The sequence below is a fragment of the Augochlora pura genome, chromosome 2 (genome assembly GCF_028453695.1).
Source record: "Augochlora pura isolate Apur16 chromosome 2, APUR_v2.2.1, whole genome shotgun sequence".
NCBI lineage: Eukaryota > Metazoa > Arthropoda > Insecta > Hymenoptera > Halictidae > Augochlora > Augochlora pura.
The window spans coordinates 22152933-22225021 of NC_135773.1; the positions used below are offsets into that span (position 1 = coordinate 22152933).

Genomic DNA, 72089 nt, shown 5'->3' on the forward strand with positions numbered 1-72089 from the left:
AGAGAAGGGGTCGAAAGAAGCGAGGGGGTCGCAAGAGGAGAGAGAGGAGAGAGGGGAGAGAGAGAGGCAAACAAAAGAAAGGATCGCGGAATGGCACGGATTATGGGATAACGCGTGAACGAAATCCATTAAAGCGGAACGAGAAATCGATAAGGAAGAATGACGGAACGCGTGTCATACGATAGACGCGTCCCTTGAAAGTGCGCCAAACACCGGAGACAAGCGTGAAGAATGCGACGATGGTTAAAAATTATCGCAAAATTCCATGAAGCAGCGCGAAGCTGCCGGACCAAGCTGCGAGAGCCCGCGAATCGATCTCTTTCCTCTCCTCCTCCTCCTCCTCCTCCTCTGCCACCGCCGCCGCCGACGACCTCGTCCTCGCGTCCATTCCCCTCGTCCACCCACCCCGCGGCAGTTGTTGGCTCAATTTTTATTCCGCGGGTTACCAGCCGGTAACCTGATTAAACGCTCCATATAATTTAACGGTGGTCGCCGCTCCGCGGGACAACTACCGTCCCCAATTGGGCGTTAAAATGCAGGAATGCCGGTTGACAAGCATCCGTTTCCCCCGGGACGACTTCATAAAGTCACAAAGACGTTCTACAGATTTCAAAAATCCGACTTACCCCTAACAAATTCTTTACTCGGCGCAACAATGTTCTGTCGATAAGTTAGAATTCAGCGCGAATTCTTGAGATTCGCTTCATTTCAAATTGCAACACCCATACCTTATTGTTTAAACCATTGTGAACCTAGCCTTGATACCATGAACACGAGTACGCTCGAACAGAGAAGAACTTTAGCAGACATTCTTTTCATTTTTAAAATTATTAACCAAATAATCGATTGTCCATCCATTTTAGAACTAATTAAACTGGAGGTTCCTGCTGGAGCAATACGGTCGAAAGAATTATTTCACGTGGATTACTTTAAAGTTTGGGATCTCAGAATTGTGTAACCAGAGCAAATAAACTTAATACGAAAATCGACTTCAATTCATTGAGACAATTTACAAATGCAGCAACTATAGCCATTAAAACTCACCCCCTGTAATTACTTCGTGACGCACTCTTATATTGTAATTTTTAATTTATATTATTTAAATGTGTTCCGGACTATGTATATGTATATCACCTTTATGTAACACGAAAAGGTCTTAATAGCCCGTTAATAAAGAATAATAATAATAATAATTTATTTTTAGGCAGGGAAGCGGGAAAATCTTCAACAAGATACTCGGGGTGGGCCGTGTATTCCCCAGGTTATAATAACAATAATAATAATAATAAACTCGTCGTGTCCCCCCCTTTATCTCCATCGAACAATACGTGTCACCCCCATAGTGGACAAAAGACAATAAAAATTTCGAAACAACGCTATAATCAACGCAGCGATGACAATGAAAAGCGGCTGACTCGACTTCTTTTCCTCGCGACTCGATCTTATGGTTCTTGACGTCGATGCGGTTCGTGTTACGCAAGATTCGCGAATTTTATGGGTTTACAGCGCAGGCCACCATGATATAAACTGCATTGGGGGACGCGGCTCAAAACCTTATAAATTGCCGGGACAGGATTTCCATTCGTGAAATAAGACGCATCGTTTATCACTAGACCGTGGAGTTGAATGGGATACTCAGTTTATAGAGCAGTTTACGGCGACGTTGAGATATGCTTTCTTTTCCCGAACGTTTCCCATACGTGGAAGTCTGATCATGGAAAATAGCATCGAAAGCTTCTAAATAAAACTCGAACTATTTATCCGTCGAAACGTAGTCTGTTCGTTATTGTTTATTTTTTATCTCTGCTCCCTCGAAACATTTTTTAAATGTTGAAGGAGGTATCAGTAAAATACTAAGAAGGTGGGGGTGATTAATGTGATACCTGTTATTATTTTAAATCGTAAGTTTTGATTGAAAAGAATTTTTTTAAAAGTAGATATACGTTTTATAATCAGAATATGTATTCTTATGCCATCTATTGGAAAAATAGGACAAAAATTCCATTTGCTCGTAATAAAGAAAGATGTAAAATGCGAACTCACAGATTTTAAGAATTCCTAATATTTGAGGGTTTCTAATTTTAAGACATGTTTGTTGTTAAACACTTTAGCATTAGCATTAAGCAGTATTTATTTTATCTATTTTATTAATCGCGAAAAGTATCTAACATTTGAAAAGTTATATCGTAATACCTTAATAATAGATAGCAAATTATCGGTTGCCATGACAACCGAATCACAGGGTACAGGTCGCGATAAAAGTCCGATTTATAGGCTATCGGTCGGCAAAGTGTTAAAATAAAATATTCCAGATACTGTTCTCGCATAATGCAAGCTACAAAGAGAGCCATATAAAATTGTCGCAAGATTTCCATTCTTAAAATGAAACACATCGTTTATCACCGCAGAGATTTACGGGGAAACCGATTATTTCGCGAAAATAAAAGACACGCGAGACATCATTGAATTTATGCATTTTTATAGTTGGGTCAGGGTTAACAAGCCTCGCAATTCGATCGCGTTTAAATCACCGAGGTCGCCGACAAGAACGAAATGCTCGGTGTAATCCCCGTTCCGATAGAATAATGCAGAATAATCTACATACATCCATATATACGCCTAACGATGGCAGAGTTATCGTTATCAATCATTAACCGGATCGAACAATTTGGGGGGGGCAGATTCGCGGCAGGCGCGAAGAACCCGCGAAAAGCGTGACAAGCGTGGTGGCAAATCCGAATACGACGGCGCGGCAGACAAACATTAATTCAAATGTAAATTTCTGCGGGCCCGCGTGTAATGGCGGACGGATCATAAATTTGAATAATATCGATATATCCCGGCCCGGCCACTATATCACGTTCCCTGTCGGGTTTAGGCGAGACGATTGACTGACGACGACCGTCCTCCGCCGGCTCCCTAATGGCGTTTCTTTCGCGGCCGTTTCGCGTTTTATGCGACACGCCCGCCCGCGAAAAACTTGCATTTTTATTAGGACGGAATGGCCCCGAGCCTGTTTCCGCCACGCCGAAATGGATGACGGGGGAAGGAAGCGTGGCTCGCGAGATTCTCGCATGCTCGACCGTCCAGACCCCGCCGTCGTAATCTCGACGACGTGGATCGTCGACGAAGAAGAAATAAATATTCATTCGGTTGGAGAGCTCGCGACGGAAACGACACTGTCCCGTGCGAATTGAATCGCAATGCGTCAGAACGTAACACTTTAATCAGGGATACGCCGATCAGACGACATCGAATTGGGCTACGGAAGTGGCGACGCGTCAGCAGATTCTGTCCGGTTCGCATTTTCATGAGAACCTCGCGGAGATCGAATAATCAGAAACGAAACAACGTCGACGGAATAAATACCCTAAATCGCAATGGAACACTGCTCGATACCCTAGCCTTGGTATCCCCTATCTTTAGCCTATGAGATGACTGGAAGAGTGCAGACAGACACTGTAGTAATTGCGATTGATTCAAGATCAAAATAACACTGATTTATAATGTAAAATAATATTCAAAGAATCTGTAGCAACGACTCTGGAACCCAGAAAGGAAAACTGAGCTATTTTTCTGATATCGAGCATTGTTCTTATTCTAGGACGGTAACATCACCCTAGCTATAAATTTATTATTCAGTAACTACCTGTCTGCAATAAGAGAAAGTGTTTCGAACGTGATTTCTCTGGCTGCAACTTTAAAAAATTTAAATTAATACTTTGTTAATGCTTTACTTGCAATGCTGCAATTAATGCTTCACCATTCATTCGCAGTGCACTTTACGTGATAATTAAAGATTGTCGACGTTTTATATTTACCGGTTATTATTTACTTCACTGATTTCACTGACTTTTGTGTTGCATTAAATTCGAATGTCAATCTTAACTTTCCAGTATTTAACCCTTTACTCCGCGCCATCATGGATGTCACATACCAGCGCTTATGAACATTTACATTATTATATAGCATACGTTATATATGTATATATCTATATATTATATACATATTATAATAATTAATTAAAATATTATAATAATATTATTAAAATATTATAATAATATTATTAAAATATTATAATAATATTCGATTTATACGAATTTGTAGACATTGATGACTAGTTGCAAATCGCTAATAAACGTTTAATGTTTAGATCTACTAGAATTACGATGTCCCTTCAGAGGAGACAATGTAGAGCAAAGGGTTAAAACATGATCAGACGAAAGTCGTGCGCAAAGATAAAAATAAAAAGTACCGAATAAAATTTAAATATTTGGATCTTTGTTTCCGAGAAAATCGATATGAACAGTTTATAACACATTCGTGGGATTAGGTAAAAATTGGTGAATACCAATGCGTCTGTGCGTAGTCTGCCAATTTCTGCGTCGTCTGTATGCAGAAGCACGCGCGCGCCCTACGAATTTTGAAACTCGATTTTCTTGAAAACGAAACATCGTATGAAAAAATAACATTCTATTCTACTGTTTTGCCTTACTGTGTTCCAAGTAAAATTGCGCACCTTTTACGCGCACTGCGAACAACGGAACACTCTGTACCACTGATTTCACCATTGTGTTGGTTTTCCACCACGGAAACATAGGAAAAAAGGTTCGAACAACTTAATCATTCGAAATTGATTGCGCGACGTTCTATTCAATTCCACGCTGCGCTTGCACGGGAAGTTACGTGAACGAAATGTAACACTAACAATAAATTAAACTCTTTTTGTTGTTTTTTTCCAGTTTTGTGAATTGAATACCCTTCGAGTGTACTGTGTAATGCACACTCAACCCTTTACCGTGCCAATTTTGTCGAAATTGCGAGGATTAAAAGTTTTTCGATTTTTATAATCGCTTAGAAGGAAAAGATACTATTTTATATATATTATATTATATTTCTCTGACTTATTTATGGCAAAAATGGACGAGGTTTAAACAGAACAGTGACGTTATTGGAAAAATTGAAGAATGTTGCTAGGTTATTTTTAACTTGTTTTACATGAAGATCCACTTGTCACCAAAAATCACGATCACGAGACAGACTTTTATGGTAAACGGTTAAATAATGTTAATTCACAATTTCACTGGTTCAATTCACTTTCGAAAGAAACTGTACACGTGTGATCTCTAAGATCAGTTTCCCATTTAAACGTTTGACACTTTGACTGTCACGTTACTCATACGTGGTTGACAAAATTATTTAGTCAAATTAAAGATTAAATTTTACCCTAATTTATATATTATTTAGAATTTATACATTATATTAGAATCCACAAGAGGCAACTATGGTGGTCAAATAACCGATGTCACACGCTTTAACTTTCAATTTGAAGTCTCCGATATTTTTAAAGTTACGACGCGACAGTTAAAGCGTCAATGTATCAATGTATATATACATTGTTAAAAGAAAAAAAAATAGAGAGATCAAAGATTCCCGAGCGACGAAAACGAAGCCGACGAATTCCCACGAAATTTCAACATTTCCGTTCCGTCCGCGGATTCGAAACAATAAGGTATCGATTAAGAATATCACGGAAGAACCGGGACAACGCAGCTAGAGGAAAGTAATACGAGAAAAAGATAGATGGAAGACGGGAACGGAGGGAGGAAGGAAGAGCGCGAGAGAGCGAGAGAGGGAGAGAGAGATCAGGGGACTACGCCCAGAACTACGGCACCCCTTGAAAGCACTCCGACGTTTTCGCGCGATTCTATAGGAGCTTTTGGATGGACTTTCCCGATAAAAGTTCGGAGGAAAGAAGCAATATATTCGTCACTTCGAGCATACACACATCCGCGCCAAGAAAAACCCATTTCTCGTCCTGTGTTCCCGTGCGCGCGTCGATCCAAACGCTCGTTAATTTTTCGAGCTTGAACATTTCATTTCCACTGAACGGAATTCGAACGCGTTTATAAAACTATTTTCGTGGAAAACATTCGCGGCCGGTCGTACAGAGAAAATCGAGAATGAAAATAACTGTTGAATGATCGATGATCGTTCGGCGGAATGGATTTTCCAAATGCGAGCGGTAAATATTAGGCGGGCAATTCGAACGTCGATTATTAATTACAGAACGAGGGGGAGAGGTCGAGGATGTGCGAGGCAAATAGCGGCCGCAGGTCCTTTTACTCCCTCTCCCTCTCTCCCTCTCGCTCTCCCTTTATTTTTTTGTAAGTCGAAGCGAGGCTGGGGAAACTTACTTTGGTCCGAGGCACAAAGTTCCGAAAGCTTTTAAGATTCGCGTTACAAAAGCGATCGCGCGCGCAACCATCGGTAGCAAGAAAACTCTGAAAGCGAGACCCTCGAAAAGAGAACGAAGAATGCGATTATTTGTCTGTCAAACGGGAAAAGTTGTGTTTCAAAAGTTCCTCCTCGTCGAAAGCCGAGGAGTGTGATGCAGAGAGAGAGAGAGGGGGGAGGGGGTGGGGTGGGCCACCGGGCGGGGTAAACGAAGGGTGGATGAGGGAGACAGAAAGAGGGAAGAAAGAAAGAGAGAGAGAGAGAGAGAGAAAGGGGGAGAGAAGAATTTAATTACGCGTTTTTGTTTTTCCCCGGGCAGGGGACGCGTATCGACGACAACGCCCTTAAAATTATTCACTACGACGAACTAATGAAATTAATTTAGTCACGCGTTCCCGACAATATCCCACGCGGAGTCATCGCGAACGTTTAACACTGACACAGCGGGCGCGCGTTGTTTGTGTTAGAGCGAGAACCGAAGCACCCGCGGGCACTCATTGATAAACAATAATTAACGTGCAACGATAATTAGAGAATACGACGACAAATGCCGATCCGCAAGGTATAATGCAATTTGAAATCCGGGGTAGCAAAGATGACACGTAGCGTGACACACAAGAGCGACGTGCACAAGAGAAACCAATACCGCGTTTGCGACAACGCTATCGTTTCCTTGTAATAATAGTACGCTGTCTGAACCTAGCGGCTGGATGCGCACGTACCGCATGCCTCGCGCGTAGATGCGTGAGCCAGATGTTGTTGCAAACTTGGTCTTTGGGCATAAGAAACGCCATGATTCGCTTGACCATTCCCGGGGAGATATCCTTGGGTATCGAACGGGATAGAGAACGCCGGGAAGCAACGATAAACGCCGTGTTTCACTTGGCCATTATCCGGCCGCGCTTCCAGGCTTCTCCGGAATCTATTAAGGCCCGGTGTGAGTCGAAGGGAGGAGCCTTGCTAGCGAGGCGGGTCGGCTCCGACCTACACCCGCGCGCACCGCTAACAAGTTCGTAGATGGAAGACAGAGAAAAAGAATAGATTCGCAAGAAAGCAAGGTAAATGGTGGAGGGTAAGAAATGGACTCACGTTGCTTTGCCGGCGGGTGGGCACATTGCCCGCGGGCGTCGATGAGAAGTAACGCTGAAGGACGAGCTACCGTATCCCAGGCGTCCTGTGAAGCGAGCACGAGGACTCGGTGCGCCGTGCCGATTTACCCGCAGCAGTCCCCAGTCCTCGTCGCGTGGACGTGGCGCGGCCGCACATATCCCCCACGTATTCGACGTCGTCGTGGTCGTAGCGGCTGCCACCGTGACCGTCGTCGCGTCTGAGATAGTCGTGGTGGTGGTGGTCTCGTGAAAGGTCGCGGGTCAAAACCGGACACGCGACCGTCGCGGTCGTCGCCGTGGTCGTTGGCCAGCAGTCACCCCGGGGCCGATACAGCGGGAGAGAGACCACCCGTGATGGCGAGAGATGAGCGAGACGCGGTGGCGCGAGACGCGAAACGAGGGACGCGAGATTCGAGAGACGATACGCGGAGACGCGCGGCGCGGATAGGGTGCACCCGGCCCTTGGAGTTAGCCGACAGTCGACCGCACTGCGGGTACGCGGTTATCGAAACGAGCGACCGACCAACCAACCAACCGGCCGGCCGGCAGTAGTAGCAGACATAACCCGTGACACGCGTTGATTATATATATATATATATATGTGTAGATATATATATACGTAGAGAGAGATCGGTAGACGGCGCACCAACACACCAACACCTAACCCACCTGACGCACCACTATCGACGACAAATACCAACGATAATAGCCCCCGAGAAGAGATCCGGACGGCACAACAACAACAGCACTGCTTCTAACGACGGGAGTAGTAACAAACGACAGAGATGAGCACTGGGGGTGAGGCGAGAGCGACCGCTTGCCACCGCCTTGCTACCAGGCGTTCGATGGCCCGAGACCGTACGAGCGAGAGACTCTGGCGTCGTCGATTGCAACAACAACTACCGGCAACAGTTTCACCGTATCCAACATCGTCGACAACAACTCGAACCCGGTATTCTTTCCGTTCCTCGGCAGGCTTGCGATCATCGTCGTTCTCGTTTCCGGCCTCGTTTTCCTCGAGTATGCTCCTGCGATCGCGTTCGTCCTCGTGCTGTCGCTGTTGCTTTTGCTTTTGCTTTTCCCGTTGCTTTTGCTCTTGCTCGTTGTCGCGGTCAGCGCTGTCGAGGTCGACGTCCTGATCATGCTCGAGCTCGTACGCAACCCGGTCGTTGTTCCGTTCGACGACACGTTCGTCATGGCTTTCCGGAATATATCCAGCACCGTAATCCAGCTTGCCATAACCGGCGGGATGATTCTCCAGCGGCTCCTGGCAGCCGCCAGCTCGACGACTGCGGACTTCTGCCGCCTCCTTCTCTTCCTCCTTCGCCTCCTCCTCCTTCTCCTCGTGTCCCTTCGACGCGGCGAACTTCCACCTCAGGATGCGACGCGAGAGCCGCGTACCCGGCAGGATCCACCGGACCCACGGCAACGAGCGTCGCGTCGAGAACGTCGGCTACGGTCACCCTGATCAATCCCTTTCTCCTTCTGATCTCGGCGTTGCCGCTATTGTTGTTGTTGTTGTTGTTGTTATTGATGTTGATGATGTTGTTGTTGTTGTTGCCGTTGACGCCGTCGCTGCTCGCTTCGATTGTTGGACACCACCGCCGCCGCCGCGTTTCCCTTCGCTCCGAGGTACCTAGCCAGTTAGCCGGACTCGAATTACTCGGTGACGATGATGCGGCTGCACGCGCGGCAGCCCGCATAAGCGGCAGCCGCCTCTTCCACGAGGCTGTCAACGATCATTCACCGCTCGGAGCACCCACCACTACACTACTACAACCACCACCACTACCATCACTGTCGGCCACCGCCACCCTGAAGCCACGCTGACCTCCTACTAACTTTCGTCTCCTCGACACACCTTTCTCTTCTACCTCCCTCTCCCTCGCCCTCTGCCTCTGCCGCTGCCTTTTCCTCTTCCACTTCCTCTTCCTCTTCCTCTTCTTCCTCTCCCCCTCCCTCGCCCTCTCTCGTCCAGCTTTTCTGTCCGTTTCTCTACAATATGTACATACATACGTGCACTGCTCACCGGTCTAGCCGACCAAACGAAACGCCGCCGCCGTTTCAGTCGCGCAGCGGACCGTTTCGATCAGCCTCGGACACCGCTTCGCCTCTCTCATGACTGCGGCAGAGTCGCTGCTACTGCGTGAGCCGTTTCGGAAGCTTCCACGGGAAAATTTCTGCTCCCGGTCCGCGGAGAGGCGAATATCCCCGACAGGCAGGCAGGCAGGCACGCACACGCACGCACACACACGCACCACCGTTCTGCCGCAGCTTTCCGCGCGACCACCACGCACAGGTCGTCACGCACACTATGTTACAATCTGGGAAGGCGCAGAGGGAGTCGAACTGCTCTCTCTCCGCTGAATACGTTTCTTCCGTTCCCGTTTCTGGTTCCCGTTTCTGGTTCCCGTTTCTGGTTCCCGTGGCCCGTTTCTTGTTCCCCGATTCCGTTCCCGTAACGCGGCCCGTGCGTCCGTTCCCGTTCGGAACAACGGACACGTCTCGTCGCGCGACAGCTACCACCCGACCGACCCGTGTTCCCGTTCACGGTTCTCGTTCCCGATCTCCCCGTTTTTTTTCCCGAACGAACGTAGCCACCGCCGCCGGGGCTCGCGTGCGTGTCCGGTCACGGGGGCGAGGAGCGTGTCGCAACGATGTTAAGCGCGTGTGTCGATCAGTCCAGTCACTCGGTCACTCGCTCACTCGTCGACGATGCGCGCGTTCTCCCGATCCTTGCACCGCTGCGGGATCTGCACCAGGGAGTCGTGTCGGTGCAGGCAGGCACTCCCAGGACGTGTCTCTCTCTCTCTGGCAATGTTCCGACCGAGCAACCCACCTTAGCACTGACGCTCTGCCCCGTTCCAAGGGGGTCGGAGGAGGGAAAGGGGTGTTGTGGCGAGCCGTGTCTCTCCCTCTCTCCCTCTCTCGCTCGCTCGCTCGCTCTTTCGCTCTTTCGCTCTTTCGCTCGCGCTCGTTCACCCTCCGCGTTTCTTCCCTGTCTGGCCACGACCGTGCTCGATCCCTTTTCTCTGTCGCACCGCCGCCGCCTCCCTCGCTATACTCTCTACGCTCGGAGACTCTCTCCGGTTAGAGCCCCACCGCACAAGCCACCCTGCGCCCCGGGAGCCAATACCAACCCATGTGGAAGCCCCGACGCGAGACGCTGGCGATGACTTGCGAAGTCGACCGAACGTAGCCGAGCCACCGCGCCACCGCCACCGCCACCCCTGCGCGTAACCACCACGCTGCTCACCCTCTCTCTCTCTCTCTCTCTCCCTCTCTCTCTTTCTAGTTCTCTCTTTCTCTCTCTTGCACCCCGGCAGCTCGCCTTCACCCTCGCCCTCGCCCTCGCCCTCGCAGTCTACCCTCGCCCTCGTCCTCACCCTCATGCTCCCGATCGCGTATACACCGAAGGTACCCCCACTATTCAGGTGCCGCCCCTGAAAGCTCGCGAAGCCCGCAAAACACGGCGCACGGCCATGTGGCAGCACCGACAGGACCGGCGACGAGGATCACCGACGACCCTCGAGCTTGCACGAATCGCCACCAAGAGAACGCGAGACCATGTGGAAACCTCGAGGCGGCGACGCGCCGACAGGATCGTATCGTCATCGCCTTTCCATCGCACAGCGAATCATTCTCCTGATCTCATCCACGATCGATGGATCGCCAGTCGATCGTCCCATTCCCGAGGTTCGACGAAACTCGTTTTACCAGAATCCACCCTTAACAGATTCGCGATCGCGTTTCATTGAAACAAACCAGCAGAACATCCTAATCATTAACATTTGCCATCGACTTCGAGGTCCTTTAGCAAAGTACGAAGAGCGGCTTCTGCGTCGGATTTCCTGCAGGCTGCATTGGCGCACCTGAAACACGGCACTGTACACGACGCTCGCCGAGAATCGACGAACCGCCCTATCTGCTTCTCCCTCTTCCGCTTGCCCGTGTTCTCTCTCTCTCTCTCTCTCTCTCTCTCTCTCTCTCTCTCTCTCTCTCTGTCTCTCTTCTGGTCCCTTCCTCGCCCTGATCCACGCCGTGCTTTCTATTCCGCTTGCAGATATATACGTGTGCGTGTGCTCGCGCGTGTGTGTGTGTGCTCAGCATCTCGCCTACCCTCTATCCTTCCTCGTTGCTGTTTCTCTCCACGAGGTATCCCAGTCGATACTGACACAGACGGTACGGGATCGACTCGTCAGAGGGTGCTGAACGGGGTGCAGAGAGCCAGCCAAAGGGACGAAGAAGGTAAAGTAAAAGGTGGTCGGGCATCGCTTCGTAAAAAGAGGACCGCTGTCCTTGCGTTGCGCTCTCATCCCGGTTTCTATTCCCGTTGAAATTGTACAATAGAAACGACGCCTTATCCGATGCGGGCGTATCGAACACCTACCCTCCGCGTCGCAGCATCCCTTTTTCTCTCCCCGCTGTGCTTTTCCCGTCGCTCTTTCGTTTTCTCGCTTCCACGCTCGTGCTCTGCCCCACGGTTTCCGCCTCTCGCCGCCTCGAAATTCTTGGGTTCCGCGAAAGGGATAAAGGGGTCTTCGAGGGTGTCGAGGCGTTTAACGAGTCCGATTTGCCATGAATTGGGTACCGCAGTCGATGATTGTAACGCGTAATCATCAACGGGAAAAGTCGCGGCTGGAAGGAGTAGAATTTCGTCGATCTTCGAAGACGAAGACGTAAATAGGCTAATCCAAGAGAGGCATAGCCTCCCCTCCCGCCAGCAACGAGAGTCGGGAACCAGTTACAGTGCAACTCCATCAGCCAGTACAACTCATTCATTTAAATCTTCTTTGCGGCGACCGAACAAAAATAACGCGTCTCTCGTAACAGCGCAACCTTCGCGCAGCACGGATTTGCGAGGCTTTGCCAAGCACGGGAGAGCAAAATAATGAAACACTGGCCCCGCAAGTTCCGCGGATTAACGGCTGTCAAGCGCAGAAAGTTCCATACTCTGCCGCAAAAAAAAGAAAAAAGAAAAAGAATACACGCGAACTGCATCGCTTTGAATTATGAAATCGTGCATAAAGAGAGCGGCGTTACGTTCGCTGGTGCACGGAACGGAAAAAGAAGATACTTATCGGCGTGAGGGGTTGCCCCGTAACTTGTTGAGCAAACGTCCAGCACGCGTCCCGGGCTCTGACCGCGCGAGCACTCGCCGTGATTTGTGTAAACTCGAGAGATCGAAGGCTCGCGGGTTTTTCTCCGTCGAAATGGGTAAGAACCGTATCGTCTCGCGGTTTGCTTTCTGGTTTGGGGGACTCGACGAAGGGTCCAGTGCGGACCGACGACGACAAGGCAAACGCCCCGAGACGGTGTCCCGCTGCGAAATAGGAACGGTAAACACCGAAACGAAACGGCGAGAGAAATATTTGGCGAGGCTCGCGGAACGGACAGGAAGCGGATTCGCGGCGCGCGGACGAGTCGGCGAGGGTACGTCGGCCCGGCCGCGTGGCCGATCGGTTCCCGATACACGCCTCAAAGTTCCCGGGGGGGAAAATATTCGCGTAGCCGTCGACCGCAACGGATGGCCGGGGTTAATCGGAGCGAAACGGGTCAAATCGAGGAAAATATGTGACAAGCGCGTGCACGTAAATGCTGGCAGGTACGCGGGCGCGCAACCTCAGATATGCGATAGTCCGTTACTACCCCGGCCTGATGGGGTATGTGTAAGGTATTTCCGGGTGCGCCGCCGCTTGCTCCGATCTACCGGGATTCTCCAAAATAAACGGGTATGCGTGAAGTTCTTGTTTCGGGGGCGCAGACGCCGGCATTCCTCGTGCCTCGAGGGTTGCCGCGCTCTCTGCATTGCCTTTGGACAACGCGAACACGCCCTGCTTGAACCTCTCCGGCCCCTGGCTCTCTCTCTCTCTCTATCTCTCTATCTCTCTATCTCTCTCTCTCTCCCTTGTATCTCTGTGTGTGTGTGTACACCGTACGAAAGTACAACGGAATTCGAAACTGTTCGCGTATTCGACAGGCATCCCCCGCGCGGCTTCTGTCCGCTCGCTCGCTAGCTTGTTAGCCCGCGCGAGCGAGCGCGCGCGCGCGCTGCTCACGTTAAGCTCGACAATGAATATTACCGATGCACATATCGTGATATCAATAATTCATAGCCCGGTGAGACGATCGCTGACCGAATGCCATTTGCGTTCGCAACCCATAAATTGATTCGTTGTATTTGAAGGTGTCGGTCCGTAATCCGTACGATCCTCCTCTCTAATTACGCCGTTAATTTCGACGGCCTGATCTAGACACGAAGAATCTGTCCACGGCAGAGGGAGTCCGCGCCGTGTACGCTGGACCGGGATTTGAATTTTGAGCGACCGAGCCCCCCCCCCCCCCCCCCCCGCGGTCCTCGATTAATTAACGCGTCGAACGTCGCGCGAATTCCAAACGTTTCATCGTAAAAGTACCGATTCGTTTCGGCTCGCAACGGACGTGTCATTTCGTTCGTAGTTGGCGATTCATAACAATTATGAATTATTCCGCTGGTCGATTCTCGCTTTACCCCGTTATCTTCTCCCCGTTACAGCGTTGAAAAATTCATTCACCGGGAGAGAGAGAGAGAGAGAGAGAGAGAGAGAGAGAGAGAGAATCGTCGCCGATCGGCATTTAATGTGGTAATTAATATTGACGAGGTATTTCAATGTTTCAGCGGAAACCGGATGCGATCGAATCTTGTGACTTAGAAACTCGACGGTACACCGGGCAGCTGTTGTTTCAGTCTTTTTCATTGCGATATTTTTATTTAAATCAAATACGTTTAGACTCCGATGAAATGAACTTCGAAGCGCCCTTAGATTAATGTTGCTACGAGGTATATACCGGGGTAAGCCACTTCATCGCTTGGATTACGGCTTAGTTTGGGGTTAGAGGTTCTCGCAGCAACTTAGCCGAAGACAGTAGTAGAACGTATGAATGATCATACGCGCCGGACGGAGGTGAGCGTTAACGTGATCGCGTACCGCATTGTTGTCGCTGGAATTGGATCAAGACCTGGTCTGGCTTACGTCTAGGCTCGGTGATTCGATTGATACCGAAGTACCATTAGAATAATAGGTACATCGAGGAGAGCACCGTGAACCAGCTTCGCGCAACGCCTCGGACGAGGGTAAGTAGTGCAAAGTATAATACGACCGACGATACACAACGGAAGACGTTAACTTGCTCGTGTATCGCGATGTTGACGATACAATTGGATCAGGTCCTGTCTACCCAGGTATTTCCCAACGGTGTTTTCGTGCCGAAGAAAGGGTGAAACCGCGTTCGAATATCGATGCTTTCGGATTTCTTGCACCGGCGAGGCGCGGACCGTGCACCGACCGCGTACGAGCGAGTTTTGAAACAAATAGATATTACGGCAGCCACTCCGAATGCAAAACCGATTTAGCGAACGCGTACGTACAGTCCAGCGTTCGCGTGGAATATCTAGTACATTACAGGCTGATGGGAGCAGATGTTGCTGGCAATAATAGTGTCGAATTAGGCCGGAGCTTCCACGCATTAAATAAAAACACCGCTATGACGTTAACGAACAATATTATGCAGTTTCGCTTGCCGGCCCATTTACACAAATAAATTCATTTTGAATATTGATTCCTCATTGTGGTCGTTGCGGTAACGCGGCGCAGCACGACTGGATAATAGAAACCGCCGGTTGTTTCGAATTCGTCTCTCAGCGCGGAGCAGATGTATTTGTAACCGCTAACGAGCGCGTCGAATATGTTCCGTCCGACTATCGTTTTATCCTCGTAATATATAAGTTTGCAATACACCGTCTATCGTTCGACGAACGCCGATTAATTCCCGATACCACGTGGATCGATTCTACCCCCCCTCTCGTCAAAATCGAGAGGATTCGTCTACGGTAAAACGCGCGTTTCTCGTGCGTTTTTATAAAGAAACTTTGCTACTCTTTCCATCTACGTTTTTCATATATATATATATGTCATATTTATACATCTTTCCTGCAAAATATAATAAAAATCGATGGTGGTAAAGAGCATCGTATTCAATCGCGAATCGAATAGCTGCGCTAATAATTGCCATGATTCCGGTTGTCTTACTTGTTGGAAGCAAAAAATCGAGGAAGATTCAGCTTGCGTTTTCAATATTGAAACATCGGTTATAAAAATCGAGAAAATGATTATTTCGACTTCGTTATGGCGCGGGCTGTAGCAGCACGCGCTGCGAGGGCACGCGTGGCAACCAATTCGGAAAACACAGTTTCCAGGAAAACGCTTTCAAAGTTTAATATTTTCCAATATCGTGGAACACGGTGCTCGACAACGCCTCCGCGCGTTTTTTTGATTTAATATTTTCAATTCGATGTTTGTCTAAAAATAAAAGTCCTCTTTAGTCCAGCGGAGAACACCATTAGTTAGGGAACGTGGACGGTACACTCTCACGGCATAAACAATTCACGTAATAACAGCTACTGACGCATTCAACGAAATTTGTCCACGAAAATGGAGATTTCCATCACCGGCGTCTTTCCCCGAGTATTCAAATACTTATGAACGGTAATTGCGTTTCCCAGCGCACCGAGTTGCGAGTTGCGAGACGACGACGACGACGACGAGGGTGTCCGCCGCGCGCGCGCGTCCCTCTGTCTCGTATTCACAAGTTGCTTAACACTATTTCCGATGGCGGTGACGGGACTTCTCTCCCGGTCCTTCCGCAATGATGATGTTCCCTCGGAGCTCCGAAATTCTCTCTTTTTACTCCCCCCACCGCGTCCGTCGCTTTGTCTTTTCGCCCATCGTCCCGGCGGCCCCGTGGGACCGACCATCTTGCTTTAACGTTACCGAAAGATCAGAACTCACGCGAATGTTGTCGGCGTGACAGACAGCCCGAGACCAACTCCCACGGGAGCCGGGGTGCAAATAGAGAGGAGAAGATGCCTTCGGCTGTGCGAAGCAGGTTAACTTTCGGTATGCGTAAAGAGAGAGAAAGAGAGAGAGAAAGGGGGGAGGGGGTGGAGAAGAAGGGGAGCGTAGCTCGCTGCGGGAAAGCCCGGTTCACGACCGAGTCATTTTTCTTGTTCGTGGATCGTGTGCATGGATCGATCCACGGGGCGGGGACCATGGAAAATGTGGGAAGGGACAACGCTTTTCAATGAACGAGAGCCTGTCGAAACTATCATCGTCTGCGCTACCCTTATTCCGGGATCCAATTACGCGGAGATCCATCGCGCGGCATCAGCCACGACGATTCCGATAAAAGAAGAGACCGACACGAAGAATGCAACACGTACGACCGGTAAACCTCGAAATGTTTGGTCGCCGTGGCGAAAATCTTTTAGCGAGAGAGCCAACGATGGGTTCGCTTCGACAACGCGACGACCGCCATTTGGACACTGGAATGCGAGGTTTAAAGCAGTTTTAAACTCTTCCCCATATTGCGACAGCAACGACACCGTCACGCTTGGATGGCTGCCGCACCCCGTGCCGCGGAGAGAAAGCTCTGCATTCTATGAGCACAAAATCCTCGATATTTGTCTTTATTAGACAGTTTCCGAGAGAAACAGCAACTTCTGCGAACGTAAATTTTATCAGGGGGGCTCCCGCGCAACAACCGTCCAAATTTAGATGCGCTCTCTCCGCAAGTTCCGTCGGCTTTTCTTCACCGATAGAAGCGAAACAAAGAGGAAGCACGCTCTGCATGCGAGAAGTTAAGACGTTGAGAAACAGGGACGGTTGAAACTTCGCGGGAAGCTGGATAAGTCCGTCGCGAGTTACAATGTCAGTGCTGATTGGAAGTCAGTTGCATCGATTTCGCGTTTACGACGACCGTTAAGCAGTTGTTGCTTTATCAATTTTGGAAAACTTTAAGATTGGTTTTCGTTAAACGTCTGATGCAAATGGGTGGACATACGCGTCAGGCGCGTCTATTATTTAGTATATTATAGTCTGTCAGATAAAACAGTGTACGTAATGAAGGTGACATAACTCTTTGAAGTGGATCGAAAATTGACTTGCATTTTCGCTGCTGTTAAAAGGAGATGATGTTGAAGAAATTGTTTTAAGAATTTCAACAATAATCTTGGCTCTTATTGGCAACCAGAATTTCAACAAAAATCATAGCTCTAATTAGCAATCAAAATTTCAACAAAAATCCAACCTCTTATTGGCAAGCATTTTTCTAGCCTTTTCTATTCGTGAACGTTCAAATTGTCACTGTTCAAACAGTCGATCGCTTATAGGGAAACAAAAGCTTCGTTTTCCGTCAGTATAAATGCGTCTGACGCACGTCGGACATGTATAGGAAATCCCGTTTCAGACATTTGTAAAACAGCACGAGACAGGAGAGATAAACTTTGATGCAAGGGTTGCTACTCATATTCATTTAGATGTTAGTATGATCTAACCAGTGATAGATATGGTATATTGTAATTTTTTAAAGTTGAAACTAGGAATTTATCAAAATTAAAGATCAAGAAAAACACGCAGAAAATAATAAAAATGAAGAAAAGAAAGAAAATTCGAACTAGCATACGCTGGAACTGTTGCTCCATAGTTCTATAATAATCTAAGATCGATGCGCTTCGATATTACCAAAAAATATTAAAAAATTCCGTTCCGACGAAACCACGAATTTCCGCGACGTATCGGGATTTTCGCGAAGGATATTGTTCGCCGGCGGAAGTTCTCTTCTACTCCGTTTCATCGGGAACAGCCCGGGATGGAAATACCAAAAGCGTCGGCTCGTCACCGACGAAGAACCGTCGCGAATTCCGACGATGCCTGGAAGACGGCCTTGTAACGGCAACGCGGGTGGAAATTACAAGGGCAATCGTCGTTTCTTGAGTATCGCGACCAAACGGATCCCGGGCGGCGGAGTCAGCGGCACAACTGGTTCAAACTAAGTTTCGCGTAGGGTGGGGCGCGGTGGGTAGAGAGCCGCGAATTAAAAGTGTTATCGCAACGCTAACGCGGTCTACTGGATGTAGAATGATCAGCCGTGCATGAGGTGTGACGACGGTGCACCTTCCGAGCACAGCGTTTCGCTGCATGTGTACACCGGGTGTCACCGAAAGGGGTCACCATAATTTACAGAGCGCGCGCAAACACTCGTTTGAACTCCGACACACACACACACACATACACCTTGACCGTTATCCCCGGTTTTAGAGGGCGGGGAGATTGAGCGAGAGAGAAAGATAGAGAAAGGACGAGAGGTCAAGAGAGAGAGAGAGAGAGAGAGAGAGACAAGAAGATGCAGCAACGAAAAAGACAGAGAAAGAGAGACGGGTCCAGAGAAGAGACAGCTAGCGAGAGTTAACTGTTCGCAGAACGACAGGCGATCCAGCAACTATAATGGGATTTCGGCTTATCAGGTCGTGAGAGTTCTCCCCGTGCAGCTCTCTCTCTCTCTCTCTCTCTCCCTCTCTCTCTCTCTCTTTCTCTCTCTCTCTCTCTCTCTCCTCTGAGCGAGAGATCGACCGACGAATTTCGAGATCGTTGACTGCTCAATACGCGAGACCGTATTAATTAACGCTAGGAAAACCAACAAGTTCACGACCGACCCGTTTCCAAAGTTGCTCTAGACTCCGGACTATCCCCGAAACGTCTTAATCCCCTCTTTCCTCCGATCGTTCATCGCCTCCCCCTTTATCAGTGTCCGCGCGACGAGAGGGTCACCACGCTGATTCACCTTTGATAAACCGATATCCTATCTCGCTCCTCTTGCAGAAATTTCAAACGGGATTCCGAACTTGCCGGACGAGACTTCCGAAGCAGTTAATCGCATGTGAGAACTCTCGATGCATTAATTGTCCGACGGAGGAGACGTTATTGATCGGATAAGGTCGAAACGGTGTCATAAATTCAAGAGTGCCGCAGCACGTCCGCGCGACGAAGTTTCCAGTCTAGAAGAATGACTTTGCGCCTCGGCTGAATCTTGGCTTTGCACCTACGACGAAAATTTCTATTCGTTTCGCACCTTCGCCAGGCGTGAATATTCTGAAATATGTGAGCGACGCGATTTGTTCGAATACGTAATAATAACGAAAAAGAGAAAGTTCAAATATGGTTTTCTAGTAACCTAATTTTTATCACATGTCCAATTATCGTATGACACAAAATTCTAGGCATTCATAGCTTCGTTTTTATCTTTTTAAAACGTTAAAAATGAAAGATATCTAAAGGAATAAATAATTTATAACTAACCATACATTTATGGAAAATTGATTAAATAAACTAGTTTCTTTTACCATACATTACGATGACATCCACTACAAATTTAAACAAATACGTTTCTTTATCTTTAGCGAGGCATTTTAAAATGGCTGTTTTTCGTGCACCATAAACCTAGCATTAATGAAACACGCGGAGATCTAAATTGTCAGAAATTAGGTAATGAAATAATAATGTCTATGCTCTGGCTCCAAACGCTATAAACATCGTACTCTGGCTTCAAACATTGAACACTCGTAATTACGTGTTTCATAATCTAATGCTAAAAGTTTAATCATTCTTGCAACACGCATTAATGGCTACGCCCTCGTTTGTCATTCAAACCGTATAAAGTTGATTAAATGCGAAACTATGTTTCACTAGCTTTTACCACGAGGGAATCGATGACGTCAATTGTCTTTTAATTAACAGAACTTTAAAAATTGTTTCACAATATTAGAATGGCAAATGTAATTGAAAATACTTGTGCATTGAGAGGAAGACATACAAGTACGTGTTGAAGAAAATAACCATTTCAGACTGCTATATAGTTAATGTAAAAGGTACTCGTACACTGAATTTCAAATTTTTGACAAATCGTCAACACTGGATTTGTTACAATTTTGTAAAGAATAGCCATACTGTAATATTTCTAGACTGTAAAATTTTAATCTCCCAATTTGCCATTCATCGATCGATTTACTCGAAAATGATAGTTTAAATGTCTCCACCATTATTAGAAAATTTATTCAACAAATGAATCGACATAAATTTGAAGATCGAAGCCTGCCCATTTTAATAAACTGCGAATTTTTATGCAAAGATTGTCTTCGTTAATTGCAAGATACAGGAACTATACTATAGTTAATACCAATTCTTTATCTATAATAATTTGCGCCCGGTCTCCACATTTTCGTCATAAACGCATAAAGCCCGCAGTCGAGTTACAAGAAACCGATAGAAATCGAAACCGATGCACCTCGTAACAGTAACGAGACTTTTTCATTTCTCCGATACCGCTGGCAATACTGAAACCGACATCGTAACTATTTCCCCCACCCCTGTTCGCGAGACAGCGAATTAACTCGAAATTTCAATCGAGTCTACGAACATCGACGACGCATAAAAATCGACGACCAGTCCATTAATCGACGCAATTCGCAAAATCGTAAATTCGGCAGCGGTTTGTCGAACCAGACATTAACACTCGGAGAAGGCGACGGCGTAGGTTGGGTAACGGGGGAAAGAAAAGAGCGAGAACGTCGGGGGCGCAAAGAAGAGGACCCGCGACGCATTTCAATGCACCTCTCTCGGTGCAGAGAACATATTCCTCGAGCACACACAGCCAGATGCAGCCTGTACACGGGAGACGGGAGGGGGGGATTCGCGTGTGTGTCGGTCGGAGAGCTTATACGATGGGGATCGCGCGGGCCGCGATCGTACATACACACGCGGACGCACACCCTTTCTGTAGAGGGAAGCTACTATTCCGCGCTGGGAAGTGCCACTGCAACCATCCTCCCGCGGGCGTTCCGAGACGAAGAACCCCGGAAAAACAGTCACGTTTATCATCGCGATCCGCTGGCGCGCCTGGATAAACCTACCGAGAGATATAAGCGCAAGAAAACGACCGGCATGTAAGGATAAAGTGGCCTAATGTACCGGGCTCAGACCTATAACGATCCCTTTCCGTCCCCCGTTATCAAACACGCCTTATATAGGTTGAGGGTGTTCCCATCCACGCGATAATGTCCCACCTGGAAACGACTACCTGTACGGTCAACGGAATTTTTTTGCGAAAAACACAGTCGCCGGTGATTTTCTGTTCTGCGAGGGTGCGAAGGAAATTCTGTTTCTTTATTAAACCCTTCGCACTGCCGCTCCTTTCATTATGTAACGATCAGCGCTTAATAATTTTTCCTGACATAACCTGACAATTTTTGTTTTCTGCCTTTATTTACCTTCGTTTCTATACTTTGATAAAAGAAGAATTTATTTTCACCCCGATCTAGAAGAAATTAATAAAAATGAGCTTGCGTAAAATCTTCACCGCGAGTCTGACTCGTTATTGTAGTGCAAGGGGTTGAAAACGCGCCCTTTTTCTCTTTTAATGTTCAGTGTGCTCGTCCATTTTGATTTTCGGCTTCTTTACGTTCCTTTATAGATATTAATTCCGTTTATGTACGTTTTCTTCTTTCAGCTTAAAAATGAAAAACGATGAGTTACCTACACGATGGAGAAATAAAGAACGCGGACGCTGTTACGGTATGGAAAATAAGATGGTAAAAAGGACGGACAAGAAAAGGAATTAAAAATATTATTAGTGAAGGTAGAAGAACCTCCCATCCATCATTCGAGTCGACGGATGAGTTAAAATTGGCTTTGCAAAATGCGTGGAACGTAATGAGTGTGCGACAATCATTAATAATTGTCGAAGAAGGCTTGGAAAATGTGTTCAAGAGAACCGCGTTTATAATATATAAAGATAAGCGACCTAACCTCTACGCAAAAATCCTAGCCACGTTGAATTTTGTTTCATACCTCGAATTCCATTGGTCTTTTTAATTTGAAAAACATTCAACTAAAACATTGTATTTAAACTAACTATAGAGCGCATTGAAACATATCTCTAAAGTCTAATATCTTTAATTAAATATTCGTCGAATACTGAATGTGGCAATTTATGTTTCGAATTCAGGAAATTAACCTCGATTTCCATAGGAATTCAGAAAACTGTACACTTGTGAATACGTTAAAGTATAGTCAACTAACAAGAGTAAATTTAGAGAAAGTATTCACCGTTTGTTTGTACATTCAACGCTTATAAATCGAAATTAGTTATAAAGCGTGCTATTTAATATTTAATATCGAGCATTATTCATGCATACGTTTCGCGCATATTTGCATCCCCTTCGGGTTATACGTCAATGTCATACGTCGTAGTCTTTGCACATTTATTGCGCGCGAATGTCCGCAGTTTATTAACAATGAACGATCTTAAATAAATGCTTGAATCCGGTAACAAACGTGCTTGGATAGCTTGAAACGGGCACGTAATAGGAATAACAAATGGACTACGCCGGAAATAAAGAATAGAGTGCTTTTAGAAATATACTACAACGCTGCGCTTTTAATGAATCGATGCGTTTCTACTTTCCCGTTGCTCGCAATTCCTAACGCAATTTCGTTGCGCGAGATTCGGGTGAAAATAACAACTGCAACGAGCAAAGCTTTTCACACGATTATAAAATAGAAAATTTAGAATTCGATGATGCCGTTTTATGTCACGATCACTTGGTAGATACCGCGCGGGGGGGCCGGATTTCACTAGATTTCCATTTTCTCTAAATTCGCCTTTGAAAACGACGATTCCGTGTAAACATCCGCCAGTCTATTAACAAGAGGCTACATATAAAACGCATTAGCCGTGCACGCGGCACGTGAACTTCTATGGACAGAGGGAAGGCAGTTACCCCTAGTCTCGCGACGCACGAAAGTTGCTCGCTGCCGGGAGACACGGTAGTGCTTCGCAACAGCGAAACCCAGAAAAATAATCCCGTTTATCAACCGTGCGCCGCCGCTGCGAGAGGAGTAGACCGGCGTAAAATTATTTCGAAGCTCGACTTTCGATGGGCCGGCCTGCGCGTGGCCATCGTCGCATTTCATTTTGATCTCCAAAAGATAAAATTGGCACGGAGCCACGATAGCCACGGCCATTTTGTTGTATTACTTTTGGAAACTTGAGTTCTCTCGCGCAGTTCCGTTGAACGCTGCTACAATTTATAAATTGCATCGATCCGTCGGTCCGGAGAGCAGAATAAATTCCCGTAAAAAGTTCCTCTATCGTCGTTTTAACGTTTCCTGCGTTGTGATATTCATGGCGCGTACGACGTATCCAGAGAACGATGCGATATCGCAGCAATGAGGATTTAGGTCTTGAATCGTAGATTCTAATTTGAGAGATCAAACATTTTCTATGGTATCCGAGAAATTCGACGTATTTAACGATAAACGTACTGTGCTATTTCACGTTTCTTCTCGTAAAATATATCGAATTACAAAGACATTTCTGCAGGAAATAATTTAATAAATATCTTGAGTTCAAGGATGCTATACTTGATCACTTTTAGTGCTTAATAGATTCAAATTTAACTCTTCAATAAAATAGTATCAAGAGTTAATCTCTGGAGGTCGAAACAAGTTTGACGATTGTCTGCGAAGGGAACAACCTTGTCGAATGTCAACATCTAGAATATCACAGTAGAGAATGTATCGAGGGTTCAATCGGTTCGAGTATCGAGCTAATTGATCGGCTGGCAAGATCGATTAGATTGGCGTGTTTCATCGGGATGATTTGCCGGATGACCCGAGATACAGTGGCCGCCGGGTTGGGCACGCTCGTCGGCGAGGGTGGAAATGTTTGAACGAGGTCCGGGTCGAAAGAGAGTGCCCGGTTCGGAAGGGCGTAGGAGCCCGTCGCGACGCGTCGAGGAGGCGGAGAGTCCGTGCAGAAACCGTCTTTTTCTATCGGCGAGTGCAACGAACAGAGCTTGCGCCATGATGGGCCGCCGTCAGTGCGCAGCCCCGCACGGCCAGCTCAGTGCATGCGCAATGGTATATTGATCCCCGGAAAATCTGAGATACACGTAACATCATCCAGTGGTCCATTGGCTGTACACAATGTCATTTCTGTTCTCGGTTTTTCCGGCGTCCCGCGACCGTAACGGGACCGGAGCGCGTCAGTAATGCGCGGCAACGCGTCATCGATTCTTCGTTGCGTTCGCGATCGGTCCGCGGCATCGCGAGGATGAGTATTCAAAGAGGCCGCGTCAGAATATGATACTCTTGAGAGCGGACCGGATCAGATTCGTTGGGAAGCGTGCTTCGGGGAGCCTGGACGGAATCGAGACGCAAGTACGTAGCACGTCGGAGCGTTGTAAAGTAGAACGCTAGACGGAAGACCGTCGATCCCGTCGGAATCGATCGAGCGGATTCGTACGAACAAAAAAAAAAAACCTCTCCCCCTCATCCGCCGAGAAGTAATTAACGATTGCGATTTTGCAGGTAAAGTTGCATGAAACGCTTCGGCGGACTGTTGACAAGATTGACGACACGGATCTACCGTCGAGCATGGAATAGCACGGAGTGTTGCGTTCGAAGCCGGTGCGTTCGCGCGTAAGTGTGAAGAAATCGGTCTTGGGGGTGCTCCGTATACGATCTCGAGGAAACTGTAGGGGAAAGTGTAGAGAACCCGAAGACGCGACGTTTAGTTATTTATTCCGAGCGAATCGCGTTAGACGAGCGCTACACCGCGAACGGGGGAGGGGGAGGGGGGGCTTAATTATACACGCGATAACAGAATGATATTTCGGCGTGGGTAGGGTGGAGGGAAAATTTAACGAGCGCAGCCCGTTTCGATTTAAAATTAATACGTTCAGCAGTGAACGCAACAGGTTCGTAATTCCGCGAGCAGCGACGGCTCGCAGAGCTTGATTAACTCGTCGGTGTCACGCGAAACGCCGGGCACGATACACTTTTCCCCGCACGCCGACCGACGCTCTCGATCCGCCGAACGTGTTACATTCGTGCGTGCCTGCTGTACCTCTCCGTGTGCAGGAACCTAATTGAGCTACCGAAGACCTAGACGGCGCCGGAGATGTTATTGCAAACGATTATCCTGATCCTTTCGGCGAGGCTGTGCCACGGCAATCCCGACGCCAAGAGACTCTACGACGACCTGCTGTCCAATTACAATCGGCTGATTCGACCTGTACCGAACAACACGGACACCGTCGTCGTCAAACTCGGGCTACGTTTGTCGCAGCTCATAGATCTCGTACGTAATTCACACGTTTCATCCTTATGTCATTTATCCAGCGATCCCTCGCCGAAAATCTAACGAAATCCGAGTTCGACGGTTTCAGAATTTGAAGGATCAGATCCTCACGACGAACGTTTGGCTGGAGCACGTAAGTGAACGAGCTTGTTGCTAGATGGCAATGTCGACTAGACGGCGGGCTTAACGACGAATTTGTTGGCAGGAATGGCAAGATCACAAGTTCCAATGGGATCCGGCGGAATACGGTGGTGTCACTGAACTCTACGTGCCCAGCGAGCATATATGGCTTCCCGACATTGTCCTTTACAATAAGTGAGCAATCGAAATTCAACGTCTGGGCTTGCAAAATTATGAAAATAAAATTCAAATATCTTGTTCTGTAATGATCGAAACCACGGAGTAGCTTTCACGCGCGGTTCTTCAATTTATCAAGTTCTTCGTCGATCTATTTGCATCAACTTCGTTGAAATAATAAATTTTCAGCGCCGACGGGGAGTACGGAGTGACGACGATGACAAAAGCGATTCTACATTACACGGGCAAAGTGCTATGGACACCGCCGGCGATCTTCAAATCGTCGTGCGAGATCGACGTCAGGTACTTCCCGTTCGACCAACAAACCTGTTTCATGAAATTCGGATCCTGGACTTACGATGGATTTCAGGTACACGAGCAGCAGACTCCTGCAATCTAAATGTTCCAAAGTTTATTCTAAAGTTTATTCTAAAGTTCTCTAAAAATTCTGTAAAACTCACCAGGAAAATTTTCGTCTCTCTTAGATCGATCTGAAGCATATCAATCAGAACAGGGGAAACAAAGTCGAGGTTGGCATCGATCTCCGGGAGTACTATCCCAGCGTCGAGTGGGACATACTGGGGGTCCCAGCGGAACGACACGAGAAGTACTACCCCTGCTGCCTGGAGCCCTACCCCGACATCTTCTTCAACATCACTTTGCGCCGGAAAACGTTGTTTTATACCGTGAACCTGATCGTGCCCTGCGTGAGCATCTCTTACCTGTCGGTGCTAGCCTTCTACCTGCCGGCTGACTCGGGCGAGAAGATCGCGCTCTGCATCAACATCCTGCTGTCTCAGACCATGTTCTTCCTTCTAATATCGGAGATCATACCGTCTACGTCGCTGGCTCTGCCATTGCTAGGCAAATACTTGCTGTTCACTATGATACTAGTCGGTCTCTCGGTAGTGATCACGATCATCATACTGAACGTCCATTACCGCAAGCCTAGCACCCACAAAATGGCGCCGTGGGTCAGGAAAATTTTCATACGAAGATTACCGAAGTTGCTCTTAATGAGGGTGCCGGACGATCTATTGAACGATTTAGCCGCGCACAAGATACACGGCAGAGGAAGATCGGGTACCAAGGACAAGTTCACCGCCGCTGTCGCGGCTGCCATGCAGTCGTCGTCGATAGTCTCTTCTCCGGACTCGGCGCGTCATCAACGAATCGGCGGTAAGAGCTCTATCGACTTTATTCAGCTAAGGATTTGGATACACGAATGATCTAATTGCTTATCGAATACACAATCTTTTTTATTGGGGATAAGGCAAACGCAGGAAAATTCTTCCCCTGCATCGCGTCGCCAGCTGACTTCGTATACAGTATAGTAGCTTCGCTCTAATTACAGAACTAGTTTCTATCGTCAAATCGTCACGAAATAACTCGAATTGAATCAATAATCTTATTGTCCGCCAATCCTGTTTTTATCCGATCGAAATCTAATTATAGAGCAGATATCGAAGATGACCAAAGTGAAAACTATGTACTATCGTCGATACCCTAAACTAGTTTGCCTTTTGAGTTCATAGAACGTGTCTTCTGAGCACGACATTTCGTGTCTCAACATTTTCTCACTTTTATCATTATCTACATCCACTCTTCGATTTATTTCTAATTTAGGATGCAACGGTCTGCACACGACGAGTGCGCATAACAGATTCCTGGGAGGCTTAGGTGGCTACAACGGACTTCCCACAGTGATGTCCGGGTTAGACGAATCACTGAGCGACGTAACACCGAAGAAGAAGTATCCGTTCGAGCTCGAGAAGGCTCTGCACAACGTGATGTTCATTCAGCACCATATACAACGCCAAGACGAATTCAACGCGGTGAGCGACCTCGCATCGAATTATAAGATCTATTTCATCTATTGACCCTAGAAAAGTTAATGTATCGATTAAAAAATATTCAGGATTTAGAATTACTCAATTCCATTTATTTTTCCAAGATTGATTTTCAAGAACCGTTTCCAAAAATATCAATAATAAAGTGGTTGCTTTTGTTTAATTTTTCTAGGGTCAAGTGTCTTAAAATCTAAGCGGGTACTTTTAATGACGAATTTTTGTTGCTACCACACAGGAAGATCAGGATTGGGGTTTCGTAGCGATGGTTCTCGACCGACTATTCCTCTGGATCTTCACGATAAGCTCCATCGTCGGCACGTTCGCGATCCTCTGCGAAGCTCCGGCGCTCTACGACGACACCAAACCGATCGACATGGAGTACTCTTCCGTCGCTCAACAGCAATTCCTTCCCCGCGGCGATCTCCTGGAAACACTCGCGTAGAACTGACGACGCGTGGCTACTCGAAAAACGCGAAACTTCACGTGTCGACTTCATATCTTTCCCTCGTTACCCTTCATTTTTCTTCATAGATCTCACGCTAGTCTCTGCAGAAAGGATAGCTCCTGCAACTCCCGAGAGCCTTCTTGTCTCTCTCTCTCTCTCTCTTTCTTTCTCTCCGTCTCTTCGTCACTGTCTCTCACTACGCATACAATTCGCGGTAGCGTGTTGTGTATAAAAGATACTCCATTTAAATGAGTACTAATATCACTGTAGCATGCGCGCACGTTGAACAAGTGCTCTTGAACCACCAGTAAAAAAAATCTGTTACCGTACCGCTAATAGAGTCGTTACAGTATGAAATAGGTACTCGTAGGGATTTTGTAACCATCAGTTACATAGAAACTGATTCCGAACGGAATATAACTGTACGAATCAAAGTCTAGCCGCGTGTAGCGCAACTCGTCTTTTGCTCGAGTCTAATAAACTACGATCGCGCAAGTTTACGCGTTTATGGTAATGCCGCGGCGATCACCGAAGTAATCGCCAAACGTACGAGCTGTTTCAATTTAGAACACAGTTCCGTTTTATTTACAAATTTATTGGGATCGTTCGCGAGGATCAAAAATGTTCTCTTTCTTTACGGAAGCGTAAACTCGCATAAACTGGCGCGATCTACCAATAACTTCTCGAGCGACGCTCGAGAACGTGTTTCCGTAGCGTACGTACGAGACTTTTACAACCTAATAAAAATATAAACCATTGTTTCTCATTTACGAAACAAGCATGTATATATACTCGAGTCTGTTCAACATCTTGTACACTTATAAAAATAAAAATAAACAACTGTTACAACGTAAACGTCCAGAGCGTCCGAGTTCGTTCATCCAACCTCTTGCGAATTTCCACGGGGTTTTATCATTCCAATATATTTTTTATTATTCCAGAATATTTTATTATTCCAAACACATACATGAAAAATATTGTACATTAAATGCATATTCTGTGGAATACATTGATATTAGTAAACATTGAAACGCAGCAAAAAAACGACTCGTTCTCGGTTCCATATCATCTTCCGTTCCGTTAATATAAATAGCTTGAATAAGTTGTATAGTTGTCATTCGAGCCGAAAGTACAAACACATCGATCAAGTTCCTATTAGATTCGCATCGATAAAATTCGGACGACGCTCTCCTAAATACAGGTCCGTATTCACAGCAACTGTGCCGTACAAGTATCACTCACGTTTCTTCCCCTGGGTTACTTTCGTGCCGACGGGTCGTTCGACGAAAATCTCGGAAGCATGGGAAACCCTAGATAGTCGCTAATCTCAAAACCTTTGCGCGGTATCAGCTGCATGCTGGAAGTGGGGCATATATATCTTCTGGTATGCCCTCTCTCTCTCTCTATATATATATATAGCACTCTCTTTCGCCTGCCTTTCTACGAGAAAATACATCGACGAAAAGGCAAAGGAACGACGCTTAAACGTTAAACTAAAAACTAGGAAAAAAACGGGATGAGAATTAAACAGTCCCTCCATGATTTACGATCCGAATAAAATCAATTGACTTGAGAAGATCACAGAAATGGCAAATCGATCTCGCACGAATACGAAATGGCAAGCTAATCTAATCGGTAATGTTTCTCTAATTCGGCAAATCACCGTTCTTCGCGCTGTTCTATTCGTAAACGGAGAACATTGTTTATCATATTTTTTTTCTGGTTCACATTTTAAGCGGAACACCGTCCCAGAGATTTGGACGGTAATTCGGGCTTTCGATACACCTAACACGCGCGTACATCTTCCTAGATAAAAATATTTTCCGAAAAGCAGTGGAATGCGACAAAATTGCAATTAGGAGGAACCAGTTCTCGGACCGAACGCTTTGAAAATCATCTAATTCTATCTGTAAGACACACACGTACACGAGGCGTAAACCCGCACACCCGCACTCTCCCACCCATTCGTCAAAAATTCATCAAATTCATATCGAATATAAACACATAATCGTCACCAGCTATCACTCGTATCCGGTTTACATACGTGTCGTCTCGCAAGGAATAAGCGTCATATAATAGTACTTCTGATAAAAACTATGACAATCGTGTCAAAACTGTCCGTTCTCTTTGAACACTTTGTCGGTCGCACGAACACGATTAACACCCCGGCGACGGTTTCGACGGCCCGAGAGCAGAGCACCTCGAGACCAGGGGGAAGCCGCAAATTAGATTTCGCGAATCGATATATATCAATTACACGCTTGACATTTTTATTACCGCTTTCGGCGCACCGATCGTGCGATATTCGTTTCCAGATCCGTCGCCAAGATGTTAAATCTACTAAATGAGATGAACACTGTAGCTGTCTGTTCATAATAAGGAATGGCAAAACAACGATTGAACGTCGATCAAATGTGCGGGGTCGTCGTATCGTCGACGTAACTGCGAGATTAACAAAGAAAATACTCTCCAAGGATACTGTTCGAAACGTTTCGACATCGTGTTTCATTGTGTAAAAAAATCGTAATTGATTATACAAATAATGAACATGGTTCTTGACTCAGATTCAACCCTTCCACGTCCCGATAAAACTTTTACAATTCGGACAAAAATGATGGACACTCATGAAACTGCTCATGCAGTACGGCAGGCACGAGCAAAGGCAACACCTGAAATTCAAAAATCATTGGTCAAAGAAATCGTTTGTTCGACATGATCCGGACACCTTACGAAACTTAATACTATTTAAGATTAATGGCTGCAGTTGCATTCGATAGAGTGATGTCTGAAAGATGGTGTACAACAAACGAGAACGAGGTACAGTATAAGTTCGAACAAAGTTAATAGATATATATTATGTATTGGCGATTATCGATACAGTTGATCTACAAGTGATTTTATTAGTCGTGGATTTAAAGAAGAGAAATGAAGAAATGATGACACAAAGATAACAAAATTCATGCGATGCGATGCGATGCAATTAATAGAAGCGTGTTGTTTCGAAATGTCACGGGGGCAGAAAAACAGGAAAACGAAACTGATTAAAAGATCAAAGCTCAAAGGAACAAAGTAGCTAAATGGTGGAAAATGTTGACTCTACTTTGTTATGATATAGTGATGACTTAACCATGAAGCGAGAGAGAAGTCACACGGCATTCCGCATAATGCATGATTTTATTTGTATTTGTTCTTCTTCTTCTGTGAAGCCTGTGACGTATTAATATGGATAGAGATATGATACATAGGTATGCATAATTATGACACTGGCTGAAAATATAATTTATGCGAAATTTATATAAAGTAAAAGATTTTCAAGTTCGATAAGACACGCGTTCCCGCTGCCCGATCGATCCAAAAATTTCTGCAGATTATTTTTTCAATCATCGTTAGAATTTTGGATCGTCAAGAGGGGGAGTCCGAATAGACTTAATTTCAAGGCTCAACCTAATGCACACAGCATCAGTGTTGCCAGGGATTCCCTCCAATGTCATGACTCCATCCGTGACGTCACAGGTGAGCAATTGAACAGAGTGTGCGACCAATCACAAACGTGAAAGGATCCTGGTAACCCTGCTACCCTACATCCCTACTCTGCTCAACTACTCATCCGTGACGTAATGAATGGAGCCAAGTGACACTTGAGGGAATACCTGACAATCCTGCACAGTGTGTTAGTAATGCGCCGAGAGGTGTTGTAAACTTTGTGTCTTAAAATGCTTGCAAGAAATAAGACTGAAAATCAACGATAAAATATTGATTCCTTGAAATTTGAACAGTGCCACGCATTCCTTTAAAAAAACGACATCGTTACATTCATGTTGCTAGTGATAGATGTACGTAAACGGTAATAGTATTAAGTTACTCACCCAATTAAACAGAGAACGATGCAACAAATGTGCGCAGTCGGCTGGTGATCCGATATCGTGGTGGTTTTGATGCTGGAGTAGCAGTTCGGACAAGATAGTTTCGTGGGGTTCGGGCCCAGCGCGTAGGTCACCACCGGTTGAGGGATAAATCTAACTTCCGTCGATGATGCAACATTTGGATTCGGAGTGAACTGCGTCTGCGATTGACTCGGCGGCTCGCCACCGGGGGGATAATTTGTCGGATATGATGGAGCCGGTTGATTTGTCTGTTGGTTATCTGAAATCGTTTACCATCGGTTAGTTTCATGAACCAACACCAAACCACATACTAGCGGAAGCGAGGTATTGTAGGGCTGGTTTCAATCATCTGACTACGAAATACGCATAAAAGCGAGAATTACCATCCATATGCCTATTAAGCCACCCAATCAATTGTAATTTGAATACTACGAACTGAAAATTACTTCTGGTAATAGAGCTATCACATCATTACTCAAGAATATCAAATACGTTCTATACAATATATCCTTTTAAAAGGCGCAAGCGCTATATTTGAAAGGAATCGATGACTTCTATTTATTACGGGTTTCTAATTTCCAAATCCTACCATGTTATGAAACATAAGACGGCAATAAGAATGTGAACGTCTCGCTTTCTCGATTTGTGCGACGCTACAGAAGAAAGATTGTTTCTAAGAGAAATTAACAACTATAGCAACTATTACCAGAACAATTTCGAGTGTTTAAATACGACAGAGTTATCCTGCCGCTTCTTATTGCTCTGTTTCTGCTACGATAAGATCGCAGCAGACGATCTCGTGTCATTATGAACATCGTGCCGCAAAACGCTGATTGCACCGAATTGGAGCACGGTGTAATCAAATAGTTGATACGAGTTCTACGTACAAAATGGTACTGGCATAACAGGTGCCGGCGATACTGGGTACGGAGGATTGACCATATTTCCAACAGCTTCTTCATAAGAAGGGGGTGCCGTTGGCGGTAGTACTGTTGTCGGCGGTGCTGATGGCTCAATACTCCGAGTCGCAAACCCTATGTTCTTCTCCATCTTGCCTAAAAATATTTTCATACATTTAGACATCGTCAAATATTTCTTGAAGAGTTTTTCTTTTTTTTAATGAAAAAGTTTTAATAATTTCAGTTTTAATATCAATTCTTTGGGTTTTAAATTGGTTGCCCTCGTTTGCTCGCGATCATCGGAACGTACACAACAATATTCTTCGCGAAAGGAACAAAAGAAAATATTAAAGATTTTGGCATCGGTCGGTTGTCTGGTTGGCTCCTAAAAGTTTTATCTCGCGACGAGTTCCGTACCGCGATACTGCTGCCAGATAGCAAGCGCCGATAAACGAGATTATTTTCTACAAACATTGTGACGAGACGACGCAGGTACCCTATATTGCGGGTTACCAAGGGTGGACGTAATTGTTGTTTATTGACGATCGGACCGCTTGGTCCCGTTGCACCCTGTAGTTGGTTCGATCATTATCGCGCATTATTTCAGTCTGGCCTTGATTCGCGGGGTAATTGGGTCGTATAGAAGACCGCGAAAGAACACGTTCGCGTTCGAACAGGCCGTACTGTTCTCGCCGCCTATGAGGAACGGACGAGCGCGAAAGTGCTCGCGACCGAATAGAAAGTTGAGCGGATGTGTTGAGTAACCGAGGTAACGCAACATATAATGCACGTATATGTATACATATGTATGAATCGCGTGAGCCTTCGTGGACTTGCATCCAGGAAGTCTCCGCCTTTAAACTACTAATCTCGTTCACCATTTTTTTCCACGAGCAGATCTTTATTCATCTCGCGATGCCACGATTGCGAATCGCATTACATTTGCAAAGCAAACGTTCAGCTGTTAAAATGTTGCTAAACGCTTCTAATCGGTAAAGAGCTGTTGCATCAGAATATACCTACATTTCATCGCTGAATTATTGATTTGTATATATTACAGAAATTTTACATTGAAACCACTATAATGCTGCGATTGCTATTAATATTATGTAGTTACACATTTTTTTAAGGCGTGACAAATCATTTAATTACCAATAATGGAAAGTTTGGGACTCAACAGTAATTAAGAAATAACCTATTAGGTTCTTGATATTTAAAACTACAGCCGGAAAATTTGAATTCTCGTTTTACGAGTGCAAAAGGTCAAGTACGAAGTGACCGTGCTCCCGAATTTGAAGTTATATTTCAGGTATGCGTGCGTCTCCACTGGAAATGTATACGTACAGTGCTACCTTGATTAACCGGACTTGTGATAGCCAAAAGAGCCCGGATTAGTCAAGACTTACAAAGAAAAAGAACAACTGAAAGTGCAACGTAATGAAATGTAACTTACATACATAAAACGACGACTGAAAATTGCGGTACGCCGTTTGCTCGTACTTATCGTGGAAATAAAATAAACGATGAATATATCTTATCCATGAAAACCCGATAACTACTGTATCTGTTTACAAATAGACTAGTTTTTTGTTTACAATTACGGACCCGGGTGTTTCCGACGGACTGTGAATAACTGAACCAGTTACAGAAAGAGCCTAAGGACTTATACTGCTTACGATTTCACTGTACTTTGATAGTAAACCCAGTTGTGGAATGTTCCCATCGGTTTTGCTAAACACACTTCGTATGCGTCATCATCCCCCTCCCCTCCTTTCAGAAATAAATTTTCCAATCAGACCTAAATTACTAACAAACCGAAACGTTTATCGAACTAATAAAAATACGCTAATACATTGAATAAGTAGTGCGCGAGGCACTCACTAACATTATCGTGCAATCACATGGCTTACCGGAAGAATTCATAATTATCGATCGTCAATGTGTCCTTTATAAGCTGATTGAAGCATTGCAAATAAACATATAAAACAGAACTGCTGAAACAGCGAAGATGGGAGGGGAAAGAACGGCATGACAACGTACAAATAATCGATTTTATAAAACGCTTATTTGTGCATACCCGAATCACGTAATTGCTAAAATGTTTATAATTCCGTGACACGACATCTTTTCTAGCACTAAATTAGACGAGCATTCAATTATATAAGCAATCTAGATAGCAAGGGCAATACGAACATTTCTGCTTTCGATTAAGTAGCGGCTGTTAAACAGAAATATGACGTACAAATTTTACGCGTCAACGTAACTCGTTTCAGGTTTTGCACAATGATGATCGTGCTTGATTTGCCGCAACAGAATATCGTTTATGTTCGTCTAAGAGCATGGTGTCGAAAGTAATAATATCAATGCAGAATACATTGAAACACTTACGTGGATTACGACGTTGGATATCCAAATGTGAGCGTGCTGGGCAAAATAGAGGTTATAGTTTCACACTGCAGGACACTGTTGAGCTATATCTTTCCCATAAGCATTATTTCACACAGTTCATTCTGCCATCAGCAATTATATCACAGTTTCACGTCAGAATTCGATTTGCGTGTATTTAGAATAGATGCGAAGACGAGCACAAGAGACTTTGAAAACGATCGCGTTGTCAGAGGTATGTAAAGCAACTGACAAGACTCTGCTCTGTTGCAATCTTTGCGAACGACCAATCGCAATCCTGTAACTGGAACTATTCCAGAAGGGAGTGTAGCAAAAACGGCGCTAAATTTGAAAACGAATTAGATAATTGCAGTTCTGAAGGAATCTTATCAAAGATGAATGTTATGTACATTCTTCAATTTCAATGAACAGCGTGAAGGTAGAAGCCTTTAAGTTGTAAAATAATCTTCATTTATAAATTCTAAAATATACTAAATGAATAATTAAATTTTATATTTTATATTATTAATTATGTAAAATTATTGTAATCTTATGTAAAATATTGTAAAATCTTCTGTATTGGAACAACCTCAATTATTTATATTATTTAATTAAATCAAAACTGCGGCGATCAAAGCATTAGACACTGTTTACGATATACGGGAAGGTAAGGAAAGGAAGCGTTTCGTCCTAGAACCGCTAGAGGACTCGTCAGTGAGGTTATATTAGCAGACTCTGCCTTAGACACAAGGATAATTGGTAGAATGTTTTTGGCGGTGTATATATGAACAAGTACTTTATCAAGTACCTTTCGAGAAGCAATCGATCTGCTGAAGATCGTCGTAAATAGTCGCCACAAAACTAACACTTTATAAAACTGATATGACAAAGTCAAGTATCTAAATATTGACATAGTGATAATACACTATACTGAGTCATTTCTACTTCATCATATCGTGCCTTTTCATCCACCTCCATTTTAATGCACAACCAAAGATGGATCACAAAAATGTTCAATTAAAAATATTTTTCAAGTTATTCAAAAATGCCAATTGAATTTGTACTTAGTTGGTGATCACAGCACTACCAACTTTCATACGATACATGTGAGTATTTGAAGTGACTGACAGCAGATCGTTTCAATACAAGAAATATTAATATATGAACAACGAAAAAGTAAACAATATTAGAATTTCTGTCTTCTGTAATATACGCAGATTTCGCTGTTACTTGTTAACGTATACCTTTTTGGTTCGAGAGGCATTTATTCAAAAAGTATACGTTTTTCTTTTGTTAATTCATAACGCACTGATTCTTTTGTGTCAGAACATTAAAACAAGATGCAAAGACAACAACTGAAACACGAAAAGAGAATTTTTAAAATATTCACGTACACGTGAAATTTATAAAAACTTACACACGCAAGTATGACGGAGGCTGAATCGAGGATGACCGAAACAGTGCGAATATAGCCGAAGGCACGCATGTGCGAGAAAGAGCATAAGTCCAGGAATCTGTGGAAGAGTGAGAAAAGTAATGAAACGCTAAAGAAGTACACAAATATTCTGGAACGTAACCACAAAGTTTTTAGAATGCGACCGCGACGAGAAATAGAGAATTTTCGCAATAATTATTATGACACAGATACAGAGTCCCCGAATGAAAATCTATTAAAACTGATCAAGGTTGATAAAAATACAAGTTTTAATAAGCTTGTTCAAGTAGAAGAATACAACTCTACAAGCAATTGTTTAACGTGTTCTGCATGTTTGGGAAGTAAAATGTCTGATGATAAAGCAGAGGGTGTCGAAGAAGAAGATGAAGAAACGGACGAAGATGAATTAAGGGATGATGAAGAAGATCAAGAAGACAGAGATGACATTGAAGATGAAGAAGAGGAGGAAGACGACTATGTCACACGCTTAAAAAATTCAGTTTTTCAAGAGAAATTAAATGACTACATGGAACAGTTTAAAATACAAACAGATGATATTATTCAAACAGAAACAGACGACACAAAATTAGGAATACATGACATGTTTGAATCTATAGAAAAGCCTGCTCCAGTTAGACGTAGAAATTCCAGAAGGAACTCGATCCTTCCTGGATCTGAAATGTGTAATGAAATATTAGCTTTTAATGATAACCTTAAATCCAATCAAAACCAAATGTTGACTAACAAAATATTAGAATATCCTACTGCAGACATTGTACATAATTGTATTCCTGAACCAATAGTAGAACAAAGTCTACCAAATGATAAGAATAGTTCGACAGATTTGTTAATCGATGTTCTTGAAACGAAAAAGTTACCTGAACCCATAAAGGAACTAAAAATTTTGATGTCCAATAACGATGCCAAGCAAACTCAGGTGAAAAAAATTCAATTGAGTTTAGACGAGGCTCAGAAACATATGAAAGAACTTAAATCAACTGCTAAAATTAGGCTTTTTATGATGGAGGATTTAGCAAAGAATGAGAGCACGCTTGCTAAAGCCACTGCAAAGTTTCAACATAAACGGTCTGAATTGGAGAAACGATGTTCTCAAACAGAATCAAAGATAACTGAAGTGAAATCTAGTCCTGATTATGACTTCTTTTTCAAAAAGCCCCTCTTAAAAAAGAAAATTGAGTTGTACAGAAATAGGACAATTTATTACAAGAACCGGTTAAGGGATATTGCAGTGATACATCAAACTGCACTGGAATCATTTAAAAACAGTACAAAAATTTGGAAGTCTCTGAATGCCTCTACAGAAGAAATGATTAATTTAAAGAGGCAATTGATTACAGAAGTAGAACGCAAACAACAGTTAGAGGAAGAGCTTGCTGAAGATCAAAAGAAAATTCATGAATTAGAAGAAAAATATAATTTAACTGCTTTTAAGCTTAAAGAAATACAATCAGATAGCGAAGATGGCAAAGATAAGTCTAAAGGTAATTATCCAGATAAAAAGAAAAATTTATTGGATGTCAGTGCAAGAATTACGCATCTTGACATTGTTTTAAAAGAAAAATCTATAGATCTGGAAAGAACAGCGGACATAGATGAAAAGGAAGCCCTACGAAATGAGATTCAAAACTTAAGACGTACCAGAGACTGTTTAGTTGATGAGAAATGCGATCTTGATGAAAAGTTTCAAAAAGAAAAAGCCTTGTCAACTGTAGAGGAACGAAAATTATTAGAATGCGGCGAGACTATTGAGGCTATAGATGCCATGATTGAACACAAAAATGAAATGATCTGTGGAAGAAAAGGTTTTGATGAAAATCAAGCACAGCGTGAGAAAGGAGAGAGAATGCTAATGGAAAGACTGGCAAAACTATCAGATGGTGAAATGAAAACATTATTTTATAAGTATTTCTTAAAAGTAATCGATTTAAAGGAAAGTTCAAAGAATCTTGAAGTCCAAGTAGCCGAATTAGAAAATCATATAGAAACACAAAAATGGGAAATACAAACTATCACTAATGCATTGAAACAAACGAAATTAGAAGCTGAAAGAAGGATTGTTTTAATGCAAAGAAAATACGAACAGAAATTGCTTGCAATGTATAGACACATTGGAGAAGAAACAAGTAGCTCTGGTCCTGAAACATTAGATACAGATACCGAACTTGCTAGACACGTAGAAGAAAATGAAAATTATCCATACCCGGTCAGGATACCACCACCAGCCAATGCAATTCAGAGGCCAACAACCAAAGTCACTAAGGAACGGAATAAACTGATAATACAAAAAACTACTGGCCGAGATAAAAGAAGAAAGTAATCCTATTAGTAATTTTTTTATATTTATTATTTTATATCATTGAATTGCTGCTCCTAATCATGTAGTAACTGAAATTAAAGTTGCGAGTTGCAATTTAATTTTGTTATATTCTATTAACAATTCTGTATACTTTTGCATATTAAAGTAAATAAATAAAAAATTATTTGAATAAATTAATGTGTACAATTTTTCCCCACAAAGCTGTGAAACTCAAAGAAAATGTAACGAGAATTGCGGAATACCGTATACTATTCGCATAATTTTTTCCAATAATAACATAGATTGAACATTAGAGAAAATAATTGTAAAATGCATTATTTTATAAAGTTTATAATATATGTATGGGAGCAGCTGTCCAAACTTGTTTCCGTAGTGTAGTGGTTATCACGTGTGCTTCACACGCACGAGGTCCCCGGTTCGATCCCGGGCGGAAACATTTGTCTTTTGCATAATTTTTTCAAGTTATTATAAACAAATACTGACACGATTGTCTCAAAGTTAATAAAATTGTATTTATCAATTTTATTCTTTCTTTTATCTTTTTTTAGCTATAATATAAAATTGTCTCGAGTAAACTCAACATGATTAATTTTTTATATAATGATATCAATATTCCTGCAGTTAAGTTATGTTTAATTAGAATACCAGTCCGTATTGTATCCTGAAACAATTCACAATATTTTGTATCGAGTTTAACGAATTCAACCGCAATTGTCAGGATGGCCGAGCGGTCTAAGGCGCCAGACTCAAGGTTCGTAACCTTCTCAGTTTCTGATTACTGAGTTTCTGGGCATTCTGGTCCTCTTTGAGGGCGTGGGTTCGAATCCCACTTCTGACAAATATTTTTGCCATTTGCAACCAAAAAACAATTTGATCGAAAATCACATTTTTCGCAAATTAAACCTATCGAAGGTTCGAAAACTTTTCGCGCGCAAGGGAAAGAAGCGTCGCGTGTTCGAGTCTTGAGAAGCACTATATTTTTTTTTAACACATATTCAAGTGAATTTACACTTAAATAGTAAAGTGATAATATTGGTTAATTTTTAAACAAAAAATTGTGAGATATTGTTTTAACAAAAAAATGTCTAACATATGAAACTTCTTAAAACAATGTGAACTTACATGAGCGTAGACTGTTCGTATGGTAAACCTATACATAGCGTTTCTGTGGCACGTCACCGAAACTCTGAAATTATTTTCACCATCGTTGAGCTATTTGTTTGCTACTGTAACCGCAATTTTTCTATAGATGGAAGTTACTCCCGGGCACAATAGTTTCGGTAACTGTTCCCGTGCAACGTATCTATTCTCCGCGCAAGTATGTAATAGAACGTGGTTTCGTTTATCTATCGCCGTGCAATTACTGTCACTTTTATCGACATTTGCGGAAGCGTTTACGGGACTGAATACGTGCAACACCGCGAAGGTCTGTAATTTTGAAAAGCGGCTGTACAATCGTATCCGTTTATCCGCAATTTTCTCGAAAGGCACCGTAGAAGATTGAAAGGAAATAACCCCTGATAACGTGACAAGATTGTACCGAGGCATGTGCGTCCAACACAACTTCTCTACCTATCTACACGACACCGTGATTTCTCGTAGTACGAGCGGCTTATTTGTCTTGCGACTCGTGGAAGAAGAGAGGAAGAAACGTTACCAATGACTGTAAAGTCAGGACAACAGTGGCTGAAGTTGTTTCGGAGTTTACTGTGTGATCAAATCGCTCATTTGACGTAAGAGTTGTGTCCGTGTTGTTGTAAGAATCATTCAGAAGTGAGAATCAAAAACGTGTCTTTGTACGGAAAAATGCTTTTGTAGCTTGGATTAATAAAATTCGTTTCCAAAAAACGTATCTATTTGAAGATTTTTGTTAGTGCAGATACTGTGGACTGTGGTCGATAAAACCGAACAATCAATCGGTTCTACGATGCGGATACTTTCTTTGGAAAATATTCATAATCGCTATGATGTATATCTTCACGTTCACACTTTTCGCGGACGTTTACACGAACATGGACGACATATCGATTGCTACGGACAGTGGTTGCATTTGCGCGGGCATCGTCGTTGTGGTTTTCAAAATTATGAACTATCAATTTAAACGGAAAGAAATAGAACGGCTGATGACGGAGATATCGAAGTCTGCCGATGATCTCCTCGAGTTCTCCGGTAAGTGGATTATGAATATACATACTTCGACGACTGTAACTTCGAAAGAGACTTGGAAAGCGCATTATTTTTAGATACTAGTAATCGCATCGCGGACATTATCAAGGGCCACTATATGTTTAACTATGTAATCTACCAAGGATTCAAGGTGGTCGGCTGTTTTTTAGTAATAGCTCTATTATTGTTTTCGCCGATGCAGAACGGTTTACCGATCAGGGCGAAGTATCCTTTCAACACCACGGTATCCCCGTACCACGAGATCGCCCTAACCGTGGAAACGTTCGCTGTTTCCGGCGGCGTGCTCGCGATATTGTCCATGGACGGTATAGCGATGTCGATATGCAATTTCACTGTGATGCAGGTTGACATTTTGTGCGTGAACTTCGAGAACTGCGGCAAACTGTCGGCGAACGATGTAAGCGAGAACGTGTACCAACAAGGGTTTCAACGCCCGCGAATAATGTCATTATCGCCGTAGACTGGTAGCGTTCACAGAAACCCGACCACCGACGGTTTCATGAATCGTTACAAGGCTTGTCTTCGATTCCATCAGAGGCTGATGTCGACGATCAACGATTACAATAACATCTACAGCTCGAGCGTGTTCGTTCAGATGCTCTCGAGCACTTCGATTATTTGCTTGACTGGTTTCCAGGCTGTCGTGGTAAGGCATGATTGGTCGTCTACGGTGTTTAGATCGTGATCGATTTGCATCGTTTGGAACAGGTCGGAGGGCAGAACTCAGACATCATAAAGTTCGGTATATACCTGAGCGCGGCCACGTCTCAGCTATTTTATATGTGTTGGATGGGTAATGAGCTGACCTATGCGGTAAGAGTTAATAGAAACGGTATAGATTAATTAGGCGGGCGGACTGATGAATCGATCTCCGATCTCTGAAACGTTCTTCCTGAAAATGCCATGTTTTAACGTGATAACCATTTTTCAGTGTTCCATGCTGGACAGAAGTCAGTGGTTGTCGAACTGGAATCGCGAACGTCTCTCCGATGTTATACAAATTTTTATATTGGCCACGATGTCGACGAGACAATCGATGTACCTGAAGGCTGGCCCTTTCTTCGTATTGTCATTGCAAGTATATATTATGGTACGATCGGTAACTATTGCAGTATATCATACAAAATATAAAATAAATTACTCGTTTACGAAAAATAAAGCTAGTATTAGTAAGAGACACAATTATTAAAATAAATGAGTCTCGAATCTCCGATTTATATTAATTATAACAGCTATGGTATCTAATCTCTATATCCAATGCTTGTCTCTCTTAAATGCATCAAAATACGGAATTTGTAGCTACTTAGTAAACGTGTTTCACTCTTTAATTAATCATTGTTCGTAACAATTTTGCAGATTATTAGAACTTCATATTCAGTGTTCGCGTTACTGAACAACATGCACACTACGGACTGATGAAGCAACGTCTTCGCTTTCGTTCGTCCTTGTACGTGTTTCTGGTACAATCAGGCACGAATAAACTTTTAGTACTTAAACATTACACATTCATTTCCACCATATATATTCCGCCTGTCTATGGCATTGCAAACAAACAGTTATTAATAAATAGTTATTTAGGCGGCCGCGGGTAAAAAGGATTCAAAATATGACTGCCGCCAGGAACCTGTTCCTTAGTCATGCTTACGGTAATCCAGCCAACCTCGGGTCGGCGGTATCGAAAATTATGGTCGAAAGGACTATCCCGTAGCTTATCGGATACTTATCGATTCGTTCTATACCTGTGCGATAATACGCGTCGAATAATAGCTAACAGTGCCGACAATTTTCACTTTATCAGGTGAAACAGGAATAAAGCAGATTCGAGAGAGAGAGAGAGAGAGAGAGAGTCGCCATGGAACTTATCTATCGGAGTCGAGGATATCTTGCAGCTACCAGTCGGATTAGTTAATTAACCAGGAACGTCGGCCGTAGCGCGAATTAGCGGCTGATCGTCGCGATACTAATTTACGATTAGTCATAAACGCCGTCGCGTAGTAAGTAAGCGTCTTGATGATCGGCGTCGCCCGTTCCGCATAAATAATCCCGCAAACGCGGAGGGTATTTCGAAGCGACAGCAATTAAAATTTATTTACCTTTTGCTGTTGCAACGCCTATAACTCTCGACGCGAATTTAATCCGAGAAACCTTCGCGTCGAGAATTTCGAAGACGTCCGGAGTGTCTCGGGTGCTTCGAAGGGGCAAGACTTTGTCTCAAAGCTTTCTTGGAGGTCGTTAATGTCTCCTGGATGTCCTAGGGGCTTTGATGAAGGGAATATATTTGAAATTTTTTTTTTCAGCAGCCTCTAAAAGCAATTGCAGCTCGCGGAAAAGGCCGCGCTCATCGGAGAGGAAGAAGATAGGGAGCACGAAAACGACATCTTCATGGCGAGACATGTTTCCTAGACAGATGGTCGGTCTAACGCGCCACGACTAACTGTAGATCCTCGTGGAACACTATTTTTGCACATTCGTGTCGCGGCGTTGCCTCGGGGATCCACGCACGGCTTTTTGTTGTCCACGATATTTCATGCGGTCCCTTTTGTCTGGGCCCATGGCTCGAAACCAAACGCCATCGCAGTGCGAACAACAAAGGAGCTTGTTTATAATCTTAACGCGAAACTGGACTCGCGTCGCGTTTATTCGCAACAGGTGGACAGCGTACAAACGGAGTAACTTTTTAAATATTTTAAATATTTAACATTTGGAGATGTTAGAAGGATCAGTTTACTCGACAATATGTAAAAGAAATTTGTGCAAAAATTCGGACTTTTGCCTTAAAAAACATGAAGAAATCGATAAATGAGATTAACAACGAAAAGGTACGTCCTTCATTATTAACACGAATTTAATTTTCAAATTAAATATTCTGCTAGGTGGGAGTATGCTACGGAGCATCACCGAACAGGCTCTGACAGAATGGGGTCCAATCTTTGGACGTGTTGCAAAAGTATGCAAAAAAGACGCAGTCGCTCGGCATAATGGATTTTACGAGACGCGCGCAAGTTGCTGTCGCATCTCCAAAATCCTCTGTGCGGAACGTGATCAATTTGTTGAAACTTGATGAACGAGAAGAAGTGTGGCGACACCGTTCCCCGCGTCTCGATAAACACGGCGGACGAATATAAATGAATAACAACGATGCGAACGCGATAGATCGCGAAGCTGATGGAGGCACAACAAATTATTCGGGTAATCTATCATAGTAATAAACCTACCGTGTTGAAATGATCAATTCCAAATTTTTACATTTAAATCATTAAAATTGCATTCGTAGTTCGAGCGTACGGTGTAAGAAAAATTTTTTTTCAGCACCCGATAGATTTATCGTTAGCCTCAACTTTAACATTTATACCGCCGAACCGTGGATAAATGAAAATATATAGTATAAGCTGTTATACGGTATATTATATTGTAAGAGGCTCGTTATACGGACATTTAAATATATTTAGCGACATTAGGGGGTCAAGATTTTCGACAAAGAAGTCGCGGTTATTAAAATTCCAAGGTCTTGAGCACGAAAGCGCCGCGTCACGTGACGTCCAAGGGCTCTTCCGTTGCTCACCGAGGAATTCGGGTCCGCGATCATCACCGTTACGCCAAAAGAACGTACGGCAAATAAAAGAGAAAAGCGTGCGATCACTTTTTAATTATCCTCCGCATGACCAGATCAATATTTTCAGCTGGTATCAGCGCGACATCGGGCAGAGCGAAAGCAAACACAATTTCTGTTCGCTGGGACACTTCGGGTACAATCTGATCGTGCAATCTGCTCAAGAATTCCCTAAAAGTTCAGCTGCTTGCGTAAAATATCAGGAAAGCTGGGCCAGCTGTTGTTGCGAATGCATGAGTTTTTTCGAGTAACAGGGAACGCGGGCGTAATTATCTCGGGAGCTTACTGCCTGGCGCATTGATTGGAGAAGGGATTATCGGCCGGTTCCATTCTCAAATCTTCGACCGGCCGATAACTTTCGAGATTTGTTATCGGTCAAGAAATGTAATTCAATTAGTTTTAAGGGGGTTAGGAGGCCGCAACAAGAAAATAAACTCTGTGATCTTTAAACGTTTTAGCACGTCCATTTTGTTGAAGTTCTGTACGCCAATTAGTAAAAGATTTTTTGGATAAAAACAGCAAAAGAAGACCACTTAACACTAAACTTACCGAACTCTAAAATTAATTGGTATATTTACTAATACGTTTTGTTACTTGCGTTGCAATGTAAGCTCGAACGAACGAATTCATTCAATGTTAAAAAAATCTTAATTTCAACAATTTCGACGTGCAGAACGCCAGCCTGGTCATTTTAACGAGCACGGATAGTTTTAATATCCAACAGACATGCGAGACGTCATCTTATTTACCTTGTACGCTGTCGTCTTCCCGCCGTTTCTCGAAACGCAAAGAAGCAGATAAATTATACTTTCTCTCGTTAATCCCGTTAATTTCTCAGCTAATCCGGACTATAAATAATTATTAATAACTGCCCGAAGACGTTGTAAATATTGATTCACCGGTCACAGAAATGCAAGCTATCAGAGACCAGTTTACTTATTAAAACAACTAGATTCATAAATGTCAATTGACCGGATGTTCCCTGCGTCGAATCGACGGACATTATATCCGTTTTTCTCCTGGGATTTTTAGCGCGGCTCTCTTCTGGTTACGCTTCGATCTCGCTTCACAATTGCGAGATCCTCACGAATCTGCCGCGGCTCGTAAAAAATAAGTGCTTGGCGGGTTATCGAGACGAAGCCGTCGATAAAATGTAAATAAACCAGCGGCGTTCACAGCGACGTATAAACTCGCGTTCCCGTCGCGCCGAATGAGGCATCATCTCGTTCCCTCCGCCGACGGGTTTTCGCAGAATTCGCGTTTTCCCCCCTCGTCGTCGGCGTCCGCCGGTTCGACGCGCGAATCGGAATGCGAAACGGCGCGGCCGTTCCGCGTAGTTTGTTTCGCGGCTCGATCCGATTATGATAGCCTTTGATAATCCGCGATCCAGAAACTAGAAACTGAAAAGACCTGTTGCGTGCTCGAGCGGGCACGTGGTCGTCCGTGAACGCGACGCCGGCCGATCGTGAAGAACGTCGACGAGAGCGGGCGAGACGCGCGGAACCGACGCGACGCGCTCTCGATCGCCGCTGACGGTCGTCCTCGTTTTCAGGTTTCTTCTAGTACGTTTCTAGACACGCAATGCCGGCCACCGTGGCGAGCACGGCACGAAACGCGACCGAGAAACATTGTTCCACCGTTCCGCCCGTATTTGGAAGTGTACACGCGTGCAGAACATGTAAATTGTCACGTACCGCGCGAACGGTGTAATGTGACCGGTTCGAACAAACACTTTAACCCGACGAAAAGAAACTAGCCTGCGCACAGAGACATATGAAAAAGGCGAACGCTTTGTATTGTAGAAGACACAAGGTGAGAAATTACGCGGGCTGCTTCTTTGGCAAAGATCTTTATTCGACTGCCTCTTTCTCTTCGAAAAAGGGCCTCCTCCCCTCAACGAACCGTCTCATCACCCAAACAGAGACCTCCTTATCTCGGAAACATAAACAGTGCGCCGCCCGACCGGCGACCATCTCAGAGATCGCTTACAGTATTTTGATCATTTTCGCTTGAAACGAGATTTCTGAAAATACCGAGAACGCTCTCGGAAAAATCTAATATCGCCTCCAGGTGCTTTGTTCATTTTGCTATGAAATCGCGACTATACTACTAATTTATAAAGTGATAAATTCATAGCCATAATTCTGTTCAGTACATAATTACTTTTGGTTCGTCAATGTTAAATTACTTAACTTTAGCAAGCTAAAATCAGATTAGAACTATTACTAATATGTCTTCTATCGAACATCGTCCTCTTTGATCAATGATTTTATTTATAAAATACGTTCCAAAGACACCAATTCGAGAGGCTGAAACCGCCTGACAGAATGTCCAGTTTGTTGGACGTCGATCGCGGTTGCGACAAGTCGAAGATGGATTACGGCGCTGTCGTTAGGCCGCGAGCGCGATAATAAAAATTGCGAACAGAAAAATGTTGGCGTAGCCGTGACGTTGCCGATAGTTCCGGTGTGGTCCGAATTAATGTTCGCGTGCCCGGTACAGAGAGGCTACTAACGGGCACATATACGATCGATGCATGTAATCTGACAACATTAACTTTGCGTGTTCAGTCGTTTGTGACAACCGCGAAGCGTATAATTTTTGTGAAAAGTGAACGCACGACGCGCCGGTATCCTTGTCGCCATTTGTCAATGCCAGAACCGCCGGCAACGATAACCGATAGAGCCGTTTCGGAGAGCCCGATAAAAACCGTCGCATTCTTTATTTCCGTTTCTATCGCGTTCCATATCTCGAACCCGTCCGCGTGTCGTTTATACGTCGAGTATCGTACATCGTCTTAATTTCTCTACGGTTTGGAAATTGGATCCAACGTTTATATGCAATTCTAAAAACCGAGCGTCGTTTAAGTCGACGATATTTTCTGCGATGATGGTATTGTCGCTGATTTATGAAATTCTCAAAGATGTCGTAGTTTGCTCGAAGAGGAAGGCTTTAACACTAGATAGCCTGACACACAAGGCTTTAGCACACATAACCTGACATAACCTAAGCAAGTCATTTTGACTGCTTTTCAATTTCAATTAGAAAAATAATTATGTAAATAGTGACACAGATTCTTATAATTTTGTGACTTTTTCTACAACATATAAATGCGTTTATTAATCATTGTTGTTGCCCCCCGCCCCCTTCTTCATTTCCGGTATATATATGTGTGTTATACCTATATTGCCGAAAAGCAGTCATTTTCCCGTCTTCAAGTTCCCGTCTTTCTAGCGTTAATATTTATACGAACGCCGGCTGGGTATAGGGACGACGTTAAAAATGAAACTCGAAAAGGAGCGACGTGCATCGAGTGCAGTTGCTAGAGGACAATACCGGCGCACCGCGGTTGTCGAGACGGTGGAAGAACGGAGGGACAGAAGCGGATAACGATTGGTATACGAACAGTGCGATACCGTTCGAGAACAAAAATGGAAACGAGACAAGCAACTAGAATGCAAAACAATTCAGAAGTTCGCAACGACTGTTTTTACCTCCGATTTCTCGGGTCTCGGACAGCCGAAGAGTAGACCCGTCGAATTTTGCAGCGCGTTTGCAAATGGTACCAGGGCGTGAAACACGTATCGCCGGTGGACTTTGACAGAAAAATCGTCCGATCGAAATTGCAATCGATCGTTCGGGGTGTTCGAACCGTGTAACTGTAAAGTACCATCTAACATCGAAGTCGTGCTGTAGTGGTCAATGGATGGCGCCATCTGGTAAGGCGCGCGCGCGCGCGCGCGCACGCGACCGAAGGAGAAAGAAGTTCTCCAGGGGATCGAGACGCAGGATCTAAAGAGGGACGTGGAATCACGAGGTAAAGACGAACTCGGACGGTGCCGGAGGAAAGGAGACGGGGCAAGATCATCGTAGCTTCGCTTGCGCTCTCAGGCACAAACTACCCGACCACCAACCAGCACGGATTCGAAACTTTACCTTGCGTTGCGGGCTCCCGCCGCTCGTTTCTTAGAACACACTGTTCTGTTCGCGCCGTAGAACCAGCCCCGCGACGTCCCTACGCCCTATTCCCACAAATCGATAGCCATTATTTTATCGTTCGGATAATTCGCCGTCGTTTTTTTCCTCGTCGAGAAAACCACACGAACCCCGTGTGAACGCGTGCAGTGGTTTCATCCGCAACATTCGGACATTGATCGGAAATTCGGTCGCTTTTACGACTCCGCCTGCAAGCCTCATGCTCGATCGGCATTGATCGTCGCGCTATCGTGCCGGGACCAACGTGCTCTGCGCTATTCGATGAGAAACCGTCGATAGAAACGTTTCGATCGCCTGACACGCGGGCCAATCGATCTTTCAACGGATGTGTGAGACTTCTTCCGTTCTTACGGTCTTCGTTGATGAATCAACTATATATCGAAGGTGCACAAGAAGAGGTTGGACGATCGAACATACCCGCTCTCGCGCACGATGACAGTATGAACAGTTTCGAGTAAAAAGTGGCAGTGTTGCGTTGTGGATAAGCGGAGACAACGAAAGGAACGACGTACAAAGGCTGCGAAATCAAGAGGACCTAAACAAGGCGAAACCAATCGAATCAACGCTGCTAATAAATCCGCTGCACGTGGCCCACGAGCATCATCAATCATCGATCCGTTTCCGATCGCTGTGACCGATGGGATTCGCCGACCGCTTCGTCGAATTTGGTTGATATTTCACAGGTAAGCACCGCCTTCGTTTTATTCTGTTTCGCGTTATTATCGACCACCACGAGATGCTAAACATCGCCGGCGCGAGAATCGCGAGAGGACGATGGAATCGCCTCCGGCATCCACGGTTTCACCGATGAAGCGAAACCGATGCTTTCGGTGATCTGTTACGCTCTCGTTGCATTATGCCCGGCGCTTTTGCCAATTAAGGATTTAACAGCTCACCATCGTTACCAAAATCGCGGCCGACGATCGTTCCTCACCAATTAGCGGACGTCCATTAATCATCGCACGAAATCGTGCCGAACTTGATGCCTCTCGTCGCGATAACGAAACGCGCTGGTCGTGGCAAAAAATATGATTAACAAAAAAATATGACGTGAAAAGAGAAAAAAGAATGTTACATCCGTTACGTCGTGCGTACCCGAATTCTATTTTTCCGCTCGTTGAATACGGTCGTCGGATCAACTTAATCATCAATTATTGGAACAACGGTCTGCTGTACGCAGAGGACAGGTCCGGTTACGCGCGGCTGTCGCGGCTATTATAAATAATTCGACGGGCCAGGGAAAAGCAAAATTCCATTCGCGCGACAGAAGAGGAAGAGAGCGCTGTCCGGATAAACACGTTCGGCCGTGGCTTGTTTCGTTCGGGTGATTTGCATCTGTTACGTTTGCCAGGCTATGCGAGAGCCTCGTCGCCGACTAATTAGGCGGCCACCTGCCAGCCAAATCATATCCGATGTTAATGAAGACCACCTACCGCTTATTCGGCACGTGACACGCGTATCATAAGTTTCTAATACGGATTCGCGAATCTCGCCGAGTCCCGTAAAATTCAATCGTCACCTCGGTCGACCGGTTCGCCACGCTCTGGATCGTTGGAGAAATCGAAAGGGTTGCATCTATCGAAAAGTCGCGCGACAGCTGCTGTTACGCGATCGGATCGACGGTAACAACGATCGAGGGATCTTTTTTTCTTTTGTAATTCAACGCAAACGATGGGCGAAGAAGGGCTGATTCTCTCCGGGGAGGCAAAAAAACGGCGACGAGTTGTCCGACGCGGAAGAAGCGCAGGGTGTGCGGGAATCGAAGAGAAGAGCCGAGAACGAGGCGATACCATCTGCCGCGTGGCGAGGAGAGGAGCGGCGTACAGAAACGACCTTGCAAGGCCACGTAGAAGCCGACACCGCAGCAGCCACACACACCCACTTTACACCCGTGAAATAAAAGCAGAGGGACAGGCTAGACGCGAGAGCGTGCTAGAAACCGTCCGCGCCGATCTCGGCTACGCCGGCGAGAGAGCGCGCTCCTCTCCGGGCTAGACGGGTTCTGGACCCGCGGTGCCAGCGGTGCCGGGGCCTGCTCATTCAAGCCGGGCAGCCACGCCTCTCCTCGATGCTCCAGTTCCCATCCGTTCCTCCTTTCTTTCTCCGTCCTTTCTTTCTCCGTTTCGTCCCTGCTCGCGGCGGCCCGTCTCTCGCCGTGCACGGGCACGCGATCGGGCCAACCACCGAGCGGCATCCTGCCTACCAAAAACTTGGATTAAGTCGAACACGGGATCGCTAAACCGTTAATTGACGACGCGTCCTGTTCCTGTCGTTGTCCCTTCCCCTCCCAAACCCAGCCCGATCCGACGACATTTTCTCCGTTTTTTTGCCGACCACGAAATTTCGCCGACCTGGAGAAGCTTGTTCAAATGCGGAAGAATCGGCGAGGTCAGTCGCCGACAAGGAACTCGTCCGCGGCGCGATTACGAGAACGGATTACAGAGACGTTCATTCGTGAGCAATTAATCAATCAGACCGGGGTGACCGAGACGGAACCGCCGCCGTTCACCTGCAATCGGACGATGTTCGAATCGCCGGCGCGTCCCGTTCCGGCCAGAGAGAGAGAGAGAGAGAGAGAGAGAGAGAGAGGACGGGGAGAGATATTTTAATTATCGGCGAGGAACAGATGGCCAGGCTATAAAACGCGTTTGCGAAAAAACCGGCGTCTCACGAAATCTCGTCGACGCGTAAAACACGTTCGTGTCCCGTCGACGTTTACTGCACCGCGGTTACGCTCGTTTGCGTAAACCCGATTCCGCGATACATCTTTCGGCCGCTTTTATTTTTTTCTCCGACCGATCCGCGTACCGATCGCCCGCCGCGAGCCCGCAGTGGGACACACACCGTGCGGTGCTCGACGATTAATCGCGTTGCGGACGGCGGCTCCGAAATTCCCGCGGCTCGCATCGCTCGGAGACTCCATTCCGCGCCATATGGTCGACCCGCGTCGATTTCGAATCAGCCCTTGACTAATTTACTACACGCCGCCGCGAAATAATATATCCGGATGTAGCGGATCCCGTTGACTCTGTTCGTCGACGCAGCTGGTTGCCGGCTACCGGTGGATTCTCCGCGTTGCTAACGACACAGTCATCTACTGGGTGACTTTTGACACTTTCGAAACCCGTACCATCTGTCAACCCTTTGCCGTACCATTTTCTTGCTATGACTAGAATCCTTTCGAGTGCATTAATTTCTTAGAATGAAAAGAAATAGTTATTTTGTACTTATGTTTACTTGAATGTTTAAATAATCGTGACAAGAGAATCAAATTTGATTGCTACTTGGTTCGTCGCCGCGTCACCCATATCTGCGTGACACCAATTTCTTCTGACCAATTTTGAAAAATTTGAATCGCAATATATTCGAGCAAAATGAATTCGACTATGATTTTTCGAATGCGAAAGAATTCCAATGTCATCATTCCCTATGATAAACGTGAACTTTTTAGTTTTATTTTAATTCATTAAATTGCTTTAATTATGTGGGGATTTCAGTGTCTAATTGTCGGCGACGAGCGTGTTAAAGGAACGAATAAACATTCATACCTAACAGCTTATTACTAGAAATCTCCATCGCGAATTATTTTGAATTCCTCAATTATTTCTTACGAAACACCTGTTGCCCTCAAACCAAGGTGTTTCGAAAATCTGCTTAACAGAAAATCTCTGTAACAAATTATATTTTAACGAACTTGTTTCAATCAATATACGTTAATATTCGCGCGGTAAGCGCGTGTCAAATTGTGCAACAAAGTCTGAAGAATATAGCGAAAGTAGGAACGCATTCAAGTCACCCTGTATATCGAAGAAGCTAACGAAGAGATTCGTGCGCTCTTATGATCTAACACTTAATATGCTAGCCTTCAATTACCGGTAGAAGGCGAATAATCGTCCCAATCATCTTCGAACGCGAGTCCAGAGCATTGCCGGCTCCGCTAGCAGAGTGGTAGCCGATTTCGATTGAGTTGTAATTATAGTTGTTACCACGCCACCGGGGGTTTCGTAATAGGTAGAAAGTGATTCAAGTAACAGCGCTAGACGCATCGCATACGATTGCTCATCGAACGATCGTCTCCTATGATTTTTTTTACTGGACCCAATTATTGCTTCTCTGTTGGCAGACGCTCGTCCGCGTATCATCCTTATCACCGCTAATGTATCATACATCCTTGGACGAGTCCTTACAATGTTGAGAACGTTCAATGATTTAATTTTAAATTTAGCTTTGAAACAGCCTCCGGCTGTACCTTTCTCTTACATCAAATATTATACAGACTTGTACTTTACGACCAATTATCGACGCCGATAGTCGATAACAATAATAACGATGCTCGTAAACTTCAATTAATAACTATCAACGAACAAACAATAAATTATTTCCAATATTAATTCGTCGCGTGCAACGAGCGATCATTCGCAACATAAATCTTCCAATACATATGCAATTGTGGCAATTTCAGATTTGTTAAAAAAAAGAAAACGAGAATACGGTTACGTTGACGACGTTTTCTACTTTATGTAACGTCGCGCGGAATCTTTTAATCGGCGAAGGAGATTTCTGGATAAAATTTCATTCTTATCAAATCATCTAAGAGGCATTTACATAAAGATTCGATATCTCGCGAACATCGTGGAAAGTGGTATGCATTATTTATTTCGCGGTGGGATGAAAAAAAAGAGATGTGTCGCTTGAATTCAGTCATTATCTTTAAAACGGATTCTTTTCACGCCGGTTTCTCGGGAATACGACATATGTTACTCGCTGTCGTTAATCTCGCGCTGATCGTGCGATATATTCTTCAATTTTTTCGATGAATTTTTTCTGTTCCCGTATTTAATTTCCTCTTGCGCGTTTCGCGCGCGCGCGCGCGCGCGTGTCGTTCTAAGCAGGACTCGCACGAAAGTGTTGTACAACTTAACGGTTCGACGTCTTTACGATTCGGTTTCTCGTTTCGTGTTCCCGATGCTTCCTCGCGCTTCGGTCTCCGCAACGAAAGTATCGCTCGCTGTTTGTTTAACTTATTCGCGCGACGCCACCTCGGGCGAGCAGAAAACAATTACACGGGGAGACGTCTTACTCGCGAACATTCCTCGTCACGCCTCATTCGTTCCGCGTCGCGTGCAACAATTCATTTACGCTCGCACGGAAAAATCCGACCTGTTAGATTTTTGGTAATTGATAAACGGTTTAATTTTTACCGACGAATGAATTGCATAATATTCGAGAATGTGGCGATATTAATTTTGAGTATAGAATGGGAATAAATGTATTTTTGTAACAAACAGAAGCCAAATCGATTTTCTCCTATAATTTCAACTAAATTCAATTCATAATTAAATTCTAGATTTTATATACTAAATTAAATTAAAACTACTGTCTTAATTGTCACAACTCATTATTATTTTAAACGTATCGAATCGATGATATTATTTCTTTTTATTCAATCTTTAGCAAATCAAATTCATCCTCTTGCAAATAAGATTGACCATCTCATAGATAGAAATTGAAAATAATATAAATGATTAATCCAAAGTACAAGTCTCGTAGAAAAATAATCAATTTTTGTACTCGCATTCTGTAGTACACACCGCAGTTGCACTCTGTTGCCCGATGCACGCTGAATCGTGCTCGGTCGCGCACGATCATGGCAATACTCCACTTTTACGAATCGAGAGCAGAGAATGCGTGTAAACGAAAGCGATAGAAAAAAGAAGTAGATCCAGCCAGTCACTTCGCTGACCGAGCGCCGCGTGAAGTTAGGAAAGTATGAAATTAAAGAAGAGTTTCTATCGGAAACGAGCGAAACCACTGCTATCGAGACGTTCGACGTCGTGCATCGAACTTTACACCACATCTCTACGACAAATAATTGAGAGGCGACGTTAGAAAACCGGCGATCTAACCCGCGACGCCGAGTATCGCGCGTAACATCGGCGTTACATAAAATCGAGTCCACCGATAATTGCGCAACGCGTTCGTTAGCGTTTCTTTTCGCTAATTATCGAAAGCGCTTCTCGTATGAATATTCCGGCTTCGAGGGAGGAAAAAGAACGGCGGTGGGGGAGAGGCTTGGCTTAGCGTTCGAAGAATTTCATTTTGCGCCGGGGATCGGAGAAATGGTAACGCGAGCATACTTTCACACTCGACCGGAAAGTGTTATGATACGTTATGTTATGATCTGCTGGCCGCTTTAAGAGAATAGCCCAATTACGCGGCCGTTCTAATTACCGCGTCCGACAGCGATTTGGTCTCACATCGCTGACATCTTTCGAAAGTAAAAGCAGAGTCGAAGATCTTGTCGTTGTCGCCGTTCTCATCCGGCGCGATCGAACGCAATTTGCAATATCGAGTCGCGCGATTCCTTGCAGATTTTTACTGGATTTTATAATCGAATACGAATTTTAAAAAAAATTTTATTACAGCAATTACAAATAAGAGAATTTAATCTTCGAAAGAGCGATTTTCGTTTAGAAAAAGCGAACACGACGAACTGTCTTACGAAACGGTAAATATCTACAGAACAATTAATATTCAGTGCGCAATCTGTCCCAGTAAAACAGATAAATTAGCTATCAAACTAGGGTTTCAAACAAGCCGCACACCTATGATCAAAGTACCGCCGTCATCGCGAACTGGCGTTGATAATTTGTTCCATTTCCATTCGGAACAATCGAAAATTTTAAAATCGCTAATTTACAACCGAATTAACGAGGAAATTCCAGCGCAACAGCGTCGAGGCTTTACCGTGAATAAAACCATTCGATCGACGCTGGGCGCCGCGCAACGCTCCGAGTCCGTTCATTTTTTCCAATTTCATTGCGCGCGTCCGAATCCGACCACGGCTGCAACGAAATCTCCCACGATTCCCCGCCGTCATCCATCCAGAATGGTGGGAAAAAGGAATCCGCTAGGAATGCTCGGTGGACCGATAAGCTACGGCCAACCTTGGCGATTCATTAATAATTCAATCGCGAGTTTTGCGCCGCGTTCCACGGCGCGTCCTGAAATTTCCACGGAACTCGAACGAAAAGATACGGGGACGGTCTCTTTCGCTTCCGCGATCGCCGGATCGGTTCGTAGAGAAATTCCGCGCCGCGTTCCAACGATTTAGATGTTTCGGTTTCGATGCTTTTCATTTTCTCCGCGATCGTTAATAAGTCGCGCACGAGTTTGTCATTAATCAGATCGGTTCGTTTTGTTCGGACAGCAAGACATGCTAACTGACGCGCTATCCCCACGATTTATCAGAATTGACGGGGAGCTCCGGTTACCGACGATTACGATATTTCCTGACGCAAACTTATCGCAAAAGAGCGGCTCTGCTGCTAATTAATTTACACACATCGACGCTGGCCGAAGTGGGAGAGATTAATGGCAGATTTCATGGGAACTGACGGAGATTCGTTAATCGATTAATCGCATGATTGGAGCAGAGATTGATTAGGTTGATGGATCGCAATGTTTCGTAACGACAGTTACCGTTTGCTTGAGTTGTTCGGCCACCGGGCAGAGACGCTTCATTCAAATAATAATTATAACTGGACGATTATTATTGTAATTATAACACCAAAGAGCGTTAACCTCTTCAGAGATGAATATTTATAGTAAGGAAAGCTCTATTTAATTGTTTCTTTTTTATTTATCATCCATCTCGTTTCAATCGTTAAATGAAAGTCGATTTTGTTGGTATTGCTGAGGGATTCTGTAATAATTAATTTTCCAACTTATTTTCTTTACACTTGGAATAATTATAATTTGAAGAAAACTAAATGTACACACACCTGACGGTATCGCTGAAGAGGTTAAAAACGACTGCAACGCGTTATCGAAGAATTCAATAAATTTTGATTAGATGTTATACAATTTTATTAAGAACGCCATTAATCGTCGAATCGTTATATTAAAAAATATTAGTTTACTTCAGTAAGAGATTATTCTAGTTACTACATCGATCGAAAAATTTCTACAAACGGAAGAGGTTACTGTTACGCGGAGGTTTAGTCAGCGGATCGTAACCTCGGGACAGTAAAGGTCAAGCTCTATGTAAATGCTCGATGTGTGCGCTTATCGCACTGCTTAATCCTTACCTACCTGCATAATAATAATGGGAATATCTTAATTGATACCGTTATCCGTCGCCAACATCGAAATCACCGCTCGAACTTGGTAATTTAAAATAAATACTCGGTAATTTTTTAAGCAACGGTGCTTCCGTCAGAATTTCATTTAAACTTAGTAAGAACAATCTAAAGATATACGGTTTGATTTTATACAAATTACAACTATTATTATGCTAAGGTAAAAGCAGCTGAGTCAAATTTCTTGAAATAAATAAACGGAAAAACTCTTTCGATCGAGTGAATCCAAAAATAATTTTAATAGCACGTTGGCTTGAAAATAGCATAATTATTTAGTGATTCGAAAGGAAGCACGTATCATAAATAATTAAGCGAATCTGCTTTACAAAACACACGCGTGTCAATACACGAAATTACAAGCCAGTCGAGGGAGCTATCAAACATTATACATCGTGTGAACACAGAAAATGGATGAATATTCATGCGATTTAGCGTTAACCGCGTTAAGTGGCGCGACGCGTTATCGCTGGTTCGGAAGCGGTTAAACAGGTAGCATTGTTCTACGAACGAAACAATTCACGGTTCCGTATCCATAGGAATCGTGGTCGCTCGGTATTTTTGCATGCCGAGTTGTTTGACGCCGGGTAGAATCCGGATGCCGGACTGTCTCAGTTGCCTGCCCCGCAAAAGGGTGCAGACGAGTAATGTATTCCGCAGGGTACACGCGAACGAACCTCTCTTCCGCGTTATGATCGTCACGATACGCTTCTCTCGGCGCGCGCGCGCGCGCCTTTATTATACGGGCTTCGCCGTCGCGCCTTCTTTTATTTTTTCTCTCTCTCTCGGATACATTGTTTCCGCTCCACCGCGAAGAAGACAGCCGAAGGAACGATCCCCCGGACACGAGCCCTTTCGCTTTTCTAATTCGCGCGGTCGTTCGCGGAATCGAACAATCATGCGGGAAGATAACAATAATTGGTAGAGAACAATACAATGTCAATCGAAACGGAAAGCTAATTTCGCCGGGACGTCCCGAATAAGCCGAGAAGAATGGAAATTCTATGCCCGTTTAGGTTATGTTAGGTTATGTCGAGGATCCTCTATTTCAAACTCTATTCTCCACGGGAACAGTCGTTTCCGGATAAAACCATGGTACACGAGGTATGTGAGAAGCTCCATTGTATCGACCTATCTGTCAATCGATTCGCGTTTGTTTTGTTTGGGAAACGGATTACAATAATGTATTCGCTTCCGCGAGAGACGAGCGCGCTTGTTAGCGCGCGAGGCTTTCTTGTTACGCGCTTGAACGGGTGTAATGACACTCTAATGATAGCGATCCGCTCGTATCGCAAACGTGATTGTTAACTGTATAAGGGAAAGAATCGAAGTAACGAATGTTTGTACCGGCGGGTAGGAGTTTCCTTCCACATTGGATAAAACGTATGTTCTCTCGGGTGCCTGATAAAAAAAAACAACATAATTACAGTGAATTGTGTAGCCTGGCCTGAGTGTTCGAGGATATATCCGGTTCCGCGGTGTGTTACAGTGATTAACGAGTTTCAATGAAGATTATAATTGAGATGTGGCATACCTCCGAGGAACTTTTTCGATTCATCGTTGGTATACGTGTGTATTTACGGTACTTTTTCAGCGGCTTGATCCGACATGCTTGAAGGAGGGCTAAGAAATATCCACGGGATTTTAAACACGTATCTCTGTGCTAACAATATGCTTTTGTACTAAATGTATTATTTAACAGTATTACATAAAAAAATATAAATAAAATAATTACAGAAAAAAATGGAACATTAATAGAACTTCTTTCATGGATACAAAATGATTAACAGTATTACATAAAAAAATATAAATAAAATAATTACAGAAAAAATGGAACATTAATAATACTTCTTTCATGGATACAAAATGATTTTCCTTTAAGCAGACATTAAATGTTAAGCGTGCCAGAGTTAAACAATAGAGAGAGACAGGTGTCCCGTTTCCATGCGCGCTCTATTACGAAATTATTTTCGCTCTCGTTGGAACACGATGAGCGAGACGCTAGGAAAGGGAAAAGAAAGAATCAACGACGCGATACGACGTGAAGTAGAGTGAGTAAAATATCCATTAAATAAAACGGCCAGGTAACGTCGACTTTCGCATCACGCCGGCGCGAACGCTCCGGATCGCAAGCTTTAGCAAACCGTGGCGGATAGGACCTCGCGCCCGAAGGAAACGCGTTATGGTTCGCGTGGACGGAATATAAATATTAATTAATGAACCATTATTTCGTCGGCCGGGATAGAGTTTCGGAACGCCTTCGCCGGCTTTAATGAGCAGAACTAGTATCTTAATGCTGCCCGCGGTTCGCTTAAACGTATCCTGCTGGAAACGCTCCCCGACACCGAATGATAAACGATCGGCCGTTGCGCGAGCTTTTTCCCAGGCGTCGCGACGCATAAATATCGCCGGGACACGGAATTCCGTGCTTGCGCTTTTCAATGATGCTTCGGTGAATCGTTGCACCGTTTGTAACCTCCAAATTATTATTTTTCATTTATAAAAATTTATTCAATGCCTTGACGTATGCAATAACGATGCTCGTCGCACTAGATCAGGGCTTCTTAAACTATAGCAAAATTCTGCGGACGCGAGAGATTTTAATGTCAAATATTTATATATACCATTTTATAACATCACTAGAGTTGGCGGAATACAGTGGACTTGCAGCGTCTAGACACGCGCATTTGTTCATGTTACCTAATAAATTTGTTGTTGTTACCTAATAAATAAATCATCGAAAAATATTGATTTATTTTTCTTTTATATTTGTATGGGGTCGTCAAGAAACTCGCAATCATAAATTGGGTCGTGAATGACAAAAGTTTAAGAAGCCCTGCACTAGATTAATCAGCGATCATAGTCTTTCAAAAGCGGGGCATGTTCTCCAAACTTAATTTATCCACGCCTTGGTTATTTATTATTGTAAGCGATCTCTGAGATGGTCGCCGGTCAGGCGGCGCACTGTTTATGTCTCCGAGATAAGGAGATCTCTGTTTGAGTGATGAGACGGTTCGTCGAGGGGAGGAGGCCCTTTTTCGAAGAGAAAGAGCCAGTCGAATAAAGATCTTTGCCAAAGAGGCAGCCCACGTAATTTCTCACCTTGTGTCTTCTATATTATATTAGTTATCTATTATGCTAAAACCGCGAGTATCCTATGCGATAAAAATTCTAAATGCTCTGAATTCTAAAAGATCACTTTCTTCCTTGAAAGATCTGCCTCGTGGATGTTACTGTACTCCTCCGTGCATCTCGGACAACACTTCCGACGATTCCACGGCTCACAATGCAATTTTCTCGTCTCGCTGACAGTGTCAAATAAATCAGCGATCTCAAAGTGCCGCGATTGAAAATGCAAAACGGTAGCCGACTGCGGCGCACGAGCTGCTGCGCGAAGTTCGTGGTTTCTGGGAAATTTCGAGCGGGGCATAAAGAGAAGGGCGTATGTATCTCTTCTACGAAAAACTCCAGGAACCGAACCGGCGACACGCGATCCTAAAGGTTCCTCGTACACACACACACGAAGGTTGCCATAAGATCGATGATTAACGTAGAGACGGATGATTCTTGGTTGATACGATTTTCCCATCGCGGGAACGAAGTACAGTGACGAGCAAAGGTGTACGCTCGCAGCATAGCGTGTTTCATTCATTTAAGAGTTTGTAATTACAAAGTAAATTTAGTTATAATTATACAAACAGTGCATTCGTATCTATTAGCATTTTACAAAGATAAAAAATGAACGCAACGTATATAGTTTGGCGTTTTAACATTTTTATGAAATCGTAGCTTTAATTTAATATTTCGTTAATTTTGCCATCCTTTTTTAACGCTTCCGTGGCACGCTGAAACACGCGGCCTGTGTAATACGCGTTTGCTCGTCGCTGTGTTCGGGAACGAAATTGGCTGGTTGCTACTTCTCGGTTTCCATCCTAGAGACAGCAGCAGTCGAGCATGATCATGAAATATTAAAAAGCTATCGCGAACAGGAAGCGTGTTTCCTCTCCTCCTCGTGGAAATAGGTATAATACGCTTACGGCAGTATTAATTGCTCGCGCCGCCGAGTGGACGTGATTTCTTATCCGTAACAACGTTCTACTGTAATGTCGTTAATCGTTATGAGCATCTTCATCGTTCCACGACCATGTGTGTGTGCGTGTGTGTGCGGAATCGCCGAGTTTCATCGGCCACTGGATCAGTTTACCGAAACGTCCAATGATCGGTCGATTCGAATAATCTTGCGACTACTTATTTGCCGGCCATATATAATCTTGTCGACTATATATTTGTCGACTATATATTATCCCCCTCATTCCGTTGCGAAGAAGCTGACTGGAAGTTAAACGCAGTCCGCCGATACGTGTGCCCTTTTCTTGCGCTCGCGGCATGCGACGCATGCTACTGTTGCGCGAATTATGGCAATGCACCTGCCTGCAGGTAATCGCTGACGGCGTCGTCAGCAAAAAAGCGTGGTGCTTTACGACATAGTCACTCTCTGAAAGTAACTCATTGTCCCCAAAGAATTCTTTAATTGCCAATATTCGATTCTCCCTTCTTCTCCTCTGCTTCTTTATTCTCTCGGACTGTATCGATTGCACGATCAGCGGATTTACGACCTGACGCGATCCGCGATATCGAATCGGAGCAGCGCGCAGCTTTTAAATCGATGTTAACACTGTTGCCGGACGACAATTGTTAGGCTCCGTTGAATTAAGATCGCCGTTGCGATAATCTCCGACAACAAATCCTCCGTTCGTAGAACTCGATGACCACTTTTGCGCGAGCATAGAAACTGTGAGAACGCTTTGCATGAAAATGATCGAATTAATGTAATTTGATCTTCTGTTTAATTGTATAAAGAAATCTCGGTGTTCGTAATCTTGCAGTTTACTTGAAAACGTAAACAAAAATGAAATATGTTTTTACCGAATTCATGCATAATCGAGTTCAAAGTTGACTGCTAAAATTATAGAAACTCTTTTAAAATATACTGTAAGGAACTCGGTTAACGGAATAATATTAACTTTTATTTTACAAAGATATACACAAAACGTCTGTTCCCACGTGGCGTCACCGAAGAAGTGTGGCCACCTCGTTCCGTTGTCCCTCGCCCGATCGATAATCCCAATCATTCATTTGTTTCACGCACACAACCATGCATTCATGTTATCTTATTACTACACATTCGTACAACCGCACACTCCTTCTTACATACCACACACTCTCATCCATACTATACACTTACAATACCAAATGAAAAATTACAAATTATAATTTAGTGCCGCGTATGTTAGAGCCGCGAGTAAAATAATCGTTCAGCTTTTATAAAACAAGAATAATTTATGTGTATAAATTTTATATATTTTTGAATATAAAGGTGGCTGTCAACCGATGATTCTTCTGTTAAACCAAGCCGAGTGATAACTTAAAAAATACCAGTCGGAACGGATTATCCGTGAGTTTGCAAGTTACCGCTATTTATATATATATATATATATATATATAAATTGTCGAGTAAAGTCGAACGCATGGGCTAAGTTAAGATTTGCATAAAATGCTGCAGGTTATGATACTTCTGAGGAAGCATTGCAAGCGGGAAAAAGTGCTTTACGAAATCCTGGCATCGATGGCGCGACGCATTTCTAGTCTTTATTAACAATAACTCTTCGATATTTTGTCCAATAGTTAGAGAGTAGAAGAGAACGTCATATTTCGAGGTGATTCTTATTAAAATATTTTCGCGGCGTCGGGTACGTCTCCTCACCGAATTACGAAGGGGTGACTAGTACGCTTAATCATTTTTTTCGATGCAACGAGACAGTTTCTGTTACTTCTGTATTAATATCGTTAAGTCTTCATTTCTTTCTGCAATTAATTTCTAGACTTTTAGGCAAAAGTCGCGACGTTTCGATCGGTTTTTCACCAGGCGAAAGATAACGGGACAAAAAGCAGATCGGCGACGCGGCGAGAAAAGAGTCGACGATCGGACGGGAATCGAAGCCGCGTTTCTTTGCGAACGCGGCCAGAGCGACGGAGGTCATAAGACAATCAACATTCCATTAAGTTCCTAACGAGAAGCCCAAAAATCGTGCGCCACGAAAACCCGGGGATGTTTCTTACGGTCTTAAATAACCGGTTCGCGGTCGCTCTCCGCCGGATTCGCCGGCCCCCGGGCACAACCGGCATCTACATGCAGCGGGGACACAAGGAAGCTCGTAAAAAAGCTGTCTCCATCAATTAAAAGCGCCATAGAATTCGCGAGTTCCGTTCATACGGCTCTCTCTCTCTCTCTCTCTCCCGGGCCCTCTGCCAAATTCAGTCGTTAAAAGAACGTATAGGCACCTCGGCGCGCTCTTTCGTCGCGATAAGTAATCATCCTCTTTTTGTCGACGGATGCTCGGGAAGCGTGGACAATAACCCCGCGCGATTGCTCGCAATAAAATTAAGGCCGGCGGCGTTATTAACGGCACCTTCGGGAACTCGGGCTCGGGATTCCGCCGTGCGGAGATCACATTAATTGCCGACAAAGGGTGTTCGGCTGGACCCGTATCTCTTCGCCCTTCCTCTACCGCAAGACGTTGATAAATCGTACGAACGGTTGCCACGAAAATTTCTGTCCATCGGGCATTGTAAATCCGTGTATGTATATCTTACAAAACTGTGGAGACGCGTGATTCAAGGAACGATATACGCGCGGTCGCTGCCGCGTACAGAATCCGTAGAAGATTTATCGTATCAATTAACTTCGGAGTCTCCTTACATCGTGTAAGAAGGATGTACCTGTTGTGACCGCGTTAAGGATTTACACGAATTTAATGACGAGTATTTTTAAAGTCGTTTTTATCGTACAGTATCTTCGACACCTGATTCATCCGACCATTTTAAAGGGATAATTAGGAGCACTTAAGTATTACGAATCGATTCGTCAAGGGCGAAAGGAAATATATCATGCGAGAGTTTGATATGAATTTAATTTTCATAGGTCTTGAAATATCGACGGTCGGTCAATTTATACACCGCGACGTAATCCATCTCTTAACGAAGAAATTTTAATCTGGTTTATTTTATTGCTATGAAGTAAGTTTTATTTCAGTCGGACACGGTCGCGAAGCAATGAAATACTTTACGGTATCCGCAACGGAGAATAATACGAACGCGCATCCGGGGGACCGCGTCTTCCACCGGTTACGCAAATTTTCATTAAAATTACGTCCCGCTGTACCGTACGCCGGCGCCGTAATTGCCTGAAATCCGTAATCGAGTTACAACTGTTCTCTCCCCCCGTAAAAATACCGGCCAAACAGTATGTTATACACGCGAGAAGGGTGTGTCGCGCTGTACGGACGTGTAGCAGATTCCGCGCGAGCGTATAACGAGGAACAGAGATAACGAGTGCGCTCGTACATAAATCTTGTCGCAGCGAGCGTTTCGCAAAAAAAGCGACGGGCCCAACAGGAGCGAGCGATCCCTCATTCAGTTTACTTTCGTCGCCACGGTCCCGAGAGGAGCCGTGATTTTTTCGTTTTTCCTTTTCAGTTGTTCCGCCCGAGTTTCTTCGGTCCCTGGGTCCCGTTTTATAATCGCCGAATTTCGTGGCAGATTAATACGGCGGGCTCGCGAAGGTTTTTCATAACTGTACACGGGCACGAAGCGTCTCGTTACGTTCAAGAAGACGCGGAAGGCCGGAAGGGTTCGTCGAACGACACGAAGAAATACATACCTTGCTCTCCCGACTATGCCCGATTGATTTTCATATCGTCGATGCATTTATTCGACTTCTTCGTGGAATTGAGAAATTCATCGACGACGCGGCCCGTTCACTTGATAATCCGAGTTAACCCTTAGTAGCCTGATTTACGAAAGTGATTTTTTTTAATATTACTGTGTTTGCTTGAGGGTCTAGATGAAGGGAAAAATAGCTTAAAAAATCACAATATTTATTTTACATATTTATTTAGAAAAAAAACCAGGTATCAATTTTGATACTTCAGGCATTAAGGCCATAAAGAAATCAGATATATAAAAAATAATTATATCATAGCGAAAATAATATATTCACTTACCTCAAAAGTATTTATATTCTTCAGAAAAAGAAAATATATCAAATTTGTATTCAACAAAACTTTTAGTAAAATGTGTTTACTTGTTCACTTTGCCGCGCAAGTAATATGTCATAGATAAAATAAAACAATAATGACATTAGATTTATTTTTTAATTTCGTTGGAAAGAATATTATACAACAGTAAAATACGTACAGCCAACCTATAAAAAAAACTAATAGTAATGTGAACATTCGGTTTAAAAGATTGGTATCAAAATTGAAACTCTAGGTTATTAAGGGTTAATCCCTAGAGGCTGTAAGGCGACGTTGCGATAAAAAGAAGACGGGAATCGCTGCTAATAGCGACCAGATGTAACCGCGTGGGAGCGTTGACCGTGATTCTCTTCTGGTTAGATGGAGCAGCATCTTAATCCGAAATAAATTGCCACGGTGAAAGTCATCCGCGCCGCGTTCGGTTTCGGCACACGCGATAGAAACGCTCGTTTCTGCTCGGGCACGTCGAGGAACCCGCCGCACGAAAAGACACGAACGACAAGAATTATAGGCACGATTCTCCGCGATTTCCTTTGCGCTACTTTCCCGCTGGCCGCCTGCATCGGGATGCGCGCGGCTACGAAAATGTTTATCACCGGTCTTAACGCATCCGATGTTTTTCCTTGACCCGTGACCCCGAGTTTCTAGAGACGTGCCGTTTTCGTCCCGATATAAATTATCCGGCATCCTGGTGGCTCACGGGCCGCAAAATCTTCGACGACGCTAATGGCGCTCGGGATAATTGGAAAAGGTGGGGACGTCTTATTAGTGAAAGAAAAATTCATGAAAAATATTCGCATGTTATATCATCAATAATACCGTGATTAAAGTCGTGATCAGGAAAAGCAGCTATTATCGTGTCTCGTAAAATGTCGGTAATTAGAATGGTGGTTCCTGTCGGGTTCTTGATCCGCGTAATTAATTCTCCCGTCGGGCGCGATGGGAAAAGTCGGTACGAAGTTCATCTAGCACGGTACTTGTACTTGGACATTGTAATGTAACATTCAACCAAACGAAACGATGGTTCGTTTAACTTTAGAACGGTGGTATCTAGAAGCAATTTATCGCTTCGCAAAGGTTAAAAATCTCTATACGACATTGATTGATAGATATGTGGCGATTGGAAATAACTATTTTCTTATTTAATCGAATTAAAAATGTCACGTTTAATTATTGCAAGGACAAACGTTCTCTTTGTCTCGTACAGAAATAATTATTTTCTTACTTGAATTTCGTGCATTAATTTTAAGATCAGATTCTGTCTGAAAATACTGTACTTCTTAACGGTGTTATTCCGTAATTGACTATTTTCCATTAATTCTAATAAAAATCGTGAATGTAACGTAATATTTTAATAATAAATCAATACATATGTAAAGAGAATATACCCTCTTTAAAATTACCGCGCTCAGTACATGGTGCCCGCGCGGCTGTGATAAACCTGCTAGCTGGCCACGTGGTGAGGGAGATAGATAGTATAGAAGAATTAAAATGGAGAACACGTGCTAAGATAAGAAAAGATTACGTAAAATTAATTAATCGTTATAAGGAAAATAGTTGATAAAGCAGAGCTGCGAAAGAGAGACGAACAGTTGACCTAAATTGTCGTTTCTCTTAATTACAGGTAAACTTGTAAATATTGTATATATTGTAGTTATAGGAATATAGGTTATAATATAAATCTCTTAATTACAGAGAAACAAATTTAGTCAATTCATTTCGATCATCAAAACCCTTCGAAAACCCACATTATACATATAATACGAAAAGTGTCGATGCACTTCGACCTTGGACAGCGCCATTTACCGAACGGAATTTGTCGCACGGTGCATTGTGTCCGTGCAGGCCGATGCGTCGTGACGCAGTTGACGCAATAGCACCGTGGGACCCTGGGCTCGCGTCAATCCAGTCCCCTGTTCGCGCCCGAGTTGCTCGTTCAGGAAATTGTTGGCATATTCCCGCTGTATCGGAGAATCGGACAGGACCAAGCAGCATCCTCGAGAACGGTACTCGTCGCAGCGTCGTCAGCAGCTTGGTCGGAATGAATCGGTCGAGACGAAAGGAACCCGTTGTTTCGATACGGACGTCGTCACCGAGAACCTGAGCAGGTGTGCAACATCAGGGACGAGGACGTTCCACGACGAGTACAATGCTACGCGCGAATCTCGTCCCCGTTCTTTTTTTTTCAATCCGTCGCATCTGTTGCGTTCGCTCGGCGTATCGTTCAACAAGCTATGTTCTTTTATTTGATTTGTAACGTCAGCGTGGTTGCGTATTAACACTGAAGGCGGAGAAGCTTCCGCTGCTCAGAAGACACATCAGTATTTCTTTATATTTTCTAATTGAAATTACATATTATGACATATTACATATATGACATAATTGAAATATGAAATATGTCAATATGAAATATGTCATATATTACATCTATGACAATATGAAATTACATATATGACAAATTACATATTTATGACCAATTCTTCTTATATATGATAAATAACGTCTCAGTGGTAACTACTTCCATAGTACCAAATAATTATTTTTGCATGTCGATGTCTGACAAATATTGTTTTCTTAATAAGTTATAAATTACTGACCACAACACGAATTGCAAATATTTGATTTCGTTTCACACAATCATCCCGCGACGGACGCCATCCTTTACTCGCTGGTTCATCTCGGAGCCTCTCGCGAGAAATAGAATCCATAGACGGGATTATCTCATTCAACGGGCAAGTTAAGTATACTCGCTGGTACAGGCACGGATAGCCTGTGGGACACAGCCCAGTCTCCGTTGAAATCGACAGGAACGAAAGTCTTCCGTAACCGACGATGTTGAGAGCTCGCAAAATGGAAAGTTCTTCGCACCTGTTTATTGTCCCCCGGGGCCCACGATTCCGCCTAGAAGAGAGCCATAGGAAATTGTAGTGTCCAAACAGAAGCTAAATAAACAGTCAGAAGAAGAGTTCTTCGGGAAAGCTGGCAAGCTCTCTTCCGTATACGGAAAGAGCGTGCAACTCCGCGATAAGAGAAACTGTAATTTGCGAAGATTCCCAATAGCTGTTTATCGCGTTATCTGTGTCCCCGATCAGGATTGATCCGGCGTCTATGGGACAGTGGGGACCGCGCGGTGAAAATATAGAATATTTATCGACAGCGAACGATACCTAATTATTCCCGCTTTCGTTGTTTCATCTCCAGCCGGTGACTTTCGCGAGTTATCGTTTCCATTTAACAGTGTAACCATAACTCGATAATAGTCGGCCAAGGTAGAAAGCGATTCGGATAAATTGCATTCCGCGCTACGCGAGCGGGAATCGCGGCGCGAACGTGCCTCGAGACCAAGGGAACGAGAGACCGCGTCTAGACCAGAAAACGGTCCTCCCCGCTTACCGTTCTCTTCTTCCGCGCCGGTTGAAGCACCGTCGACAAAAAGAAACGAGTTTGCCCAAAGCACGGACGTTTAATTTCACGCGAGGACGACGACGCGGCCGCGATTTACTATTCACGCGCGCGAGCCTCGCGCCGCGAAGATTTATCCGGAACGCGTCCCTATAGCGCACCTGTTCCCCTCCGGTCAGGGGTAGGAATCCCGCAATGCGTCTGGTTATGCAAAACGTGGAAACGGGTCGTTCGGCGCGGGTACCGTGGCACGGCCGCGTGCGCGCGCGCGCCGGCTACGCGTGTAACCGGACACGCGCGGCCGAAATAATCGCGGCACCGATTACGATTAGCAACAAGCTTACGTTCGCCGCTCGTGTCGGCGGTTTCGCGCAACGTGTAACCTGCGGAACAACGTCGGAGGTTATCGCGTGGCCGGATGACTCGTCTGCGAGAATAATTTGCAACTCATCGGCAAACGATTCTATTACGGTTCGCCGGGCAAACTAATCGGGTCGTTGGTTCCGACTCGAATCAATCATTCCTAATGTTCTTCTGTGGTCTACCATCTCTGTTCTGTCGTGATCGAACTATGATTGCGGATTTTATGCATTCAGGACAAAAACGAACTGGTCGAGTACGAAATATTAAAAGATTTACGAATACTGTTATTTTCAGCTGCGCCAATCTCGCTTATCTACGAGAAATAATTGTATTTTTATGCAGGAATTTCAATGTGGCTTTCGTGGTCGACAAAATTTATTGATAAGTGAATGCAAGCTAATGTAAATCAATATTGCAACATTTTTCTCTGACTACGTGCAGTGATGTGAATAATTATATAGTAGTTATTATATCGAAGTAATTGCTATATTGTTACTGATTATCTCCAAAAAGCAATATTTGGATATTCTTATTTTCTGTTATTTCTGATATAGAAAAATCAATTATCCTGTTTTTAAAATATAAATAATATTCATGAATTCTTCGCGTACTCCATTGTTACACTCCGTGCACTGCGCCCACTTTTCATTCCCTTTCAAAGTAACAATACTCCTTATCTTCGTCATCGCAACATTCTTTATACTCGATTTTAGTGCATTTACTTTCTCTGTTCACTTTTTTCCGTCTGTTTTTTTTTCGCATCTTGCTCCCATTGTTTCTTCCTTGTAACAATGCTGATATGAACGACCGGCTTTCATTTCCTTTTACGAGTATTTAAATTTTCTCGCGGCGATGATTTCTGAACAAGGTTCTACCATTTATTGCAGCGTTTAATCAAAAATTCAACGTTCCTATCAGAAGTTTGAAACTCTGAGAAAATATTGCAACTTTGCGTTGCAGATTGAACATTTAGGGTAGAGATTAAAGTTAGTTTCGAATTGTTCTTGATACTTGAAGGTTAAAATGGTTCCGGGTTCAATGTTATTTGCATCGAACCGCCGTGGTTATGTTATTGACAAAGCTGTCACAAGGAACATCGACATCTTTGTTAGCATAAGATCGTAACTCGAAAAATGTCCCTCTTGTGTGAGAGATACAGTAGCTCGCAAAAATGTTCGCACTTCTTTTAAAATATAATAATTTTTTCTTTAATTTTCTTAACTCGAATTTTATTTCTTCGATAAAAGAACTGGACTACTAAATATTAATTAAAATGCATTTTTAATTATGCCATTACTCCGAACGACGACGAGGATAAAAATCTGTCGTGTTTAAATTCTTCTAAGTCTATTTATAAAAATTTAACAAATGCATTTTTAGACCTCGATTCCGTCGAAATTGGTTAACATTGTTATGAAAAATAAAAACCTAAAAATTGGAAAGTCCTCCATTTCGATTTTTGACACTTTTACCAAAAATTGTAAGTAATCGGTGGATTATTAAATTTATCAACGCTCGTTGGATTTCAGTCACGGTATAATAAATCGGATCTTGCAATATTCCAAAAATTTAAATCACTTAGTCTAGTTTTGAATAAAACGATCGCACTGTGAATGATACACGACCACTTTTGTGGGCCACTGTACGCGCCCGCGAAGCCGTTAGAAACGTGGGCCGCCATTAATTTCCCAGATTATGTCGCCGCGGAACGATTACTCTGCCGTCAAGTATATATCGGCGTCGATATCTCTGCGAGAAACGATCGCGGGGAATATCGCGACAGGTCTCCGTATTCCGTATCGATTCCCACGCGAACGCACGCCTCTGAAAACCATCGGAAGTGTTTCGCGATGCCGGTGCCCCGTGAATAGTCGTGCAAATATTTCTCGGGGTTCGAGTATCGTTTCGAGACGACCGTCGCGGCGGCGGCGGCGGCGGCAGCCGGTGGTCTTTACTTAGATTCGTCCTTCTACCTTTTCGCATTACCCTGTCCGGGGACCGGCGTACTTCCTGTTCGGCGAAACCGGCGCGATTCTTCTGTCTTCTACGGAGCGAAGATAAAGCGCGACGCTCGAGAACGAACGCGATCGTCGGATTAACCCTCGCGCTTACCATCGACGTGATCTCGTACACCGATTCGCATGCGGAACGTGTTCCAAGTCGCAACATCATTTTTCAAACGATTTTTAGGAGCTCGTTTAAAGGAAGCTGCGAAACTAATTGCACCATGCTTCTGGCAAGTACAGTCGGCGCGACGAGCATTCCTACGATGCATTTTTGATTTTCGACAAATTGTCAACGTTCGATGTCAATGACCTGTCGTAATTTCAACGCATTTTAAAATACGAAGCTTCCACCAACATTACGCAGCGACGAAATCAAATTTAATCCACGCGCATAAATAAATTATTTTAAATCAAAGATCCTGAAACAAAGTTTGTATCACATTGGAGACCGTAAGAACGAAGGATCACCTTCCCATTTAGTGTCCATTAAATCCGATCTTAATCGAACAACTTCCGCCGAGCGCGGCAACCTGCAGAGCTCTCGCGGCAAACACGATTAAAAGAAAAGTTATTCGGGTTTATTGCACATTCGCGCCGACGTTTGAGTCATCGGTTTTTCTTGCGACATTAAAATTGGACATAACGCGATAATTGCCTCGGCCGAAGAAACGCCACGACCGCGTGATTTATGAAAAAAAGAAAGTGTGTGTCCTACATTATTTTCTCGCGATGAAAAAGCAAATAACCCGTCGCGAGTGTGTTTCGCGATAATCGGAAGCGTGAGAGGCAAACGAGGAAGACTCTTCCGTCGCGGTTCCCGAGGCTCGCTTGGCCGCGACCCCGCCACGGAAACTGATTAATCACGAAAAGTGGTTCGATAAAACGTGCGGGCGCAATTAACGTTAAGAGGGATGACGGAATGGTAAAAGGTTCCGACACGCCCCCCTCGTAATCGATCGGTCTCGTAACCCGTCAAATTTTTCACCGTCCACGTTGCTTAAGTGAAAACGTTCGGTTAATGTGGCAGCACTTCGCCTGTCGCAGAACGAACGATACTCCTTTCGCCCGGACACGCTTCGGCCAGCGCTGGCTTTAATATGACAGTCATTAAGTTAGTCGGTGATTCGCGTTAAAAAAGAATGCAACAGAACCATGGTCGCCGTGGCGGCCGTTAACTAACCGGATTCGGTGGGTATTCGGGAACGAGCCCGCGAAGGTTCGTTGATCGCGTCTCACGGCGATGCCGTGAGATTAAAGAAGAACGCGTCGCGGACGTTCAAAAATCTATAAATATCTACAATGTGGTAGCTCCTTTCCTTGTCGGTTAGATACAAGGAAAATCTCCGGGGCCCAATAAAACGCTTAATTGCTACTTGTAAAACGATATCGTTTGGCCG

General features: G+C 44.2%; 4 protein-coding genes and 2 non-coding genes across 6 annotated transcripts; 5 read left to right on the forward strand and 1 right to left on the reverse strand.

Annotated features, from left to right (window-relative positions):
• The first annotated feature begins 24258 nt into the window (after positions 1 to 24258).
• Positions 24259 to 27950, forward strand: Nachralpha2 (nicotinic acetylcholine receptor alpha2). Its single transcript, XM_078196442.1, has 9 exons — positions 24259 to 24439; positions 24590 to 24700; positions 25142 to 25361; positions 25450 to 25494; positions 25567 to 25676; positions 25848 to 26028; positions 26144 to 26837; positions 27285 to 27493; positions 27744 to 27950. The coding sequence occupies exons 3-9, from the start codon at positions 25182 to 25184 to the stop codon at positions 27948 to 27950; spliced, it is 1626 nt and encodes a 541-aa protein (XP_078052568.1). The 5' UTR covers positions 24259 to 24439; positions 24590 to 24700; positions 25142 to 25181.
• Positions 26897 to 35400, reverse strand: LOC144478497 (lipopolysaccharide-induced tumor necrosis factor-alpha factor homolog). The gene is made up of 4 exons (XM_078196443.1): positions 35125 to 35400; positions 32725 to 32892; positions 31820 to 32096; positions 26897 to 30622 (listed from the first exon to the last, which is right to left on the reverse strand). Exons 2-4 carry the CDS (start codon positions 32885 to 32887, stop codon positions 30520 to 30522), a joined length of 543 nt encoding a protein of 180 aa, XP_078052569.1. The 5' UTR covers positions 32888 to 32892; positions 35125 to 35400; the 3' UTR covers positions 26897 to 30519.
• Positions 35401 to 36364: 964 nt separating this feature from the next.
• Positions 36365 to 39067, forward strand: Cos (kinesin-like protein costa). The gene has a single exon (XM_078196194.1). It carries the CDS (start codon positions 36606 to 36608, stop codon positions 38892 to 38894), a length of 2289 nt encoding a protein of 762 aa, XP_078052320.1. The 5' UTR covers positions 36365 to 36605; the 3' UTR covers positions 38895 to 39067.
• A 190-nt stretch (positions 39068 to 39257) lies between these two features.
• On the forward strand, positions 39258 to 39330 carry Trnav-cac (transfer RNA valine (anticodon CAC)). Its single transcript has one exon. It is a non-coding gene; the product is annotated as a tRNA-Val (tRNA).
• Positions 39331 to 39607: 277 nt separating this feature from the next.
• On the forward strand, positions 39608 to 39732 carry Trnal-caa (transfer RNA leucine (anticodon CAA)). Its single transcript has 2 exons — positions 39608 to 39645; positions 39688 to 39732. It is a non-coding gene; the product is annotated as a tRNA-Leu (tRNA).
• A 701-nt stretch (positions 39733 to 40433) lies between these two features.
• On the forward strand, positions 40434 to 42553 carry Sha (shavenoid). The gene is made up of 7 exons (XM_078190369.1): positions 40434 to 40627; positions 40774 to 41063; positions 41138 to 41478; positions 41542 to 41727; positions 41790 to 41894; positions 42013 to 42171; positions 42438 to 42553. The coding sequence occupies exons 1-7, from the start codon at positions 40554 to 40556 to the stop codon at positions 42495 to 42497; spliced, it is 1215 nt and encodes a 404-aa protein (XP_078046495.1). The 5' UTR covers positions 40434 to 40553; the 3' UTR covers positions 42498 to 42553.
• The last annotated feature ends 29536 nt before the right edge of the window (positions 42554 to 72089 follow it).

Coding starts and splice junctions, on each gene's coding strand:
- Cos (XM_078196194.1), top strand. CDS start 36,606: ATGTGCGAGAAAGAGCATAAGTCCAGGAATCTGTGGAAGAGTGAGAAA.
- LOC144478497 (XM_078196443.1), bottom strand. CDS start 32,887: ATGGAGAAGAACATAGGGTTTGCGACTCGGAGTATTGAGCCATCAGCA. Junction 32,097..32,724: donor TGTTATGCCAGTACCATTTT/GTACGTAGAACT, acceptor AAACGATTTCAG/ATAACCAACAGACAAATCAA. Junction 30,623..31,819: donor ATCGTTCTCTGTTTAATTGG/GTGAGTAACTTA, acceptor TTTGAATTTCAG/GTGTTGCCTTTGCTCGTGCC.
- Nachralpha2 (XM_078196442.1), top strand. CDS start 25,182: ATGTTATTGCAAACGATTATCCTGATCCTTTCGGCGAGGCTGTGCCAC. Junction 25,362..25,449: donor TGTCGCAGCTCATAGATCTC/GTACGTAATTCA, acceptor CGACGGTTTCAG/AATTTGAAGGATCAGATCCT. Junction 25,495..25,566: donor CGAACGTTTGGCTGGAGCAC/GTAAGTGAACGA, acceptor ATTTGTTGGCAG/GAATGGCAAGATCACAAGTT.
- Sha (XM_078190369.1), top strand. CDS start 40,554: ATGACTGTAAAGTCAGGACAACAGTGGCTGAAGTTGTTTCGGAGTTTA. Junction 40,628..40,773: donor GATCAAATCGCTCATTTGAC/GTAAGAGTTGTG, acceptor TTGTTAGTGCAG/ATACTGTGGACTGTGGTCGA. Junction 41,479..41,541: donor GCAAACTGTCGGCGAACGAT/GTAAGCGAGAAC, acceptor TTATCGCCGTAG/ACTGGTAGCGTTCACAGAAA.